Below are 69,217 nucleotides of genomic sequence, written 5' to 3'. Positions count from 1 at the left end.
GCCCTGTGCTGATCCAGCACCCAGTGAATTCTGTCATCCATGTGGGCATGATCTATTCTTCTTGCAGAAACCTCTTCTATGCTGGAGGAACCAACTTGTTGATGGGCTTTTCGTATTGGAGCTGCAGATGTCACTGTATGGCTTAGAAAACAATCTGGAGGATGCAGAATCCCTGAATTTGACTTGACATGGTGTGGGAATCCAATGTGCAAATAAAAAATATATATAATATGCACTTTGAGGGCTTACTTCTTTACAGATACAAAAGATATTACATCAGTTGGTATTCTTCTTGGTGAAGAGAAAAGAGGGTCACTGAAGGAGAAAAAAAGTTAAAAAAATGAATGCCGTTTCACAACACTGCCATAGTTCTGCAGAGCATGCACACTAAATACACTGTAGCTCTATTTGAAATAGGTAAGGAACAGAGATACATTACTGTCATTGTGCTTCTTGTCTACCTAGCCTTTTCATAAGTAATCCATCAAGGGGGTTTTATATGTCCCAGGGTAAGGGCCAAGCACTGTGAATGTCAGAATCTACTGTCTAGGCAGATAATGCAATACTTTTTAGTGGGACAACAAATAAATTACTATGCAGCAGGTTTGAGGGCAGAAAATGTCTGTCTTTTGGATGCTGTCGGTATTGCCAGAGTATGGCGTTTAAATGAGGCAGCTGATTTAAAGCATTTCAGCTGTCCAACTTAAATTACATTTTAGCCCTAAATAAAAAGAAAAGGCTTGTCATAGAAATAGACATGCAAGATATCCATAAGCCTGATTTCCTCTCTTAGATCTGTGCTGCTATGTCTGTATATACAATTACTCTATACTTTTTTTTTTCTCAGGTATTAGTTACTTACTCTGAAAGAATGAATAAAGATACCAAGAAAATAAGTTCTTTAAAAAATATATCAAAATAAAAAGCAGAATTACCTAATGAATTTCCAAGTGTTTCAGGAATCCTTGAAATCAAGCAGTTTCTTGGAACATCTTCCAACTACTCAACAAATGATGAACATTACAGAAGCAAAGTAGAGACAAAAAAACACCTCAGAGCTCTGTTTAATTAGAAACTAAGCCACTCCTGAGGAAAAATAGAAAACTCCAACAGAAAAAAAAAATAAATCCTGCAGTTCAACTGCTCTGATTAAAGGAAGTTTTTAGTTGCAGTAATACGTCAACCTCCTGCATGCTTATTTTTTTGGTGAATGTGAGTGTAAGGTAAAATCATGTTCTTAGTAAAGGTTCAAGAATGGAAAATGAAAGAGTAAAATTGTAAAACTTCCCAAATAGTTCTAAAGGCATCTCACTTGCTGCCTTTGATTCAACCACTGAAAACTATAATAATGACAAACATAGCTGAAGTTTTGCTTGTCTTATTTAGAACTGTAATGTAACAATTAAAATGCCTCCTGGAAGTCATGCGGAAGAACCTGAAAACAGACCTCAGCTCTAAGCCTCCAGTAGGGAGCAAAGCAGGGAACAGAGTCTGGACAGAAGGCTGACAAGAGTCCCCCTATAATCTCTCTGCAAATGAACTATATCTGGCCAGGGAAACCAGAGTGAGAGACTGTACTGCTCTGTTAGTAGAGCTACTACTTTAGAGTAGTAGAACTACTTTAGAGTAGAGAGAACTACTTTAGAGTAGTTCTTCACAACTCAGGTTGTGAAGAAGCAGGTTTCACTAGAAGAGGGTCACTTTTAGGCCTTCTGCTAGCAAGGTGGCTCAGACCTCTTTTATCAGCTGTTTTCTTTTTCTGATGCCTCTCCTGGGAATTGAAGTACTATTTCACTATTAGTAACTCTTGATGCTACACATGAAGATTATAGATTATTCTTGTCCTCCTTTACAGTGCCCAGAAGGTTTTGCATATAGCTGCCATTGTTGATTGCTTTATCACTCATTTAATGCTTTCACACCTCACCCAGAAGTGCCTCCAAATCCCTCTCTCTTCACATAAGTTATTTTCACTGCAGACTGCAAAATGAAGAATCACTGTACTTTTTAATCTTTTAACAATGGCAAATTAGTGCTCCCTGTGCCAAAAGACAGCAGTAAGCACTCTTTAAACAAGTTTCCTTAATCTTTAATTCCCACTACAATGGAACAACTAAGAAGTCACTTTAAACAATTGTGTAAGGACAATAACTCATCAGCAGGATGAACTCATCAGGTTTATATGATTTATAGGAGTCTCAAAGCCATGAAACTGCATAAACTACATTATAAAAAGGGTAATTTTATAGCCTGAATGCATGATAAGAACATTTTGTTTTGTAAAATGGGAGATGCAATTGTCTAACATCTCAGAAAGCCTCTCACTAAGATAGGACATATTAAAAAACATACAGGATCTGAGCAATATTCAGTATCTTATTTTTAGTAATTTATAGACTAACCTTATCCATTATTTGAAATAACTTATAAAGTCCATCTCAGCCAGAGATTGAGCAGTCATAGAATCATGGAATCATAGAATGACTTAGGTTGGAAGGGACCCCAAGGATCATAGATTTTCAACCCCTCTGCCACACACAGGGCCACCAACTTCCATACCTAATACTAGACCAGGCTGCCCAGGGCCCCGTTCAACTTGGACTTGAACACCTCCAGAAACAGAGCATCCCTTCCTTCTAATATGTAAACCACACTGCTCAGCTTGGTTTCATCAGCAAACTCGCTGAGGGTGCCCTTGAGCTCATCACTGAATCACTGATGAAGATATTGAAGAACACTGGTCCCAAGACACAGTCCTGGGGGACACTGCTCATCACTGGTCTCCAACTGGATGTAGTGCCATTCACCACAACCCTTTGTCTATGGCCTTCCAACCAATTTCTTATCCACCAAATCGTCCACCCCTCAAATTTATATCTCTCTAATTTAGACATAAAGATGTGGTGGGGAGCCACCTCAAAGGCCTTGCACAAGTCCAGATAGATGACACTGGTTGCCTTCCCTTTGTCCACTGATATCATCAGTTCATCATAGAACGCCACCAGATTGGTCAGGCACGACCTTCCCTTGGTAATCATGCTGGCTGTGTTGAATCAGCCATCTTTGCCTTTTTACCTCCTCTAAGGAGGGCTAATAATAGTCCCTTTGACTTTACCTAAACATATTACTAGTGTTGTCAGTATGTTGATAATAATTAACAAAGCAGTGTAAAAAGAAACACAGCTGTCTCTCTAGGCTGGGAGTCAAACACCATTGTTTTTGCTTTGCAGCTGCACCCACTAGGAATTGTATAGCTTTGCTCAACAGTAAGGGTCTTTCTACTTATTTGCAGAACATTTTAATCTATTATAAGAGCCTAGGAACAATAGTTAAGTAGGGAATAGCCTATGTGACCTTTGTATTTCAAAGGTTCAGCTCTAAATCCCTTCCCTCATTCATATACACCACATAGGTGGCAAACATCTGTTGTTCATTTTTTAGAGGGACTATCAAAAGCATAAGCAGAATTTTTGAGAAATCTTGGTCTTTGCCACAAGAGCAGCTGAACTGAACATTACAAAACAGCTGTCCTTTCTTCTTTACCCATCAAAAGCTCAGCAACTTGAATATATTTTCTTCCTTTATTTTTCTTTCTTTCTTAAGAAAGAAAGTATTGATCCAGACCCACAGTCATAAGACTCGCTCCAGTCTTGCTTCAAAGATCACTCCATTATCTTGATGGAAAAAAGTATCTGGATTTTCAGCTTGGTGAGAAATTTTTTTTCTCTTTTTTTTTTTTTTTTTTCTTTCCACAAGCTTCAGAATTACAAGTGCTGTAGCAAAGTTAGCCTAATGGATTAACCCTCCCATGTTGCCTTAGGAAAACCTTAAGCAACCTGGTGGAAATGCAGCTGTATGGATCCACAGGGACTTCTAGAATACTCAACTCAGTTGGAAACACACAGAATCAGATCTGCAGGTTTTTTTTTTTTTTTTTTTTTTTTTTTTTTTGTTGTTGTTGTTGTTGTTTTTCGTTTTTTCTTTTAATCAATATTGCCCAGAGTCCATCAGCCAAAGGCAGATTAGACTACTTACCAAGCTGTGAAAGAAACTTGTTGCTTCAAATAGGAAATAAGATTAATCTAAAAGGGAAAAATTCAAAATCATCCCTACTTCTCTGAAAATACAGTGAAAACAATGAAGGGCTCTAATTTTAGAAACAAAACACGCTAACAATTCACAAATGGATATCTCTCTCCAGTTATGGCATTACAAACTCCTTAGACTTGTGTCATCCCATCCGCATTTGGGCATTTCAGTGCATGTACTAAATTTGAAGTTTAGCCATATGGGAGTCCTTTTCAAGTCAATGAACTAAGACCAACATTTCCAGAGACCTTTTGTGGACTTAACTTCTTTTTCTAGGCATTTATCTTCTGATTCTTATGTGAGATCTGATCACTGGGGGTTCCCTTCTCAATATTTAATTTAAGCAACCAGAGCTGAGAGGGATAAAACTCTTCAATTACATGTAATGTGCACTTCCGCCAAAAGATTAAGTTTGCTATCCCATTAATACATGAAAGAGATCAACAGTACAGAGTTTTTGACAATACATAGAGCAAACGAAAATTATGCAGGCAATTATTCATAGATTTTTTCCTTTGCAATAAAAATCTGCTAAGGAAAAACATAAGTGAGTCTCTTAGGCACAACTTCCACCCCTAAATATCAAAAGGTAATCAGTTCTCCAGATCCATTTCTCAGCACCACACTGAAATGCTCAGGATGTGTAATAATGGCATTTTCAATTTCTTAACTGGAAATTAAGTAACCCATAAAATGCTTCACTCCTTTTTTTCCACTGGCTGCCATCAACACAAACGGATTGTTTTGAAGCCTAGCAAACTGGTACAGGCTAATCCATTTTAGTTCCAAGAAACTTTTATTGCAAAATCTCAAATATGCACAGATGAAATGAAGAAGAATCACCACCCATCCCAAAGATATGGGATAAGATGACTACTCAAAACAAAGCTGTAGAGTTGTTAATAGCAGTATTGCTATATTGGGTATATTAGATTTTGATAACTTGAAGCTATGGAAGAAAGCCACTGGAATAGAATATTCTAATGCTAGAATATTTCAAACTTAGTTCTCAGTCAGTGTACACAACCAATCTCCCCATGATTCTGTGACTGAAAAGGCAATAAGTAGTTTAGAGCTCCCAGTGGAAGAACAGAGAAATCTAAAACTCAGCATTCTTCTAGCAGCTGCAGAAATAGTTTTATTGTAGAGCTGGGCTGGTTTTAACTTGCAGTGTGCTGGCCAAGAGTCTTTAGGTATTAAAATCTACAAAATATCTTGTCTATGCAGGCGGGTGAATGCTCCAAAGTAACCAGGTGTGATCTGCTTCCAATGAGGCAGCCCAACAACCAGGTTAGCACAGGACTCTACTTGATCTAGCAAAGGGATAGGTTTGTGAAGCTTGAGACACATTAACAGATGCTATAAAATGAACTTCCAAGGAAGGGTCACCATTTGAGCTCTTTGAGAAGCCTGCTGAAATCATTTGGGAACAAATAAAAGCAACTAACATCAGAACATAAATATTCAGATCTTGATGTAAGCAATATATTTCTCCACAGGAAGCCCAACTGAAATCAGCTATTGGCAGAAGAGAGGGTTCTGTACAAGGTAGTAGAACCTGCCCTATAAAAATACTGTTGGCAACCTGTCTTAGATTAAAACACTGAGTATAAAGGACTCATTAAAAGTATAAAGGACTCATATAAAGGCTGTGGATGGATACATATACTCACAGGTATGCACAATAAAATTGAATATTAAATTAAAAATCATAGAATCACAGAATAGTAAAGGTTGGAAAAACCTCTAAGATCATCTAGTCCAACCAGACTTTTATTACCAACATTGCACACTAAACCATGCCCCTAAGTACCACGTCCTTAAACAACTCCAGGACGATGACTCCACCACCTTCCTGGGAAGCCCAATCCAATGCATCATCCCTCTTTCTGACAAGAAATTCTTCCCTAATATCCAACCTGAAATGTGAATGTGAATACCAACGTTTCAGTCTTAACAGAGAATCATTACCCTACCATTATTTTTTAATTTTATTTTATTTCATTACTTTTCCTCACTGTATCACATATAATGGCGATTTATACATCATCCATAAACTTTTCTGGATCATAGTTATCTAGGAAACAAAAGAAGCTGTATGTGAGTATTTACAGATGCTTCTCCAACATGGCTGCACATTCAAACTCTTAGAAATGAGGCTGGGATCATCTTGAAAGGCTACCTAATTCAGTTTATTAAAAGATTCCTTTTGGTCCACAAGAAGAAAAAAAAATCCCAGAGGTGCACATATTCAACTTGGCATTACTGAAAAAAAAACTAGTCATGAAAAATTGTGCATTAATCTGGCTCGTTATTTCACTATAATATTTTAGTGTTCTGCTTGCTAGCCTAAATAATAAGCCACTATAACATGTAGCCTCATCAATGCTATTGTAAATAAATACAATTGTGAGATCATTAACTCCTCTTATTTTCTTACAGCTACACTACAGGTTGTTATTTAAAACACTGAAGAATTATCTCATAACCAGTAGTAATACACAAATTAATGCAACATTAGGATAAAAATTTATAACCATAAAATCACACAGATCCAAATGAAGCTTGTTCCAGACTATAAATTTAGCATACACAAACATGTCTACATTTGTATGCGGTAGGGAGAAGGTCTAGATTTACATGAAGTATACACTGTAGAAATTCAGAAAGAATCTGTTTTTCTAGATCATTATATATGGATATAAAGTGAATACTAGTTCTATAAATAAAAACACCTTGTCATACAGCATATTTGACTGTTTCCCAAGTAAAGCAGTAGGTTTTAATTTTTTTATGAAAAATAGTCTTATATCCCCTGTGTTTTATTAACGAAGGTTCAGTTGTCAAATCTCTAGGAGATTCAGTACTAGTAAGAATTTTCTGACATCAGCACTGCTATAACATGCTAAGTGCATGTTAGAAAAAAAAAATAAATCCAGTTGCACACTTTCAACTATCCATGCACTGTAGTAAAGCTCATTTTCTTTGCTGATTCATGTTACAACACACCATTCCTAGATAAGTCTCACAGCATCAGTAAAAGAAAAAAGACCTTTCTTGCTCAGAACTTTCAATTAAGCCTGTCTCCAACACATATTAACACCATTACCTTTTCTCTTCCCTTTTTTTCACCTAAAATGACACTCATGACTTCCTTTTAAATAGCACTATGTTGCATAGATATGTTCAATATGCCATTTAGTCCCTTTGTCATGGAAGCGTTACCGCAGCAAGAAGTGACATTAAGTCAACACTAGAAAAGACAAGCTGGCAATAATATTTTCATGTAAACATTGTTTCAGAGGTTCTGCATGAATTCTGCATCTGACAGGATAGACAGACATCAATCTGATAATAATGGAAACCTCAGTAAAAAAGACTAAAAATAATAAGAAACATGCCATCAGGTTAAGTTCTCAGACAGACTTTCATATGTAAGCTTTTTGGGAAGTTAGATGGTTCCAGTATTTTCAGTTTTCATTTGATCTCACTGAGAATCTGGCTTTTTTTTTTTTTTTTTTTTTAAACACTAGTTAAAACACAGGGATGTACAATATACTTTCAGAATCAGAGGCAAAATATTTCTTAGTCCAAATAAAAAGAATATAAACAAACAAACAAACAAACCCACCTGAATAAAGGAAGCTGAAACAGAGAAGGGAAGAAAAATAAAATATCCAAACTAGTATCTTTGAAGCAGTTTACAAAAGTAAATTATTGAAAATCCCTTCAGGAAAAGAACACAATTATGTACTTGCACACAGCTTCAGTGCCAGAGCCTATTGTCAAGTTTTGATGAACTGTTCTGCTGGAAAGGCTTGATACACATATGCAGACACAGCTCTCAGAATTTCCCATTTCTATCCAAATATTCTATTCTATCTCTTCTAGTGATGTCTCCAAGAAATACCATCCTTTACTTCCTCTTTACTCTAAGCATTCAGTGGTATCATAGCCTCGAAGGAGGCACTAAAATTATTCTAATTGAAGAGCAATTATATTTTAAATCAGAATATGGGTAGCTCTTGAAACAAGTTAACCAAAGAAATGGTAAATGCTGATTTCTTAACCAAGAATTGATCTTCACATCAATAATTTATGCCTTTTTAGTCAGACATGCCTATCAGATACTAGTTACTGAGTTTAGTAGATGCCTCAGTCAGGAATCTATTATACATGAATGAAAAATGAGATGCTATCTGCCATTGTTGCACACCATGAAGCTCATTATCATCTATGTTTGAAGTCCTAACTTCAGATGTATTAGGTATATATATATATATATATATATATATATATATATATACATATATACGTATATATATACATATATATATATACATATATATATATGGTTAGGGATTCCTGCACGCATACGAAGTACCTTCCTGCACGCATAAAAATACCAAATTTCAGCTTCCTTTCCCGAAAGGCCTTTCACTGTTAAGAGTGAAGTACTGAAAGTGAGAAAAAGTAGACTTAATGTTTGTAAAAAGTCTAGGAACAACAAGACTTTGCACCAGATTTTGTGCTTTCGTTCAAGTACATAATACTTTGGAGAGTAAAGGTTTTGGTGTTCAGCATTAGATGTTGATTATACCAGGATGTAAAGTTTAATAGATGCTACTACTTCCTCCTAAATTATTTCAAGAACAATGCTTAATTAGTTCTACTTCACATATTAGGATAAAGAGGCAAAAGAACTTGCAGTTGTAAAAATAAATTTTACTAAGATACCTTGTATGACATCTTTGACTGAAACTTTATCTGCTGTAATGGTAAAACTGAATTAACTACAAGGAATGTGGTAATTTCTTAAAATTACTGAAAGTCTTCCAGGTCGCTTACGTATATTTTTATATGGTTGTTTGTTCCTCATATTAGAAATGAAAACAAAATGATAGATGTTCTAACCTGCTAAAAGGCTTTAGATTGGACCTAGGACCTGAAGTCAGATCTACAGGATCTTTCTTTTTCTGTACAGTCCTTCCCTTGTTATTAATGAATTTATACACTTCATCAGAAATAGAAAAGGTTATGCAAAATTATTTTAGTCCATGTGGTTCTCTAAATCCTTTATGTTTTACATCTGTTCCTCATGCCTGCCTCTCAAGTCTGTGAACTTTACAACTTTAGCCCCCTGTGAAAATTACAATCATCTTGATGGCGGTAGAGACACGGCTCTTAACACTCACATGCTGTCATGTGACAGAAGATTTTGGACAGTGGAACTTGGCTCGTTTGACAAATACTAGGGTTGTAGCATCTTCTTTCCAAAGAGATTTAATGTCCTCTTAAGCAAACAGATGCTTTCAGTCTGGAAAAAAAAAAAAAAAAAAAAAAAAGTTTACATTAAGATAAGTGTTTAACAGGTCTGAAAACAAACCCTCTTGTGACATGCTGAAATAGAGAGGAAATGAAACTCTGCCCTACACAACATCAAGTTCTTCTCAAGAAAAGTACATCCCTTCAATGTCTTAGAGAGAGAGAGTTGTATATAAGCTGTCTCACGTTATGGAATCAAGAGAAGTCTGAAGTTCATTCATTCAAATGACATCTTGAAAAACATCCTGGAGATGCCACGTGGTCCAACATATGTAAAAGAGTTTGCCAATTCTGAGAACTGAATAAGGAAAAACCAAATTCAAAATAGCCATGGAAAAACATACATTTCTTAATCAACTAGACTCTATCTCCATAGAGATATCATCAGGTTCTTTAACCCAATACTAGACTAGTCACATTGTTAGACACTCCTAGTAAAGGAAATTGCACCACTTCTAGTTTATCTTTTTGTGTTACGGATATTTTAAAAGATAGACAGTAGACATGTTCCAGTAATGTCTCCCAAAACAGTGCTGAAGTCATAAATCTCACATCATACTAACTCCACTTAGAGCAGCTTACATTTATGTTGGTAGTGCTTTCCTGCAACAAGTTTAAAATACTTTTTTTATATACTATACTTACTAGTATTTGCTTTATAAAACTTCTAATGCACTATTTTATTCATTTTATCTGTGATGCACATTCCTATACTGCCTTCCTCATTCATGTTCTCAATGTTAATTTCAGAAGCAGTCAGAAATGATAATGCAAAAGCAATAAGATTCATGAACATGCACTATGAATGAAATTATCGGTTTAGGAAGTCTATTGTATGCTTCAGATTCAGTAGTTTATTGCTAAATGCGCTCTGAAGCAATATTTTTTTTCCACTGTGATACATAAAAATAGAGTCTTGAGTACTCCGCTTCTCTGGTAATGGATGAAAAATGCAATAATGTTTAAATTTATTCTGCTACTTGGCTACCCAGTGAGCAGGTCAATGTTAAATGTGTTTGGGAAAATGCTGCAATACTGTGAGTACCCAGAACTACATATTCAAGCTGTTACAGGCATACCTAAACGGATGTACTACAATAACTTTATGATTATTTCAGTAATTTGAATGCATTTGCTTTTGTTACCTTTGAATGAAGAGAATAATTTCCAAAATTTGTTGTTTCCTAACAGGAGGGCACCTCAAACCAGTGCAAAGATGGACGTGCCTGCTTTACATACTGCAAATGTAAGTAGGCCAAAAAGTCAAACGAGTTGTTTACAAAGTATATCTCGGTGAAAAAAGATAGATTTAATAAGGATTCTAGCTACTTACAAATAAATACAGAGATTGAATCTAAACTAATTTTAGCCATTAATCAATTTCTTTCTCCTACAGTTGTTATGAAAATATTAAACTGGTAGGGAATTTTATTGTACTTGTTTAGCGTGTTGTTTTCTTTTTTTCTTGTAATTTGACTAAAACCTGCCCTACCAAAGTAAGCGAGGAAAAAAGTCCTGAGCATCTCCAAAGCACTGCCTTATTACCTCTGGTAAGGATAGAATCCCATAGTTTTATTTAGAATATCTACATCTTAATCTAGCCTTTAAATCAAACTTGCATTTCTTCTTAGTAACCAATGCAATATTCTTCAAGTACAGGGAAAATTTTTCCTGCTACTAACCCCCAAATATGAATTTCTGCATCTTATCAGGCAAGAAAAGAGGATTAACTCAGCTATAATTGTATATTTATTGCTACCATTTGAATGGTTTTATCTTTCCGCACACCTTCGTTCAGTTGCTTCCACTTGACCTGCTTAGATTGGCTAGTTTGGCACATAAAGAAGCAACTACATCCACATAGTTAATCAACCTGTGATGCAGCACAGAATTTATCTATCCATAGTCACACTAAAATAGCACTATTCCATACCTAGTGGAAGGATCTTGGACACTTGGTCTCAGTATCTTGGCTGTTTAATCCTGGCTAGCATTTCCAGGTCTTGCCTCTGCTCCCCGGGCAGTTGCCCCTTGGTCTGCAGTGACAGAAGGGAACTGAAGGCTGAGGAGGATCAAGGCTTAAACTTGTGGTTGTAATGATAAATTTCTTCTGTGATGATAGCCTTCTTCTTGGTCTGTGCATGAGACCCCTTATAACATTTACTCATGAAGACAGTGAGTACATGATAAGCTCACAAGGAAAGACCATCTTTCAACAGACCTCAGAAATCTTTGCCAGGGAAGAATACTACTGTGTAGAGTAGCAAGTTAAATAACTCTAAGTGTGTTTGGGAAGAGAGCTTATAAACAGATTTTAAGAGCACTGCAGATTTTAAGGTGCATTGCAGTAGCTTTCCAATCAAAGCAGTCCTATGCTACTGCTTTGAGTCCATGTAGAAGTATACACTTACAATGATTTGGTACAGCAACCATTACATACTGCTGCAAACTACAGGTCTCTAATATCATACTAAATAAGACTACAAGAGAATTCTAAAAGTTTGTTCTTCAAACATAGCCTGAAATACTTCTGTTAATATTTACTGAGATAAAAAGCTTTACAAATATTTATTATTCTATTAAGAACTTCTTGAATAGATAAAAGTTGGCTGCAAGTATCATTTATTTAAGGATTCAACTTTTAATCAGTTTGAACAGAGCTCATAAGAATTAAACATTTGAAGGTGATACTCCACAGTTCTATAGAGAAACAAACCACTGAATGATTACGTATCTATTTCAACTGCAAAAAGGAATGTCTTTCCCCAGTATTGGGTTGACCACTCAAATATCTTACAATATATTGCAATACTTAAGATGCAAGTATTCTTTACATTAAAATTACTTTGCACATTTTAATTGGTTGCAAAATATGTGACAAAATAATTGCTTAATTATTTTAAAATAAGACAAAATATAGGAGAAGTTGAATTCCATTACCATGTTGGTAATGCTGCATTAGCTGGTAGACTACTTTTTCATCAGTTTTATAGTTATGGGAGCTCACATATACTAAATTGCCTCTAGGTAGGTATATTTTTGCTTCATGACATCAGTAGAAACTGATCAGGAATTGCAAAGAAAACTAATAAAGATGCCAATGAAGTTTAAAGTTTTCACTAATTCATTTTTCACTAATTAGTTTTCACTAATTGATCATTTATTTATTCACTAATTGATCATTTTCACTCATTAGTTTTCACTAATTCATCACAAAGTATTCACTAATTCATTTCATAAACTAACATTTAATTTCAGAAAGATTTCTTGTATCTTGTATACCTCAAAAATAAGATGTGAAAATAAAGGTTAGTAAATATGATTTATAACAATGATTTTGCAGTTTTGCTTTATTATGCCCATATAAAATGCAAAGATAAAAAGATCCAAGCACCTGCTGTATTGTCTGGACTGCACAGCAATTTTCTTCACACATTATCTGAAAACAACCACTCCAAAGTTGAATATCAGAATTCATATTGACTTCAAAGAAAAGACGTATAATAACTCGGTTTGTAATTTGGCTTGGAGTTACCACTGAAACATTTAATGTATGCCTGGAAAAAATAAAAAAGACAAAAATCTTTGAATTAAGTCAATGTGAAGTTGCAACAACTAATTCAGTGCAGAAACATTACAGGAATTAAGAAACAATCTAGAAAGTTGAAATTCTGTTTCTTCATATGATAATGCAGTCTTTTCCCAGTTAAGGCAGTACTTTTAACTAGCTTTTCAAGAAATCGGCATAGAGAAGACTAATTAAATCACAGCAGCATCTTAAAAGTCTACAACTAAATGAGAAACATAGATGAAACTGAGTCTTAGACTCTCCCTGAAATTAAAAGGAGTTAAGTACTTTTCCCAATTCACAGGAATTCACAGGGAGCTCTGAAGTGACAGTCTAATAAATTGCAAACACTGGTAGCAATTAGAACAATGCTAAACTGATAGAACACTTGAAATACAAGAGCTTATTTCAGTTTTACTATATTGCTATTAGTTTCTAACGGTGGAAAAAAAGCTGTTTAAAAGATTCAAGAAGAATATTAATGAGCACTAGGGGTACTTTGTATTTCAAAATAAACACTTGAAATATTTGTGTCAACCATGGAAGTTGCTGACAATCACCAACTGTATCAGAGCTCTTTCTTTCCCTTGTAAGTCTTCTGGCAAAGAAAAAAAAAAAACAAAGTATCAAAATTCACCATCATATCAAAACAACTTCAACACAGCAAAGCAGAAAACATCCATTACTTAATTTCAAAACCTTTACCTTCTATCAAGTGCTATACCTTAATCACATACAGTACTTCACAAAGTATGGAGATCACTGTGGAAGGAATGCCTCCATGGAAACTACAACTAAGAGCACAATAATGCTATTTGATAAAGTATATTTTCAGCTACAAAAAACTTTTTTTCAACACAGTCAGCACCACTAGTTTTGCATTTTCACCATGAAAACATGAGCCTGCATGCTGCATTTGTAAAAATCTGCACTAGCAGAGGTGACCCACTGTCGCTGCCACCACTACTGAAATGCACTGCCCACCACCTCACTGTGCTCACATCCACTGTTCTGTTACCATCAGTGTTCAGCAAGCATTGATGAGTGTCAAGGGTGATATCACATGGAGGAATTAAAACTACATATCTTTCCTTCACATGCACTTCCATGTCAGACACCATTTTGTCAGACTACCCCTCCCCGGCCATCTGCCACACAGTAAAAAAAAAAAGTAATCAAATATTGTTGGGAAGGTTCAATTTCTACTGCCATACCACATCTGCCTCTGACCATATGGGCCAACATAATAAAACAGGAGACATTACTTTCGGAGCAGACCTTGCATAAACATGTATATTCTTGTTTAAGAGTGCTACCTAAAGAAAAATCACTTTCCATCTTTTAACTCCTTCCAGAATCTGGAATCTCTTCTGCTCAAGCAGCTTATTACTCCCAACCTCTAAGTGTCCAATCTCAATTGAATCCTTTGAGACTGCAGGAGTTTCATGTTCCAGCCGACTTGCAGTTTCAGAATCTCAGCTTCCTATCTGAGGAGTCATCAGAGATTGCATCAGCAAATGGGAGTTAAGAGAATTTATCACCATTTTAAATGATTTGATTATTCAAAACTAAAAAGATCACTTCCTAAATCCATGAGGGGGATTTCTTTTCTTCCCCCAATTTTGAAAAACACATATAAAAGAGTATTTCTTTCACAGATTTGAGTGAGGAATTGTGCCTGAATGTAAATGAAGAACTTTTGTTAGCAATTGCTTTTATCTTCCAAATCAGAGTTGTTTACTGCAAAACAGCAGAATACATTGATTCCTTTTCAAAGAAATGTTTGTGACAGTGTGGTTCATACACCCTTCAGAGCAAGAGAGGATGTTTTTTGTCTTAAGCAAAAAATCAACACTCCAGCAACATGGGTATTAATTGTTGTATTGTTTCAAGAAACAAAAATCTACAGGAAAAATAGAAACCACCTACATAACATTGTCTAGAAATTGTTGGAAGCCAATTGCAAAAAAATTGCGATTCTTATTTCACAATGCAAAGACTTCAAGTAAAAGTAATTCTTCCATCCTACTGGCTTCTGAATCTTTACTTTTCTTATCAGTTTACTTCACATGTAGCAACTGTTGCTTTTAAATTGCAACTGCAGCCCCAACTGTTATCTGAACTAAGAGAGTTACTACTAGAAGAGTTACAGCTTCAGGGAGAAACATAGCTCACGAGGAGACCAAAGGTGCTACTGCATCCGCACCACTGTGCGGTGTGTGGGTGCTGTTGGGCATCAGATGTGACAGCTGCTCTCCCAGCTGTTGGTTTATAGCAGAGCCCTAATTCTCTGTGGTTGCTACAAGCAACTAGGATGCATTTCTCTTTTGATTGCATCCAGTGGAAGGAGAGAAGAAACAATCCAAAAATATACAGCAAGCCCTCAAGCTACTATTTTAGGAGACTCCTAAAGATTATCAGGGAGGAAATGCTAGCATTTTTATTTGCAAATAATGTAATCGCTGCAAATTAGCCATTACACCCATTAAAAAATAAACCTCCACTGTCATTTGGAAAATGTTTTCATTTTAAATCCTGTATTTTCAAGTCAAGTAAGTAGGACTGTGAATTAAAAAAAAAAGAAGTAACTCCTTCAGGTGAAACACATACCTAGTTTGTCTCAAATGTCATGGAAACAAGCATATATACACATATACACTATATATATAGATATATATATATACTATAATTAGTTATATCATATAGTTTAGTCATAAAAACATACTCATCTTAGAAGACATTTTTTTATAATATTTTTAAAATAACACATTTTCTTGACATTTCAGTTAGTGTTCACTAAACAGTAGGAAAAATGGAACAACAAATACTTTAAATTATCATCCCACCTTTTGGAGTGTTTTGAAAGGAGAATGAAGTAACCTTAATTTGCCACTTAGAGAAGCAGCCTTTGTATTTATTACATGCAGTAAAAAGATCTTTAAGTTTCCATTTAAAAACATACAGGCAGTCTTAACCCCAGTCCAGCCCCAGCACCCTGATCCAAAAAGCACTGATGAGTAATGTGCACTCCAACATTGTCAGAGCACACAGCTGTTCTACTCATGCTATACAAATTCCTTCCTGTGAAAATATCTCTGGGACAAATCCCATCAGCTTAAAGAGGGCCAAAACTTTACTCCAAGATCTATTCTCAAACTACATGCCAACTACACCTCCCAGATTCAGATCTCATTTTTGGGCTTAATCATCACAGATTTGTTATACAAAATGTCTTGCATAAGGCCAAAAGAGAAGAGCTTGAGAGGTAAATGATATTTAAAACAAACAAACAAACAAACCCTCAAAAAAAAAAGCCCAGAACAACAGATGACACAAAGCTGAGTGGGTTTTTTACTTCATATACTCTATGTGCTAATCTGGCTAGGTAAATGCAGAGCAGTAATAAGGAGCAGTCTTTTAGCAATAAGAAGAATTAACACTGGCAAATGTGATAAGTGGATCTCTTCAGTTCACTATGGGAGCATGACTGTATGTGGAAATTTTCTCATATCTCTTACCTTATGCACCAAAGTAGAAGGAAAGGGCAATGCTTTCTCCTCCTTCTCTTCATCTCTCTCTTGGCTTAAAGTCTGTAAAATGTACTGTCAAGAAAGTCAGATTAGATGCTCCTATCTGAAACAAAAGCCTGTGTTCTTTGACTGTACGGACAGCAAATAGACAATAAACTCCATACAATTAGGACTTCTCTGAATTCTCAGCCTAGATTTAATGTTAACCTTTAACCTGAAATCTGCATTTCATAAGTAGGTGCCTTCTTGATTTGATTCTTCTGTTGACTACTTCATATTATAACGAGCTTTCCTAAAATATAAATCATAAATATTTATAGCATCTCACTCTCCCTTCGATGTGTTCCTCCAATTTGAAAGTGGACAAGGTCTTAGGAGTATTAAGGTGTTGTTTCTTGTTTGTTTTCCAGTAGAAATTTACTTCTAGTAAGAAGAAAATGATAGTAATTATTCCCTCAGTAAAGGAAATTCAGAAAAAGCTTAGTCCAAATTGATTCCAAGAAGCAGTAGCCAAATATAAAACAAAATAATAAAATCAAATAAAAATCTGTGTATTCTGCAGATGTACAGCACCAGACAAAGCAGACAATGCCTGCTCCAATGATTGTATGGCAATATATGCAAATGTGGGCTGGTGTGCAAGGACTGATGTCTGTAGGAAAGAGAGTTTCATTACTTCTCCTACTAATGGAACAGTTTATTTTAACTTATAAATGGTCTAGAAAAACGCAATGGCCATTAGTAACTTGGAAGATTATATTTGATCATTAAAGTGTGAAATAGAAAAATATATGTCTGTTCTAATTAAAAACGTTAATGCAAACTTTATACCAGAGTTACCTCCAGCTATATCTGCAAGTGTCTGCAGAAAATTTTTACAATGCATATTTTATATATGCCAGGAGTTTTTAAACATTGGAGTTAAATGGAGAGGACAGATACAAATTAATGGAGGTTCAATTAAGATGTTCATAATTAAAATCTGTACACCAAAGATTGATCAGTTTTTATGTTCTACCTTTACACACTGTATGAAACGAGAGCAAAAGTTGGTGCAATCATAAAGCAGGCATTTTGGTGCTTCTCAAAAGTAATCTCTCCACATGGTATGCACTCAGACTGTGGATTTGATGGTGAGGACTCCAGACCTGCAGCACTCTATGGAATTACTCCATTACAAATCAAGTTTGTAATTACGAGATATAACTGAAATAGAAAGAAACTGCAATGACGGTCAGCAGTGATAAGACTCCTGCTCTCTGCTGCTTCTGATAGAAACAAACCAGTCTCCACTATGAAATATCTGTTTGTACCATCCAAGGGTACTTGGGAGCCAGGTTACTGCCATCTGTGAGCCCTTTCCTCCATTCAAAGTACTTTGATTACCCTGACACTACAGATATGGTGCTCGCAAGTACAACGAGCCATTCTAGCTCAAGTTATCAGTTCAAATCAAAGCATAGGAAGTATCAAAAAAAAATCCAAACAAGCCATATTTCAGTGTCTGACAGAATGTCCATAACCTCTGTAAAACACATTGAAGGAGGCAATTACTGAACTGGGCATTAGGCAAGTGACTTGAAAGACAGATAAATAAACTGTTGGCTGACATATACACACAACTCAATTTTAACTGGCATTTTGGGACATGAGATATCATTTGCATCTTTACTGCACAGCAGGAAATATCATCATGGAAGCCAGCATATAATAAGGAGCAAAAAAAGAAAAGCAAGTGCTTTTCTTCATCAAATGCTAAAGGTCTTCAACATCTAATAAACATAAATTAGGGATGATGTGTATGTGAAAGACCTCATCCTAAATACAAATTTATAGAAAATTGTATCTCAGTAAATTTCTTCAGAGTATTCAGAAATCAGCAACATTCCTATAGAATGCTTACTTTCAAAAAAGTGCTTCACTCGTAAACACTGATTTAGGTTGGAAAACTAGGCTAAGTCTAAACTACAGTGCTTTATAGGATTTTTGTTGTTGTTTAGCTCTATGAAATTAAAGTAACAGCAGAAAAAGTCAGCAGTTCTGCAGCTTCCACATTACTCTGATGACACAATAAGGCACCAAATAGCATGTGTAGAAGCTTGTGTGCTATAAAGAAGGGAAGAGAGAGAAGTGAGGGGAGGAGGGATGTCAAAATGATGGCTTAAAAGAAAAACTGCCCAGGAAGACAAACAAGATGTCTAGGGGGCAGAATTTTAAGGAAAAGACGCAAAGAATCTCAAGTGTGTCTTCTTGAGGGACAAGTCTCATAGAAGAAAACAGGTTGGAATAAAAGACAAAAATAACACTCAAAGCTTTATGCTTCTGGACTGTTAAAGAAATATATACTATGTAAACAAAACACATCAGTGTGAATAAGGAAGAGATGTTCTTCCCCAAATTGAGTATATGCTTTTGTGGTATATAAACATTCAATACAACTGAATTTCAGATGCTTGCATTACTCACAAAGATCAATTTTGGAGCTATTATTTAGCATCCATATAAGTTACCAAAGCATTGCTAAGAGCACCATAACAGGCCAAGGTGTAATGCATTTTTTTTAAGCTACACAGGTGCTGATTTGGGTGGGCTTTAGAACTGCAGGAAGCACTTCCAGGAACATTATTTTTTAAAGCCATATTTCTGACATGTAATGTTCACTACTTTGAATCACACTGGAAGAAGTTAAAAGGTAAGAAAAAACATTCCGAGATTTATGAAATATGGTATGCTTCAAAAGACAAAGAATGTAATTACTATAAAATAGGATTTCTTTGAATGCTTTAGTTCTAGTAGCAAACAACAGTTCCATTGGGAAGCTAGACTGAGGAGTTACTCTTTCTAATTATTTTACATAGATCCTTCATATTCTTCTTGGTATTTTTACATATAGGAAATACACAACTGTAAGTTTTGTGAAGGCCTGCAGGTAACACTAATATTTGTCCAAAATAAAGATACATTCGTACTACAAATGAACCACATGAGGCTGCTGAGTTCCATACGACATCTGGAACAAATTATTTTTCTTCTTAAATTATGGGTCAGAATAAGATCATCAGAATTCATACATTTGAAAAGAAAAAAGTCTCCTAAAGAATCCTGAAAAAACTCACCTCCAAGGAATCCTTGTTATAAGTTATATTTTTATTCCACTTTTACTTATGTCCCACTTTTGTTCAGGCTTGTTATTTCACTGTCTTTGGTATAAGAAATAATCCTAACACAACTCACCTCCTACACCTACTAAAATAAGGTGTTAAATAAGCATGTACATAAAAATCTGGATTATGTCACAGCCACTACTTGTCTTCTTATCTGAAAGCAAGCTGACCAGCACTTTATACAAAGACTTTCTTTATAGACACAGGATCAGTTCAAATGCCACTATTCCTGGATTTCCTCTCTGCCACACCTTTCCTTACATCATGATATTTCTTCCTACCATAATCATTTGGGGATTCTCTTGCACATACTTCAAAACTTACCTTTTTATACTGAGTTAATATATTCATCCACTTGACCCCCCCCTCAAAAAATGAGAAGGCGGATCAAGACTATCACTAGAATTGGGAAATGCCTGAAACTGTTTTGATGGAAAATTAAGCTTATGAAGTTTAATTTAGAGCTAAATTTGAAATGAAACAATTTACCATTTTATAATTACCATAAGAAACCTGAAATGAAAAGAGTTATTGTAAATGAAAAACAGAAATTTTGTCTCATAACATTCAGAACATCATGATCTTATATCAAGAATAGCCTCCTTCCTCCTGCATTACCATTTTAAAAATAAAATGTGTCTCAGATATTTATTGAGATAAACTCTAATAATTTTACTTTAGAAACATGTTGAATAATTCAATTCATTTTAAATTATTCTGGATTTTTTTTTTTTTTTTTTTGCGGGGCTGGGTTTCTTTGTATTTCTTTTTAAAGCTTTTCCACTTTGTTCCCAGTTTACTTCAATTCATTACTTTTGTTTTGAAATGATAGGAAATGTTCCATACCATCAAAGATTCAACATAGCAAAGCAGTGACTGACAACATGCAAAATCCAGGCAACTGCTATTTGAAACTTTTGATTCTGAGAATAAAAATATGCATCTCAATTTACTGATGTCTTTACTAGCTTTAATAAAATTTTGTATCTTAGAAGACATAGAAATTTCCATAGTCAGGTCTTGTGCTAGGTAACTTTCAAACAATTATTGAAAAAGCCCATTTCTCAAAGACTCCACAATATAAGAAAATCTATATCTAGTTGATTGAACTTGTATCCTCTTTCAGTTGTGTCAAATTAATGCCTGAGCAGTTTATATTTCTGAGGTTTCTGTCAGGGAATCGCGTAGAAAGAGAAATGTTTGCTTAAATATATAAAATTGGCAGATTTGATAGAACTTACAGATGTAAGCAAAAGAGATCAGAATCCTTAGGAAGAGTAGGAAATAGAATCTGGACAATGATGTAGATCATATATGGGTTAAACACTCTCCTTGGATGCCTGTAATTTCAGTCTTGACATGAATGGCCTGATCATAATTAATGACCTTAAATAAGGAATCGTAGTTAATTATCTAAAAGTTTTGGTGTCACACACCCTGAAGTTCAGTACTGCATACCCTCTGCTCAGCCAAGATGCTGGAATCACCCTCGAGCCATATCTAAAACCCTTGTCAGACTCAAAATCTTGTCATCCTGATATTTGAGTGATAATAAAGTGATCTTAGGTATCTGTCTGAAGAGACTAGTTGTGCATCCAGTTATTGCTGCTTCTTCCATTTGCAGCATCCTGCACATTTTTTGTAAAACGGCCAAGGGCTGCTAAATGAGTTTGCAACTTACCCAAATTCTCTACTGGCCTGGTTACAGTACACTGCTTCTGATCTTTTGTATTATTCAAGAAGCTACAAGGCCACATAATCAAGCAAAAGTTTATCTTTGAATCTGGGCTATATATTATAGCTCAGCACTTGTATGCGGCTCTTATTTATTCCAAATCCAGTCCATATATATTCCAGAAAAACAAATTAGATTGTTTAAAATGAGTGCATATGTGGTGGTTTATAGATATATATCTGAATTCAGGATCAAGCCGTTATTTATAAAGATAAATAAGTTAAATAAGTACCAATACTTACAAGACAACAAAATAATGTATTCTTTTACAAATTGTGCCTTCACAGATTTTCCCAATGTTATTCTTTCCTTTGTGACAAAAGGCTACACTTTAGTCATTTAGAAGAAGAATTTTTCCTTTAAAATCAATGAAGGTTGCAATTCTGATTTGAGTGTTTTGAGAATGCTGTCAGTTTCTGAATTACAGGTTCCTGTATGCTTGTCTGACTCAGATTTATAAGCAAGGTCAGACGCAGCACTGCAAGAATGGCACTGTAATTAGAAAGGTGCTTATTCTGTCAGCTAGGTGTAAAATGCCCCAGCAATGCACAGTGAAGCCTTTATTTTACACATAAATTAACTGTAATAACTATCAAACTACAGCTGGCAGGCCGGCCAGCCAAACTCAATCGGGAAGTTCATATTGTCAGAGCACTTCTGTTGAAAAAACAGCATCTCTACAAGCACAATCTCCAGATATTCAAAGGGAGAAGAAGGAAAGAGAAAATGCCAACTTAAGCTCCTGACTTGAAACTGCTGATACTCTAAATAAAGACAAAAGAGTAACACAAAAGGCCTTCAAGACCTTCTATGTGTCAAAGCACAAGATTAAAGACTGAATTTTGGGAGGTCTCATATTTTTGAAAATTGCACCTAATGAACTACAAAAACAACCGTCAGTTTCTACAGCTTCCACGCTTTTATACATTTGATAATCCCTTTATCCATCTCCTTCTGATTTTCCCTATGGAGATGAAAAACAGTCAAAAGAAAACAGTTGTACAGGAAGGTTTCAGTACCATGGCAAAGCACTGCTAGCAGGAACTCTTAGTTCTCTTATCTACATCCATTCTATATGGTGATCATCTTTAACGATAACTACGTATGAGACCATCTTTTGAACAGAATCACTGAACAAACATGAGTGAAAATAAAGCCTGAGGAAAAACAGCTCTTCAAACCCAGATGCACTCATCTATTTTGGTCAGAAGAGATGGCTTCTACTGGCTCCATCCATCCCAGAGAAAAGTATTTCCACAGTTTTGAGAGTGAGTGATGTGAAAGTAAGTGAATTGATGCAAGATCTGATCAGGAAAGTGCTATAGGATTGCAAGAGAAGAGGAACACTAGAATACCACAACGTAATTGTAAAGTAAATGTAGTGAAGGATATTCACTACCAGTTTTAAGCATACACAGCTAATGCTCCATTCTTACAGGGACTGTTTCTGATATCAGGAAACAAGTTTGCATGCAGAGTTGATAGAAGGAGGAAATGATCCTGTTCCACTGTTCAACAGATGACTTAGGATATCTTGACCACAGAAAAAAAATGTCTAAATTGAAATATGACTTCTATTTCATCCTTGTGCCAAATTTAAAATTATACTACAAAGATCTGGCATCACGCTGCAAAGGTTGATGTGATAGTAGCAATGCTCTCTCGCTATATATATCTTGCCTATGTGTTTTTTTCTTTTTTCATTTTAAGTGAATATGACATCAGAATAAGATGGGAATTAATGTTATTTATACACTAAAAGTGAACTTAAAAAGCAATCGATAAGACATTTCAGGGCTCATATGAGTTAGAATGATCCAGAATTTAAGGTTTCACAAGAAAAACAAATGAAATCAGTAGCACTGCTGTGTCAGGGGCAACCCACATCAGTGTGTGACAAGCTGCAGTTCCTCAGGGGTGTTCCTGACCCAGCATGGGCCACCCATGGCCTCGGTCCCTCAGTTTCCCCAGCATAGAGCATGCCCTTTCAGAAGTGTGCCTCCAGCTGCATCTCCTCCCCTCCTGTTTCTGTCACCCTGTGTTGCCTACTCCAATGACTCCTGCCCTTCCCTGGGTGTGCCTGAGTGGAGGTGTCATGTTGTGGTGTGCAGTGGGCAGCTGCAATTCTCCAGCAGTCCTGCAGCCTGCCCCAAATCCTTCCAACTATACCAAGCACTAGTGACCACCCTTACAACTGATGCCTGAAAAACCACTGCACATAGTACATTATAAGGTATAAAAAAAAAGAGACCAGAGATGAAAGGAAACATCAAAAATCACTAAGGAGGAAGCTGAACTGCAGCACAACTTTCACAATGACTGCCTGAAGCTGAGAGAACACGGTTTGCCCAGGCAAGCTCAAAATGGCTGCAAAATAAGCTGATGATACCTTGAGCAAATTTGTTTTTCATCTATGAAAACAGTAGTTTTCTTTTCTTTCTCAAAAAGTCCATAAAATATAATTCTATTATCTCAAGAACACTTTAAAATCATATAGTCCTTTAGAGTTTCAAAATTCAGTGTTTTCACTACCTAATCAGTATACAGAATGAAAACAAAGCCAATTAGGAAAGTAATGAGTAGCAGTAATAAAAAATGTCCTCTACTGTTCAGAAACAAACCCTTTATTTTCAGAGTCCTAAGGTTTTATTTCCTTCTATACAATAATACACATAATGGATCTACTCCTATTTCGTGCTTTAATAACATTCTCTTGCCAGCAAAATAGGCAGGGAGCTGTAAACCTCCCAATCTGTGCAGTCATGGAAAGATTCAGAGCTGAAACCAAGGGCTGAAACAGGGCAGAAACTAGACAGATATTCCTCTGTGTACTTTGAAAATGTTTTAATACATGAGGCTTTGGTTCCTGGTTGAACTCACACAGAGGAGAACATGTATACCAAACCCTTGTCCTTTCCCTTTGCTTCTTTTAAAGCTTGCAAGTTCATTCATACAGATTCTGCTAGCAGCCAGCTCATTTGGGAAAGCATTTTCTAGGCTGCTCTGATCATTGACAACCATGAATAATAAAATGAGAAAAAATCCTGGAACACAGATTCCATCAAGTAAAATGAGGGTAAAACACATGAGCTCACTCACAGAATCTATCATCTGTGCTTGTTTTTGCACCTGTTCATTTTTCCTTTTGTCATCAAACCAGGAGGACTATGCTCCTTGTTTGGAAATTGGGGTTTAAGAGTACAGATATCACGCAAATGGTATCCTGAGCTCCATCAGTAGAGGGATGTGCAGCAGAGACAGGAAGGTGATTGTCCCCCTCTGTTCTGCTCTCGTGAGGCCCCATCTGGAATACTGCGTCCAGGTCTGGAGCCCCCAGTACAAGAAAGACAGGGTTGTTGTTGAGGGTCCAGAGGAGGGCCACAAAGATGATTAGAGAGCTGAAGTACATTCCCTATGAAGACAGGCTGAGGGAGCTGGGCTTGTTCAGCCTAGAGAAAAGAAGGCTGCAGAGTGACCTCATTGTAGCCTTTCAGTACCTAAAGGGAGCTTACAAACAGGAAGGAAGTCAACTCTTTCAAAGGGATAACAGCAGGCCAAGGGGAAATGATTTTAAGTTGAGGAAGAGAGATTTAGGTTGGATGTCAGGGGGAAGTTCTTTACAGAGAGAGTGGTGAGGTGCTGGAACAGGCTGCCCAGAGAGGTTGTGGATGCCCCATCCTTAGAGGTGTTCAAGGCCAGATTGGATGGGGCCCTGGGCAGCCTGATCTAGTAATAAATGTGGAGGTTGGCAGCCCTACCAGTGGCTGGGGGGCTGAAGCTTGATGATTCTTAAAGGCATCAGATCTTGAAAATAAGCAAGATAATCACTTTCAAATATCCTAAATTAAAAATTAATAAATAAAATGAAATTGGATCCAAACACAGAAGAGCCTACTGAAGGAGAAATAGTGAATTACAACTAGATCAGAGGCCTGTGAGACACCTGGAAAAAAGACTTATGAATCTATGATTCTATTCTATATTCCTTACAGAGCATTAATGATGATCTCGCATCAATTAGTCACCATTTTCAAATCTCATCTGACTAGAAAATGCATATAGATATTTTCTTTAAGAAAGATTAATCTTAAAAAAAACCCACCAAACTAATTAGATAAAATTTTTGATGTTGAATGGATGCTGTGATTTGTATATTCCTGTTGCACAGTCTTAGCTCAACTCAAGATGCAATGCAGTGGAATACATCACTGGAGATGAAGCCAATTTTCATAGATTTTATGTCCCACTAAAAATTCTGAAGATTTCCATGGACAGGAGGCATATTATCATTCATTTAGGCAAGACCTCAGTTTTCCCTTACAGGCAGTTTAGACAAAAGATGACTGATAAGCCCAAATTAAAAAGCTGAAGAGCAAAACTATACTAATTTGTGCACTGAAGCATCACGAAACAATCACTTGGCATTTCCTCTTAGAATATATATCCTTTAATTAAACACATAAATAAGGCTCAGATGTGCTCAAAACAACAGTGTTATTATTACCACTATTCTCTGTCTCCCCTTCCATATTCTTGTTTCATCTGAAACAAACTTTTTTTTTTTTTTTTTTTTTTTAAACACCTCTAGCTATTCTTAAAAAGCTTCTTGTGTTCTGATTTTCCATATCTGAAAGACATACGCAAAGAGCTAACTGGTTAGTCACCAGATAAAATCACTTCTTGATACATATTCATATGAAGGCTTTTTTGAAAGTAATGCCTCCTATTTTACGATGTTGGCCCATGGTGTCAGATGCTGGTATGGCAGCAGAGGCTCTTCTCACCAATATTCAGTTTCATTTTGTGCTGTGTGGCAGAGGACAGCAGAGAGGCAGTCTGACAAAATGGCATCTGACACAGAAATACACATGAAGCCAAGGTATGTCATTTGAATACCTTCTTGTGGAAAAAACTACACCACTGATGTTCATCAGTGCTTGCAGAATCACAGAATCACCTAGGTTGGAAAAGTCCTTCAAGATCATCCAGTCCAACCATCCACCTATCATCAATAGCTCTCACTGAACCATGTCCCTCAACACAAAATCCAAACATTCCTTGAACACCTCCAGGGTTGATGACTCCACCACCTCCCTGGGCAGCCCATTCCAGTGCCTGACCACTTTTTCAGAAAAGTAGTATTTCCTAATGTCCAGCCTAAATTACAGTTTGAAGCCATTCCCTCTAGTCTTATCACCACTTATACGAGAGAAGAGTTCAACCCCCAGCCCACTACAACCTCCCTTCAGGTAGTATAGAGAACAATGAGGTCTGCCCTGAGCCTCCTCTTCTCCAGACTGAACATTCCCAGCTCCTTCAGCCGCTCCTCATAAGCCCTGTGCTCCAGACCCCTCACCAGCTTTGTTGCCCTCCTTTGAACCCGCTCCAGGGCCTCAATGTCTTTCTTGCAGTGAGGGGCCCAAAACTGGACACAGCACTCGAAGTGAGGCCTCACCAGTGCTGAGTACAGGGGCACAATCACTGCCCTGTTCCTGCTGGCAACACCATTCCTGATGCAGGCCAGGATGCCATTGGCCTTCTTGGCCACCTGGGCACACTGTCGGCTCATGTTCAGCTGAGCATCAATCAATACCCCCAGGTCCATTTCCTGTATGCAGTCTTTCAGCCACTCCGCCCCAAGCCTGTAGCGTTGCCTGGGGTTGTTGTGGCCAAAGTGCAGGACCCGGCATTTGGCCTTGTTGAAACTCACCCCATGGGCTTCAGCCCAGCCATCCAGCCTGTCCAGATCCCTCTGTAGGGCTTCGCTCCCCCTTGGCAGATTGAGACTTCCAGCGAATTTGGTGTCATCTGCAAACTTACCGAGGGTGTACTCAGTGCTCTCATCCAGGTCATCAATAAGATATTGAAGAGGATAGGTGCCAGCACCAACTCCTGGGGAACAACACCACTCACGACTGGTCGCCAGCTGGATTTAGCTCCATTCACTACCACTCTCTGGGCCCAGTCTTCCAGCCAACTCTTTACCCAGCCAAGAGTGTACCTGTTCAAGCACAGGCTGCCAGCTTCTGCATGAGAATGCTGTGGGAGACAGTGTCAAAGGCCCTGTTGAAATCTAGGTAGACTACATCAACAGCCTTTCCCTCATCTACCAGACATGTCACTAGATCATAGAAGGAGATCAGGTTGGTCAAGCAGGACCTGCCCTTTGTGAACCCATCCTGGATAGGTCTGATCCCCCGGTTGTCCTGCGCATGCCATGTGATCTCCCTCAAGACAATCTGCTCCATAAGAATACTTACCGAGACCAAAAAGTGCATGTGACACAGTGAGGCGGCAGGTGGTGCCTTTCAGTAGTGGCAATAGCAACAGAGGATCATCTTTGCTTTTGCAGATTTTTATGAGCACATCATGCAGGCTGTTGTTCATTGCTGGTAAAAATCACAGAATTCCAGAATTGCGTGTTTGGGAAGGAAACTCAAGAGATTATATAATCCAACTCCTCTGCTAAAGAAGGTTCTGTACAGAAGGTCACGTAAGTAGGTGTCCAGCTGGACCCTGAACATCTCCATAGAAGGATACTCCACAACCTCTCTGGACAACCTGATCCAGTGCTCCATCACCCTTACAGTAAAGTTCTTCCACATGTTAGGATGAAACTTTGTATGTTCAAGTTTTATGCCATTACTCCTTGTCCTGCTGCTATGCACCACTGAGAATAGCCTGGCCTCATCCATTTCTCCATTTAGGAGATCCATTGTTTTTTTTTGAACTGGGGAGCCCAGAACTGGATGCAATATTCTAAATTTCCCCTCTCCCTCTCTCTACCAGCCATGTTTTTTTTAATGCACCTCAGGATTCCACTGGCCTTATTGGTTACACACAACTAAAAAAATAGATAGCTAATGGTGCTGACTGCGTTGAAAAGGAGAGTTTTGTAGCTGAGAAATTGCTCTACCAAACAGTGGTATTGTGCTACTTGTATCAGTTGTAGTTTCCATGGAAATAGGAAGCGTTACTTTCAGAGTGACCTATGTAAATAACCTAAACAATTAAAATGACAGAAAGCTTCAGAATAGACTTTACTGTCAAAAAACTCCATTGATGTTGGCATCTTCTCCAAACTAATCCAAATATCTAAGACAATCTGAAATGGTAAAGGTTTCCTTAGTAATTAAGGTAATTTGAAAATATGTTGATTGGTCTTGCAGGTACTATCAGGAAAGTATTTCCATATGGAATTACACAGTAGAAGATAAATTTTATCTTTTCACATACACATATATGCATTTATACATATATATATTTTGAAGCAAAATAGTATCGTCGCTACAATCCTACAAAATGTGTCTAAGTAAAGGTAGTTTGCATATTTTTTGTGAATCAGCTTATTGATCGAAGTAACCTTTAGGCAGACAAAAAACTCTTGAAGAATTTCAGCTGAAAGCTGAAAGCCTCAGAAAGTTACAATTAAAAAAAAAACAGAACAGGAGCAGTAATCAGTGTAACTTCAGGATGAAGCACATTTTTATTCTTTATACAAGGAGTTAACAATGATAAAAAGATATGCAGAAGACATTTAGGGACAACTGAATGATAAAATATATTTGAATTGCCATTAGGAAAACAAACTCAGTTTGTTTCATGTGTTTCTGGAAGACCAAATCATCTTTGTTAGGTTATACTAATGTTTCGTAAGTAAAAATGAATTTGTTTGTTTTTATTAAGATAAGAAAATCTGTCATTTCTAATAGAAGAAATTGAGAAGTGTGATCTTTAACAAAAATACCTTTCCCATTTTGGCCAAACAACACCAAGCTATCACTTCTCTTCTACCCTAGACAGTGAAAACAAACTAACAGAGGCTGCTTACTACTTTAACACTCAGGTTAAACTAACCAAATGACAAAACTGTCATTGAGCCACTGTCACTGTACCTCACCTGTACTTCTTTGAAGAAGTCAGAAATCATAAACAAAAATTTAGAACGATGAATAGTAATCACAGAAAGCTGTACAGTCTACCGCTACCGAGATAGTAATCAAGAAAGCTGTGCTGGTTAGCCAAAACAACCTGCCACAGAATGACCAAGTTTACAAATGCAACTGTACATAATTGTTTGGATTTGATTATCCAGTTAACTAGTGTGCTAAAAATACATCAGTCTCAGAGAAAGCAGTAATTTACTGTACTGTCTGCAAGTTCATGTGCATGCAGTCTGGAGTATTAACTATGTTAGAAAACAACTTATTAAATTTAGCACAATCAGCTGTTTCTCAACATAGGATCTCTTAGTCTATTTTATGTATGAAAATACAAATATTTTCACTTACAATGTTTTATTGCCTGGACTCTCTACTATAACATAATGTTTTGTAGCTGAGGAATCTTGAAAGACAATTACAAGAAACCATTGGTTAATGAGGATCATGTTCTGAAATGACACCACTTCAAGATCCTTTAGATGAAGGGCTAATGTTAAGTCAAAGAAACCATACAGCCAACTATTTTACCCAGCACCACAGAAGAGGTACACAATCATGTCTGAGCAGAAACAGACCTAAAATCAACTTCTAAATAGTCCTATTCTCTCTTCTCAGAAGAAAGCTTGAGGAACAAGCACTTGCCCTACAGACAGGAGTCCCTGAATGTCTACCTTGTTACACGCTGTTTCAATTCTCTTAGAGAGTCACTTGGAAGAACAATAAGATAACAGGCTGATAACAATGAAGCCTGTAAAACAATACTTATGGTGTATCTTCTTTTCAACTCAATACTGCTTGACAATCTAATTTCTTTTTTTAACCTGTCTCAGGATTAAGATCGATTAAAATCAACCTTGCTCATCCCAAAAGAAGTAGGAGTGACATTTATTGTCACTGGCAGGAGTAGAATGGTGTCTAGAAACATCTTTTGCAGATGACACAATTATTGTGAAGATAGAGGCATTACTGGCCTTTGGGCTTCGGAAAAAAAAAAAAGATTCAGTTTCTCAAAGAGCAGTATAGATCTGATGCACCTTTTTCTCACAGCTCATCAGGGAGAAAAATAACCAACTTTCTACATTACGTTAGATCAGAAAGCTAAAGGTGGCAGTAAGAACAGTCTCACCACACAGCGGAGTCAGCTGATCTAATAAGAATGAGCACACTCTATCTGGAAGCAGTCATTCATCGCAGACTTTTTGTAGACGTTTGGGTCCAAGCCTGCTAAGAGACTTTGCTACAGGCAAAATTTTGCCTGACTATGTGGTATATACCAACGTGATGTCTCTAGGAAAAAAACAGCTTTAATATTTAACAGTTTCAGTAAGTCACTGTAGAACTGAAAATGCATGGACCAGTTTTCAGAAATTTAGTTTTGATTTAGCAAACCAATCTTGTAATTTCAGACTGGATATTCCTCTCTTTTGCATCTTCTGGATTTTGAGGAAAATAAGGCAAAAAGCCCACAATACTTAAACAGTATTCTTTTCCTAATTTGGTAGTAGTGCAACATTTTCTATCAGGCATGCACATGTTCTACTTACAAAGCTTGAATGGCAATAACCTCATACAGAGCTTTGAGAAACCTAAAAGCTAAAGTTGAAAATTATGCATGCAATCTATTTCTCAGATTTTACTTGATCCATTTTCTTTCACAGACACTTTGTTTCTCTTCATCTGTCTCATTCATGAAGCACTTTGAAATGTCTGACTCACAAAAACCTCAGGAAGAAAAGAACTTTTAAAGAAACAGACAAGAAACAGAATGAAAACTGAATGGAAGCAACAGCGTTTGTCTTTTGCCTTTTGGGAAGTACTCAGAACCACAGGGGATGTTCTGGAAGGAAGAGCATAAAATGCACAGCCAACATGATAAAAAAACAATCCTATGGAAAGGAGACAATCCTCTTAAGATTTTATTTAATAATATGATGATCATCTTCTCTGCAGCATATCCTGTCTACACTCAGTAAATTTTAAGGCATATCTCCTATGAAGGCATTTTTTCTGCCACGACTAGACAGACAGCTGACTGATTAAAGATGTTCTTGTTCCTGAACACCTTAAATGATCATAAAGCAAATCCTCTGTGTATTATCATCCAGAATCCCCAAGGCAAGAAAAATGAGGAGAGGAAGTATTCATTACTCACACTAGATATCAAGAAATAGATCGCCACATTAAGAAACCTCTTTTTTTTTTTTTTAAATCCAGTTCAGGCATGAGTTTTCAAGACAAACTGTGGAAGATATAATTTCTGCTGTTTTTCATCAATAAAATAAAAAACATTTTTATTTTCAATGATTTCTGAAACTTAGCTCTAGATATGAACTGAAAAACTCACAAGCTGTTACAAAGGAAAAAAAAAATCATACGATCCCTCTTCTTTTCTGCAAAAGCTCTAAGAAATATTAATTTAGATACCAGATTAAGGGCACAAAGCTTAATGAGTAACTCTAGAGACACTGCTTTCTAACAGCTACCCTGTGGAAAATGTGACAGAGTACTGAAAAGGAACCACAGTGTGTAGGAAGTGTGTAGGAAGCAGGCAAATTTCTAAGCTTAGTCTTTTCTTCTTGATAAAACATTATTGTAACTACCAAGAAAAAATATGCAATCTTTCCAGCTTATCCTGACCTCATTAATGTCCTGTCGATTGTTTAAAAGAAGACTCCCTTTCATTGTAAATTCTCTTTCAAACAGTGCTATACTCCACCAGTTCCCCCCACGGGCATTTAATTGTGCAGACTACAGACATTTGACAAGTATGACAACTGCTTTGAATTAATTCCTTAAGATTATTTATGTGCTGCCTTAATTTTAAAGAGCAAACTTGATTAAAACCCAAACTGTGAGTTTCAGGGTTCTGTAAAAGAGCTGCAGAATCAGCAGCATAAAAGAGGGATTTCCAGCTAAGGAAAATTTTGCTAAGACACTTCAATGAAGAACAGCAATATATCATTGCCCGTATCAATTACCAATACATACACACATTTAGCAGCCATAAAGTGAAATCTTCTCAAAGTCTGAATCCCTGAAATGCACCTGTTCAACAGAGTCAAAGAATGGAAATCATTTTAGTTAAAGAAACCTCTCCACTCTACACCTGTGCTTGATTATGTAAATAGTTAAATACCATATGAAAAATAAGAGTCTTTTGGGTAGTAGAGTGAAATTATATATACACTTATCAAAACACAATCTAGAGAAAAAGATCCCTGATTCATTTAAGAGAGGTTTTCATACTGCTGCAGTAAGCGTCATAAAAAGAAAAAAAAGCAAGGAGTTGGGGAATGAAGAATATTTCCCTCAGTGCTAATAACATTAGTCTGATTTTACTTCTGCATTGCAATTCTTGCAGAATACAAGCATTTGACATGAAGGCACAGAATATGAAATCCCTCACCTTCCTCATGAACACAAAGTAGTATTTTATTTTTTCTGAAATTTAAGTTGTAGTCAGCTCTGAAAATCTGAACTGTAGATGAGAGCACACAGTGTTAGGGTTCCAAAATATTTTGCAAGCACATGCATGTTATTCTTTTACAGAAATGCAGCCACATCACGGAGGAAGCAAAGGAATTAGTTGATACACACTGCACCTCAGCACAGCTGCTTAACTCATGCAAAACAGATAAAATAAGAAATAGGAAATTACAAAGAGACTATTCTAACTGAAAATTGCTTGGAAAACTTGCTGGCATTACTATCCCTGTGGACAGTGAATCAATATTTGAACTGCAACGCTGTGGGACCTGTGGTAAGAACCTGTTCTCCTGAGGCATAAGTAGAAAAGGAACCCCAATAATCCAGTCAGGGACACAACACCCCTAAAGCCCTGCCACCCCCAACACATCAGCCCCACAGGGCTGGGGAGACATCCACCACACTGAGCCTGCAGGATCTGTGGTGTATTGAGATCACCACAGGCTAATGTGTCACTGCCATGCATTTTAGCTTGATGTTGGGGAAAAACATTTGGAAATTGAGCAAAACTTACGCTGGTCAGAGAGAGAGAGGGGAACAAGATGAGGCCACTGGTGCTGCCTGCCTTTGCCGAATTGCTGTGTCTGTGTTAACCAGTGTAACTGACCATAAATGTGCGGGTGCTGTAGAGTTACGCATGCCTATGCATGTGTGCTAACGTATGTGAACACGTCTTGTTACTGGTCAGAGCTGAGGCCTGGTGCCATACCAGCCTTGCATCTACTGGACTGTGAGTGCAGCAACACCTGCAAGCACAAAACCCAAGCCAACACTGAAGGCTGCCCTATGCTTTCTTTGGAGAAATCCCCACGTGAGTTTTGGTCAGGCAGAAGGTGAACGCACCATCAGCTGTTTTTCGTTAATTCTTAATGCTGTTTCTAATCTGTGGCTCTATTCCCATACTGACTGAAGAGATGAGAAAATTAAAATTTGGTGAAAATCAGAACAGCAATATCCCAAAAATTGAAAGGAACCCACTCTCCAAGACAGTCTTCAGCAGGGCACAACTGTTTTATTTTTGATTTCATATATGTATGTGTATATACATATATGAATATATGTATACATATATATGTATATATATATTTCATATATATGTAGGAACTGTGTATACATATATATCCACATATACAGTTCCTACATAAACATATATACACACACCCCTATTAAAAAAAACATATAAATAAGAAAGAGGCAATGCCATTAAACTGATAACTGACTGCATGCCCTCACTGAGGACAAGGTTCAAAAATGAGTTTTCAGCTTCAAGGACAGAACATTACAAAAAAGCAAGACCACTACTGAGAGCAAAACAAAGAAAATTAACATAAACCATATTCTATTTTGAGTTGCTTTGTAGAGTTTTATTTTTTCAGTCTGAAACAGTTCCATTGCGTCAGGCTAGATCACCTCCCAGCATGATGTGACCTTCCTTCAGGCTGGTCACTCAAGTGAAGTCAAGAAGTTTCTAGGGCACTTCATTTGAACTGTGACAGTTTGAGGCTATTTTATCCCCATATTAGCAACTCTCTCCAGTTTGAGTTGCATAACAATTTCTCATCATTTTTTTTTTTTTTTTACTCTTGAGCTCTCTGGTCAAAGTCGCATATGGAAATGTCAGGACAATCATGACACTATAGAATCATGTATACTCCTCCATTCATCACAGCAAATAGGTACGATATGGACAAGTTAATGTAAAGAGCTAGTATGTGAACTTACATGTATTATTTCAATGGATTAAAGTCCTTGTTCAGCTTCCCTCTCCCCACTATATCCTGTTTGTTCACCTTTGTTTATCTATTCAAATTCTATCTGTATCAAAGTGGTTAAGCAGCAGTTAGTTAGGGTAGTACGGTTAGGTTGCAGTTGGACTTTATGATCTTCAAGGCCTTTTCCAACCAGAGCTTGCCTATGATTCTATCATCCAACAAGGTTTGACTCAGCTACTGGAGTTAAGGTTGAGTCTGGCTGGAATTTCAGCAGGCACATAAGAGAGATCTTGAACTCCTTACAGTCAGGTTCAATTACCATCAGTGGAAATCATGGGTACCCATTGTGTCTATTGAAATATGTAGCCAGACATACATGGGCAGGTACATCCAGCTACATGCCTCCTCACCCATGCTCTGAGACAGCTCAGTTTGAGCTGTTCAGACATGTTGTATGTCCTGACCACCCCCAATTGCAGCAACCTAACCAAGATACCATGGGGGTTAGCACAGTCTCAGAGTGCTGGCAGGATAGGCACACAGCTGTCCAAGCAAATGCATGTGCCTCAAGAAACATCACCTCATCTTGGATAAAGGCTGAGCATAAAACTAGCATAAAAGCATAAAGCTGGCACAGACCGTAATGTAAACATCAGATAATTAAGCAATTGTGTTGGCATATTTAAAGCCAGTTCAGCTTTAGTTTCAAGGTTTAAATTTTAGAAAGGTACATAGTGTCTGAGGCAAAGGAAGCACCAAAGGTTTCACTAGATGTTGGCAGAGGCACTAAGACAACTTCGAAATTTAAGAACATTCTGAAATCAGTGAATATTTTGCCACCGACTTCAGTGGGGTCAGTGTCTTACTGCTTGCAAGCTGAACACTACTGGGAATGAAAAGAATGGGAAATCACTTGATGCTTTACTGAGGAAGAATACCTTCTGTAGACTAAGAGTCAGAAAAGGGGAGAATTTCTTCTTTGAAGCTTCATTGCCAGTGGCATATTAATAAACAGAAATTCTTTCAATGCTTTCTACATATATATTTTTTCAACTATAAGTGGAGTTTATCTTAGGTATTTAATGTTTTTAGGTATTTTTAGGTATTTAATTGCAATTTGTGAAAGGAGCTTAAAAACTGAAACTGAACAAATCCATACATTCCTTTCCATCTCTGAAGAGGAAAGGTTTTATTACTGGAAAACTATCCAGGAGAACAAACATAGATTTGAAATAATAGTAATGCCTTTGAAAAAGAATAACCCGCAAATGCTCCAAGTGTTTTTCAAGGCAGCCTTGTTTTCCTTAACTAGAAGGAATTCAAATAAGCTGAGCACTATTTAAAAACAAACAAATGTCTAAACTAGAGCACAGAGAAGAAATGAGGCATGTCATTTCCATTAAGCTATGTTCAGCATACACAAGAGAGAACTCGCCATGTTTTTAAAAGACCTGCTCCCAGATGTCTTTGCTTGTATATGCTGAACACGCTTACCTACATTTGCATTTATTTTCTCTTTTGTCCTCATATGAAATACTCTGATTTATTTCAACTCCATCTTTTACATAAGAGCAAATATGAAGAGGAGGCACCTGTAACCCCTTATACTCCTTTCCGTATCATGCACATCTCCTAGGAAATGCAAGCAGAAAATAAAAGGAGCCTAACTCCTACTGGTCAATCTTTGCTTTCCTACAGCTGGGCCCATCCTTAGGTTATGGAGTCACTCCTGTTACATCTCACATTCATCTTATGAAGTTGCACATCTGAACATGTCTCTCTCAGTAGCCTTTGAAACAAAACGTTACAGAAAACTGCTTGCAGTTAATTTATAGAACTGCATCAGGCAGAAGTCAGTTGTCCTGGTTTCAGTTGAGACAGTGTTAGTATCACACCAATGACAGATGGTGACCATGTTGTGGACTAAATTAACTCCATGGACAATTTAGGGTGATGGGCCATAAAAAAGGACTGTTGTGAATTAATCCAGAAGGCAGTTAAGCACTGTACAGCCATTTGCTCACTCCTGCCCCACAGTGGGGGGATGAGGAAGAGCATTGGAAACAAAATAAAGTTTGTGGGTTGAGAGAAAAAAAAAAAATTTCCTAAGACAGAAAAGGAAAAAAGCCAGTGCCAGGCCCTTGTGGGGGAGCAACAAGTAAAACATCATTGTGCTTTTAACACACTGTCGAAACCAGGACAACGACCACAAGAAGGACAAACTCAACAGATAATCCTCAATGTACCTATCAGGCATGAGAAAACTTCAGCAGTTTGGCTGCATCTGCCAGGTGAACAGCAGCCATTTCTAAAGACTGTGCCCTATGGCCTGGCTGAGGTAGGGCAATGTTGCATACATGATTGGAGGACAGAAGGCAATGGCACAGCAGGTATAGTAAAGACCCTGCAGAGAAAGGAGAGGTAGATACAGTAGATAGCCTGCTCCCATGGATGTTTACAGGGAACAGAGGACACATACAGTCTATATGCTTACAGTTTGTCTGTTTACCTTTCTGATTTGGTGTTCAGGTATGACTATTGCTAAGTAATTCTCACCAGTAAAATCCTTCTGTTGAGGATACAAACCAAAGAACCTGGACAGCTTTTCAGATTCTGGGTTGAATAGATGAGACTGGCAGTTAGGAGATTATACACACAAAGTTGAAAATGCAAAGTCACTGCATTTCATATGATTGTGGATCTGATTTGACAATACTTCAGATACAATAAATTAAGAAATTTGCAACACCATTATTACTTCACCTTTTTTAAAGCTAGAATCACACCTGAAAGATGTGAAAGATGAAAAAGAAAAACTGCTGAATTCCTCTTCTATGTGACTAGATTCCACTCAGAACTTGTGTTTCCTCTTTATTTCACACCAACTTGCAGGCACATTTGATTACCATCTTTCCAAACCACCAAGAGTAGACAAAAGGATGAGAAAACGAGGTAAGAATTTCTGGTGGTCAATCACAGCAAAAGCAGAATTCTCTATATCTTTCACAAGAACAGAGTGGGGTCTTTTGACATAGCCAGACTGAATGGCCCACATGATGTGATTCAACATTACCACTGTCATCACACATTTTCATTACTTTCATTCAATGTACTTTCCTATCTCATTACAGGAAATCATAAAGATAATAAGCAGTTCCTTGCATTATCAATTAAGAGTCATTTACAAAAGCCTGGTGGAGCTGGTTACATCATTCACATGTTTTTCAATCATGCAATACTGATCAGACAGAACTAGATAGAAGATAAAGCAGCCCTCAGTCAACCTGTTTTTGTTCAGTGTCTTACAAATAGCAGAAACATTTACGTGAAGGATTTCCTGAAGTGGGGCTTAGTGGAAAATAATGAAAAAAAGAAAAAAAGATGGATGGCTCATGATTAAGCTCTTATCTAATTCAAATACGAATTTTTGTCTCTTCACAGGCTTCTTGTATATAGTTTGCTAGAATTTGGAATAATATCAGACAAAAGATACGTATAGAAAAAAGAAAAAGAAAGTCTTCACACAAGTGCAAGAGCATTATATTTCTATGCCTTCCCGCAAATTACCATTTGAAGAACTTCAGCATCACAAAGCTACCTGCCTACTTATATTATTGCTACTGTATTTTTCATGCTTTGATAGATACTCTTTTACTGTTTTATGTATTCTCATTACTTAAAATCCTTCCCATTCCAAGAAAATCATTAAAAAGGAAAGTAAGTTCCCCAAAACTTAAAACCAACTCTGCCTTTACTAGCTGTCATTGACTATTCACCACTTTCCTCCAAACATATCATGAACTACCTGTTTGAAGAGAAACTGTGGTTTCTTTTTTCCCCACAGTTTAAGATGACACACATTGCTTTGCAGTGAGGAATAGGAATTATTTCAGCTCATAGAAGAGTTTTGACTTTAGATGTCCCATTCTCTGGAGAAGGGTTACTATCAGGGCTTTCAGCCTTGAATGAGTAGGTGATGAGCTCAGGGTTGTTCCACTGTTCCCACATATACACAAGCAGCTGGCAGAAAAACATGTTAGAAGTGTATCTGTGAGGTAAAGCCAGCTGTTCCTCTTTAGATTCTAAAAAGACATCCAGTATCCAGCGACAGAACAAACAGGAGAACTTACTGCTATCTGCTGCTTGTTTCAAGCGTGACAATGAGCATATAGATATACTTACAATGTCTGCATAGCCCACAAATCTTCTGCTCTAAAAGAAACAGTAGAATCATATTTTCCTTCCTTCAAGAGAGAAAATGAAGCATGGCCCAGGGCAAAGGACACTGACTGACATTAAAAAGTGTCGTATACACTATTAATTGAGCCTCAGTAAACTGACAACTCAATTAGTCACTCTTCTCTTGCTGCTATCCTTCAGCTTGTTTATACAGAGCTTAATACATGTACCACCTCTGCAATCCAACACTGTGCCATTTCAGATGAAAACCAAAAGGATTAAGTACCACCAGCAGACAAAAACCTGGCACCTGCACCCTTGTCTTTGACTTATAATGATGTCAGTGACATACTGTGGGCTTGCTCCTGCTGAGAAAAGGTCAGAGCTAGAGCAGTCAGTATCAGCTGTAAAGTGTTATTTTTAGAAGTAATTTCTGTCTGTGTGCTTGAAAACACAGGGATAAAGGATTAAAGAGTTTTATTGGCATTTTTACAGATTAGTTGTGTTGTTTTGAACAAATAATTTCACCATTTTGTATTTCAGCATCCACATGCAGGAGAAAGTTCTGTAGCTTGAAAATTACATGAATTTTGCTTCAGACCTCATTTACTGAACCTGTCCTTAAATCACAGGGTCTATTCCTTTCAAAGGCACAGACAAAATATGCTGTGAGTACATACTAGCCACAGTACTTTTACAGTACAAAAAACAGAGATAACTAACATAACCCCTCAGGGCAAGGGGAAGCAAAGTACTGCAACACAGATAGGGTTTGCCACTCCTCTGCTTTGTAAATGTAGCAAACTGTGCTGTGTAAAGAGCTTCATGTTTCCTCCTCACTCCTAGAACAAGAGACAGAATTTTTCTCAGTGTGATGCCAGGTTTCCAGAAGCAGCGTTACCCAAAAAGCCAGTCTCAAGGACAAGGAGTTAAACAAGAACATAAATGTCAATCTACAGGGAGCCTGTGCGTTTTCTAACTAGAATTTAAACTGGAGGCTGCAGGAAGTAGACCCCCATCAAGGCCAAAGATTAAAGTATAATCACTTCCATACGTGCTCTGTGTATAATATTGCAGTTGTAGCCTGGCATGAAGTGACTGCTCAAATGAGATTTCTCAATTAACAAAATAGCTTTTCCTGGCAAACTAAGCATTACTGTGATCTTTCAGTAGCATCTTTCTTAGCATGAGTAAAGTGATATGTTATCAAAGTAAATTCCTCATTCATTAATTCCTTAGTATTGCAAGTAATGCATCTTTCCACAGAGTACTGTATGACAGAGTCGAGGCAGAGGAAATACAGTTTCAAAACCGCTCAGCACAAGCAGCTTACGCACAAGACAAAGTTTTCACTAAAACGCTTCAGAAACACCAACACCCATCAGGCAGTTAGCAATGGCATGGAGATCAACAAAAGAAGATGCTCCAGGATCTGCACCTGTGGTGGTGTGATGCTGGACACAGGCACAGTCTGGGGGACACATGGCTCAGGTGCAGCTCACAGACAGACCTGGGGGTGTAGGTGGCAGCAGCTCGGCAGGAGCCAGCAGTGTGCCTAACAGCCAAGGGGCAAACTGCATGTTGGAGTGAGTTCAACAGTCAGTGTCCAGAAGGGACTTCAATAGCGTGCTCAGAAACATTCTTTAACATTTGGTTAACTCTGAAGGGGTCAGGCAGTAGGATTCAGCGGTCTTCAAAGGTCCCTTCCAACTGAACTACTCTACGTCATGAGTTGTCTCCAGCAACAATCAAGAAATCATTGCTATGCTAGCTTTTATCATTATTAAACATATCCCATCTTTTATATAAGTTTTTCTCTGACCTCTCACTTTATGTACACTCTCCAAGAGCCAGCAAACACTACTTTCAACTGCTGCTGTAAAGGACACCTTTACAGATGAACTGCCATTACCCAGTAAGGATTCACATCACCTTCTCATGAAAAGGCTATCTTTGCTCTCCTGTTATTTCCATTTCCTTGCTCACTTCCTCTTAATGAAGTCTTCTCTGTGCTTGATGTCAGCCCATGCAGATTCACTCAACTTCGCTAAGATATCTCTTCCTCCTCATCTAACTCCTCCCCCTTTCTTTTGGAAAATGCCTCCTTCTCATGAATATTTCAACATAACTTTTTTGTTTGAGTTGGTTTTTTTTGTGCATCACATTCATAACAGAAGGAGAGAGCAAAGGCCAGAGGGACAGTATCAAACTTATTTTCATAATACTTTCCATTTTACTAGGAAAATCGCCAACAAACAAACAAAAAACCAAAAAAATCTGATTTTACCAATGTATTATTTAAGACCAGAAGCAACATATAACAAGATAATGCAAGATGGAAATGCGTAAGTGGGTCCTCATAGATTCCTAGGACAAAGTTAACTAAGCGTCAGCAAGTTAAATAGAACACACTAAAGTTGTTTTGCTGCTCATCCTGTGAAGAACAGCTAAATTCCTGTGCAAATTCACTTGCTTGATACAGAAATTACTCTATACAACACAAGCCGCATCCTCCTTGTGCAGGTGTTACATTTTATAGACAGGGGACTCTCCTTCCTCATTTCCTTAGCCATTTTCTCATCCAGCTCAGCATCTGTCTTTGTGCCTTCCAGCTTGACACAACTGTAATGTTCCCACTTAATTCACAAAATCTAGCAGCTGCAATTCAGAAACCAGACTCACCTTAAGGAAGCAGCTGAACTAAGTAGAACTGTGAGCAGGTGTTCATTTCAATCTTATCATCACCCTCAGTGCACGCATCTTCTCATTTTCTTTCTCCAGATGAGAGGGGGTAGTGAAGGAGAGAAAAAACACATCTCTGTCATTGCTTATTTTTTTTTGTTACCGTGATAGATCTTCCTATTGATGGATTTGGAAGTAGCTGCTGCTGGTCTGCTTTTGCAAAAAAGATGCATCTCTGAAGTATGATTAAAAATGCAATGATGGAAGGAGGGAAAAGAATGGTTCTGTACCTCTGAATTTTAGAAATTAATGTGATAATATATTCTCAAAGCTATATTTGACCCAATTCTGCTCTGAAATCCCCTCAGTCAAAACTCTCATTGGCATTCATCTATGGCTGCAATGTCACAGTGCCTGCAAGGACAAAAGATCGGTGTTAATCAATTATCAAGCTCAACTCATCTGATCCTGGGAGAATCTGGAACGGGCTGCCCAGGGAGGTTGTGGATGCCCCGTCCTTGGACGTGTTTAAGACCAGGTTGGACGGGGTCCTGGGCAACCTGATCTGAATGTGTATGTTTGGTGGCCCTGCCAGGTGGGGGGGTTGGAACTACATGATCCTTGGGGTCCCTTCCAACCCGGGTGATTCTGTGATTCTGTGATTCTGTGTGATTCTGTGAATCCTGAGGAACAGGAGCATCAGTAATCTATCCGGGCCTGAAAAACAGAGCCTCCTGTTGTGTGCCTGCTGGAGGGATACGTGTGGTGCAGGTAAAGATGGGCAGGAAAAACCAAATCCTATCCTGAAGACGCATAGAGACACAGAAGGAACAACCACTCTGCCAACAGAGTCCAAGACAAGAATCTCACAATAAGCTGTTCAACATAAAGGGAAAGGATCTTCTTTACTATGCGTTTTTAAGTCTGTTACATTACACAGGTCGTCCAGATGACTTGTCAGCAATACTTTGCCTCATCTCCTTTCCAATTAGAAATCCCAAGGGCAGTTAAATTTGACAGACCACAAATATTTCACAGGAATCAGTACAGTTTCAGGAAGCTCAGTCTGTTTTTGTGATGGGAAAATTCTCAACTGAAATCTCCATTTTTGAAGTATCTGTATTAAACAGCTTCACAATTTATTAAATTCACATCACTGAAAGAGGCAAAGCAACTTCCTCACTTACATACTGCATAAGCAGAAAGCACTTAATTAATAGGATTAATTAACTGCATTTTAAACAGGGATGTTAAGCTTCAGTAAGTCTCCGTGCCCACTCCAGCATTGTTACTGTGCCTGCTTAAGCATCAATTCTGGTCCACCATTTCCTAGAGCCCAAAAAATTAAACCTGTCACCAAGAACACAGGCAATCCAGTGATGAGAGCACCTTGTCAGGCCCTGCCTCTCTCTACTAAGTGAACTAAAACCAAAGGAGTGGTTTTCTGGACTATTAAGACAACTCCATTGTTCCTGAATTATACGTTTATATATGTTATATATATTTTACATATTTATACACAATGGAAAATATATATTTATTTTGTCCCAAGGAGAGGAATGAGGATGAGCTTACAGACTAAATATCTGAAGCTCTTTTCAGTAAGACATAGATGGTCCTATTCCTGATTCAGGGAGAGTAGGACTTGAACAGGCAAGGCTGTGAATCCCAGCCACTGAACTCAAAATCTTGGTACCTAAGACCTAGGAAAGGGCAAGTCCTAGGCCAGGCTCATGTATCCTACTGGATAGTTTAAATGATACACATACACCCTCCAACTCCATTGATTTGGGGTGTTTTGTATTTTATTTTTAGCTGTCCAATTTTGTAGGCATCAATCCCAGCTACATTGTCTACTAGAAAATGATATCGATATGAATAGAGGAGAAGATTGTCACTCTACAATAAACATTTCTTACATAACTGATCATTTGGAAAACTTAAAAAGCCAAAGAACAACTTAAATTTTAAGATAATAAGGATGTCTTTGGATGAGATTTGGATATGAATGTTATGTTGTTGTCAGTAACAAACACTTAATTCCTTCAGACTGACTTCCTTACAGGATATTAATTTTAAAAAATAATTGTGCAATGATTTGGAAAACAGATAAACATATTGTTAGCTTGGCCTTATGCAAGTCACTTCATTTTCCATCTTAAAAAAAAAAAAAAGTGTCTGATACTGCCTTTCCAGTTCATTTCCTTAATTTAGGAGGAGTTTTTACAGTAAAGGAACTGTTTCTCAGCCTTAGTACAGACCATACCAAGTCCAATGAAGTCTTTTGCTAGTTTAGGATTTCATTATTTGTATTCTAAGAGAAAGAATTATTTGGGGTTAGTAAAGATCCCTGGGCAAAATGAAGTATATTAAAAACAATCTCAGAAAAAAGAAACCACACAGTGGAAGTGCTTAACCTCAGTGACAGAAAGACTATGCGTGCCTAAAAGGGCTGCATATTAACTTATTTTTATTATGCCTTTATCTAAAAGTGGATCAAGTTTTACAGAACTGATAAGATTTTAAAGCAATTGCACTACAAACCTTTGAACTGTAAGGAAAACTTTAAAGATATTGCCCCTGCAGAGCAGACTGAAGCATCTTTCTTCCATTCACAAGAATGTTGCATATATACCACATTCAATTCTTAACACTAGGTTCAAAACATTGGAATTAATAAGACATCAAGCTGGCTGTAGTTAAATAATCAATTTATCAGCAATTCCAACACAAACTTCGGTGCTTTGTTTTTTTTTTTTTTTTTTTTTGTTTATTGAAATAGCCGATCTGAAATAACAAGCTGATTGGCGTTCTATCTCCACTATCTGCATAGTCATTTCCAGTCAATTCCTAATCAGTGACATAACACATAACAGAGTTTGTTTAGGCATCCATCATCACAAAGTTTAACTGTTTTTATATATTTTTGAGAAGATTTTTGAGATGGCTCATTGTCAAACCCACATCTTAAGAACAAGACAGTTCACACACCACTGTGCACAGCGTGGTTAAGAGATTTATGGCGTTCATTTAAAATAAAAATGCATCTTTTGCTTACTTTCCCTTTGTCCAACCAAAACACTCCAGTTTTGAACAGACACTTTACTACAAGTGAGTATAGAACCTCCATCTCCAAAGGACAATACAGAACAGAATGAACAACTCCAGGTAAAAAGAAAAAATCCTATTCTCAACTGAGAATGAAGTTCTCTATCCTGGATATTCTTTCAACTGGTCTAGAATCAATCATGATCATGGTGTATGGTTCAACTAGTCCCTTTTTATTAGATGTACATTTAGGATAATTCCATTACTGACAATCACTTTTCTCCAGTTTTGGTTTAGTGATATCAACCACACATTCCAGGAAATAATATTTCCAATTCTGGAAAAAAAATGTTTATAGTTATAAAAGTACATTGCTTCTCTAGAGATTAATGTGTAGGGGGTTGCCAGACTAGCATCAGTCTGAAATTTGATTAATAATATACACAGCAGTGTGCCCCATAAATTAACCAAGGCTGCATTATCACATTGACTATAGTCTGAAAAATATTATACTGAGACTACTAGTAGCAGAGATGAAAAACACAACATCAGAAGTTTCATTCTTGCACAGATGGAATAACTATTTACTGCTATTAGCTCGTGTTACTGCTAGGTTCCTTAAATTCATGCAAAGCAAATAGACCTTTCTGACTTTGACACTGAATAGAAAATTACGTCAAAGTATTTGGTGTAATTCAAATTTTTATGTCAAAGGCTGCAGAGTTTTGGAATAGAAAAAGTCTTTGCCACTACTCAAATGCAGTGAAGATAGGAGATAAGAAAATTTCACGAGCTTTCCTCCTCTATCTTCATCTAAACCAGTTCATTAATTATAACTTCTAAACTTTTAAATAGTTTGACAATAAATTAAACATGCAGTTAAACTCCTCCCTTCCAAGAAAATCTAATTTCAGTACAAGTCCTACAAATACTCACTTCTTTTTCTCAATGCCTGCAGTTTGTCTCAGCACTCAGGAGAGCTATGCAGTGCTATCATGAAAGAATAAATCTCCTTTTCCTCAGTTTATTACCATTATAACTAATTCCTTATATCAGCTGTCCAATGTGAAATATAAGTCTCTATAGTGAGTTTGTTCCACAGGAAGAAGAGGGCTAGAAAATTAATATAGTCTTCAATTAAACAAACAAATGAACAAACATAAACCACAAGCAGAAGTGCCTAAACCAGGGAAGAACACTTTATTACAAGAGCAGCAACATTTGAAATCAGCCCCTCAGAGTTTTGATCATAAGCCTAAAGAACATAGAGAAATGTTTTATACAGCAAGTTAATCTACAAGTTTGCCTTACAAAATGTAATATTATCTTCCAGACGATAGTCAGATGCTGCTACATTTATGATAAAAAAAAAAAACTTTGTTTTTAATGTTACCTGTAACACGCATAGAGGTTGAAGATCACGCAGATGGAAGAACTTTTCAGGTACCTTTGAGATAACAAAGGTTGCTTTTGAGAAAAGCATACCAGACGCACTAAAGTGTTAAAAAGAGACTGATTGTAACAATTGTTTCAATTTGTAGAATAATCTCCAAGTATTGGGTCAACTAATTTTGGCTAAAAAAGGTGGGAAAGCTGCATGGCCAACAACATCAGACCTAGTTTTCCCTTCCATCCTAGCTCCTATTCCACCTACAAGCTTCACAGCCCAAGTAAATCCAGCTAGCCCAAAGCTAGAAACTACGTTTTACCAAATCACTGTTTTGTTGTTCCCCTAACAACATAATCTGCATGTGGATCCCTGAGGCACCTGAAACTGCAAAGTATGGCCCAGAGATCTTTGCATAATAAAGGCACAGGGGAAAAAGAGTGATAAAAATGGATTTTTCTGCTGAAAAAAATAATTAAAGAGAAGGATAAGAAGTCATTTGAAGGAAAGAATGAGACTGATAGGCTAGGAATTAGTTACAAGGATGTTAGTGGCAAAGGTTGTATAAAGGCTTCTATATTGACATCTGAAGTAAAATTGGCAAGTTAAAGGAACAGCACATTACAACTGCTTAATTAGTTAAGATTACTGGATCTTTTTAGTCACAATTGGGTATTTTAAGTTCAGTTGTTTCCAAATGACAATATTGGTAAGGAGGAGATAGATCTCTATGCTCTTGTCTCATTCAATTAAAAGAGAATGACAGCAGGGACTGATATAAACCTTCTCTCACAGATTAAAATTAACATGATTGAAATAATCTAACTTTCCTAAAGTGATATTTTGCTTTAAGTTCTTAATTTAAAGAAGGACCTTCAAAATTGAAGAGGTTGAGGTTGGTTTATGCGTGCACGTGCGCATGCATGCGTGTTACTTATAAGAAAAAAAGCAAAGCACTTTCAAGTTTGAGATAGTTCAAGATCTTAAACAAAATTAATATGCTTAAGTGCTTTTTCTTTCTAAGAAAAATCCTTTTGGTCATCTACTTTTCTTCAGCTACCCTTGAACCATTAACAGTTTCATTCTTCATGTATTATTCAAAGACTATTATACAGCTCCACATCTAAAAGCTTACGAACATTTTTCATATCTCAGACACTTGGTTGTCAGAAACACAACCCTCCACAGGGAATCACCAATTAGAGGGTGGTACCCACACGAGATGCTAATAAGTCCATTAACATTTTGTATTTTAATGAGTGATCTGTAGAAAAATAGAAAACCGCTAACGAAATCTGTGAAGCAGAGAGTGGTGAAACAGTAAATAATTATAATGAGAGGTCGGTCACACTCCACCATCTGAATCTCCCAAAGAGCATTACGCAGCTCTCTGCGGGTCAGGCAAGAGCCCCAGCCTGCACCCTCGACCTCTCATTAGGCTCTATAATTCCTGCTTAGCACACACTAGTGCAACTGAAGTGACACAGCTTGCCTTCAGCCAGAGCCAGGAGTAGGCTGTGAAAGGCTGGATGTCCTCTCAGTTCCAGCTCTTTAAAAGGGGGTTTAAACACTGACAAACTTGAAGAAATCTTTTTGAAAATATACCATAGACCTACAGACAAAAGGAATCTCACAAAGCTCTGGACCACACAGCACAACACTATGCCCAGAATGACAATGAATTTTGGAATGTGTGAACAGAAATATAAGATAATACATAGGAGCAGGATTGCAGTTTAACCTCAGCATATAGTAACAGTGAAGTGAAATCAAAAGCATCTCAGCAAGCTTTCTTGAATGCTAAAGAAACATGAAGTTTGTTTCAAAAAAGAACCACATGCAGTGATGTAAGAAATGAAGAAGAAAAAAGTTCTAACTTTCCCTCCTTTAAACGCAGAGTCACTTCTAAGAAAGGGGAGAGTGCAGGGGAAAGCCAGCTCACAAAAGCGGCCACAAAAGCAAGGGAGGTGTGTCAGGGAAATGCTAGGGGCAAAAGAGCATTACCTTGCAAATAAACCAAGAGCCAAAAAGTGCAACACTCAAAACAGATGCAAGGAATGCATTTTACTGGCAATAGTGATGCCTATGGACAGGGACTTCACCAGGAAAGTGATGGATGTTGCTCTTCCATAGCTGAACATGAGCTGGGTGCTCCTCTGGTCAACATGCAACCCATGGGTTGGACATGCCTGGACTAAAGCATGTGCCCCAGCACAGTTTGCCCACGTCCTTCCACTGGGCCATCATGGCAGTGGCTCTGTGCTGTCCAGTGGCCAGGCCTAAGAGCACACCCACCCAGTAGTGTCCTATTAACCCTATCTGAGCTGAAACCAGGACACAGGGAGGGTGCAGAGCAATGCCAAATTCAAGTTATGACAAACAATTTAGTGTATTTTGATACAATTGCATGTCTAAATACATTCCTGCAAACAGTGAAAAGCATGCAGTTGTGCTTTCCATTCTGATAAAGAATTTGAGAATAGATTTTTGCTAGGAAAAAAATTCAGAATTTCTGGGGTTTGTGATACTATTTTCAATCAATGTAAACAAATTACCAACATATTTTAAAACTGAATGTGTAGAGTTATAATCAGACATTCAACTTAAAAATTTGATCATATCTCTTTCAGAAGCTTGTCTAACCATAGAAAAAGTTCTTCACAATCACACCTTATTAATATCATCATTTTTTGACAGAATGTAGATTTGTGAAGTTATTTTCAAAGGTGCAGTACAGAAGAATAAACTGCATCAAAAATCTAATGAACGCCTTGAGACCTCACTAAGAATTGGAGCCATTACTATCATACCAAGGATTAATACATTAATTTCACAAAAACAAGGTCAAATATTCCACTTGTTTTGCAATTTTGTTCTTCACTTTGTTGTAGTAAAAAACATTATTTTAATCTTTGGGGTTTTTTTGCTTATATGTATTAACTATATATTTTATGACGACTTCTACAAAGTAATGCCTCCTGTTTTATTATGGTGGCCCACAGTAACAGAAGCAGATGGTGATATGGCAGCAGTCTGAACCTTACAATCAATATTCATAATTTTGTTTCTCTGTGACAGATGGCTGCAGAGAGGCAGTCTGACAAAATGGCATCTGACATAGAAGTGCATATGAAGTAAAAGGCATGGGACTGAATTCATCCGGAGCTGCCCTACAGACAGGAAGGACAGGGCCTATGAAGTGTGCACAGCACAGGTCTCCTGCTTGGAAGCAGCGACTCTGCAAAGTATCTTATTCTCCTACTGCTCAGGGTGCCTGGTCCCAGCAGCCACCTTGGATGTCACGCCTCCCTGAAAGCCTGTCGTGCACAGAAATAACTCTTGGGCTCATTGCACTTTGGAAGACAGTACAGAAAAGGCAGAACAGCCACCAGAACCTCCTTCTGCTACAGGACTTTACAACTGTATGAGAACACCTGTTGATTAAACCTGCATGGCAACTTTCTAAATGTCCCTATGTTGCATGTGTCTATATATATATATAGATAAATAGATATGTCACATCTATATAAGTACAACTATCCTTTTAGTTTCTGTAACAGTAGTAATTACACCAGTCTCAATAACATGTTTCTGAAATTACTCAGCTGATTCAATTTTCGGTACAGCACAATATTTTCAGTTCTGGCCTTCGCAAACAATCCTGCCTTTAAGTTGCATAAAAATGCATGCACTTCCTGTATGTGAGAATTAAATTTTCACAATAAGTACATAAAAAAAATATTGAATCTAATCTTGCAAAGTATCATTCTTTTCCTTGTTTCTCATGAATGAAATTAAAAGCAGAACATTATCATTTGCTGTTTTAAAGTACATTAGTGCAGCTATATTCAGCACTGTAGTGCAACATACAAAGTACATGATACCAAGTGCACACAGTTACTTCTATGTCATCTAAAAAATAATTAAACACAATTCTTGTCACTGAGGGAGACTTTTGACAGATATGCTTATGTATCAAAAACCAAAAGAACACAACCAGACTTACAAGAATTGATGGTCTTTTGGCATGGTCTTTAATATAATGACTAGCTCTTCTAGGTTAAATGCAAATATGACATGCAGAAATTTATAAAATAAATTACTGCTGAAGTGAGTTTCTGTGAACACACTATATATTAACTTTTTAACAAACTAAGATTTTACAATTTTTCAGAGAGAGCACAGTAGACACACATCCATAAAAGCATTAAGATGGTATTAATATTTCTTCTGTCTCATGGATCTTATAAATGAGGGAGAATACATTAAGGAAAAGACTCCTAGCAAGCAAAGATTATTTGAATTTCACTGAGTGGAAAGATATCAGGAGTTGTATGCTTCAAGCATAGTATAGTTCTATTCCCTGAAAAAAAAAAAAATTGCTCATAATAAAAATAAGTAAAATAATTTTAAAGGATTAATAAAAGATCTAAGTTGGAATAATAGAATCTATTTGTTTCAATATGACCCACAACAAAAACCCTTAATGATTTTTCAATGCCCAATGCAGTCCTGCTGCCCTAATCTTTCCATTATGCTAGAACATAAGTTCCTAAAAAAAAAAAAAAAAAAAGCTCCCACCAAACATGCAGAAGACTGTTTCTCACATAAATTGTAAAAGGCAAGACTTCCAATATCATTTTGCCAGTTCCTATTTAAACAACTTATTTTTTGTCGCTGCTGCTGCTTTCCCCATTGCCCCCATGCTGTTGTATTTTGAAAGAACTGATTTATTTTTTTTTCCCCTCTTTTTTACTGTATTACAGTCACATCTATTTCTCAGTGAGAAGAAAAAATATAATAAAACTAGTTTTGCCCTTTATAATTCTGATTTCTTAGAAACAGAACAAAGAGAACTCTGCCCCTCAGTGAAATCTTGGCTCCTCCTGAGAGAAAACCTAAAACCACTATTTTTCATATTGCATTCAACAATTCCAACTTAACAAAAAACATTAGATTTGCAGTAACCCAGGTTCTCTATTGCATAATAGAGACTCCTTACAAAGCATTTGCAAACTGCTTACCAACTATCTACCCAGTAACCATGCATTTGATTTAGCTCCTAGGATCGCACAGAATGGACAGTTGGCATTGGTTGGCGCCATCTCTGGTTGAAGTCTTGCAATAATCTACAAACAGGAATTTGAAGCGGAAGTGCCATAGCTATATCAAATTAAGCACTATCTCTAAAGTTGAAAAGAGGTAATTTCCTACTACAAAATAAGCGTGAGAAGGAATTTATTACAGAGAAGAGATTCAGGAAGAGATCTCTTCTCATGTCCAGTGCCAGCTGTAACCATAAGCATCACACACACACACAAAAATATAGCATTAGTTCTAGCACAGCACTGTGAGAGACACAGAATAAAGCAGAGCATCTTGGAAATTTTAGAAAAAGTGAAGGTAGGTCTCTGCTGAAAGCAACCAGTATTTTCTGAGTGCACTTTTTTTTTTTTAAATGAACACAGGAAAAAACACAAGACTTGTTAGCTGAAGTTCATGCTTGCCCTCAAGTTTTAGAAGATACACAACAGCTTTGAAATGGAGGCTTTTAATGTGTCTACTTAAGTGTATCAGTCAGTCCTTTCAGTTCTATTCACAATCCAAACCTGCTGAGACTCCATATTTTTTACTAACCTACTCTCATATATACCTTGCTCTTTTGATGGCCACATCCTGTTCTTTACAGCTGATTTTAGTTTGGCACCAATGTAAGCATTTGCTTTTCTTCAAGAGACATGAGGAAGAAAAAGTATACCGACATATTTAAAAATTCCCCAATACCATTATATCTACAAGTATATAAGAATAGGTAGCATGAATCATGATCTCTGTGAGACACCACAATTATCTCAAAAAAAAAAAAAAACCATCAGTTTGTAGACTTCTGTTTAGCAGCTTTCCATTAAGTAATTCTTTACAGAGCAGTACAGACAAACTTTTTCTGAAACTACCAGCATCAGTCAGAAACTGGGGGTAGAAAAGAACATAAGGAGCACCAATCAGTAGACACTTAGCTGCAGCTGTGAGTGCAAAGGCTAAATAGAAGTGAGACAGAACAACACATGATACAGTGCAAAGCTAGAAGAGCACTGGTGGATCCACTGACATAAACAATCAAAAAAACAAAAACTGACACATCACAGTTACGTCAAGACAGTGGACTTACCTACTGATAGGTGTCAGCTCACAGAAGGAATAGACAAGAACAGAGGAGTTATATTGTACTACCCATCTCATTACCTATTCATGCAAGCAGGGAGCAGAAGCAAAAAACAACAAAAAACCCAACAAACAACAATCAAAAAACCCACCACCACTCAGCCCCAAACTTTAATCAAAATAATCTTCCACAGAACTATTCTCCCTCTCACAGATGTTACTGCCTTACTGCCCTTCCAAGCTAGAGTCCTCTTCCCTGTTCTGCAGCTAAGTTTTCAGTTCACATTCTGCAGTCACAGATGCAAGTATTACATGTTACAGGTATACACAGGTATTGGGAATTTAGCTTTTAGATCAATACATTGGTATCTGGAGGATCCATGTTCAGCTCAATCTGAGACAAACCTGTTTGGTTACTGACATTCCCTTGAAGAAAGGCATAAAAGTCTCAAAACTATCCAGAGCTATAAAGCTCTGTATACCTGTGCTCACAAATGCTGCCATTCACCCTGATAGGAAATGCCCAAAGTTCTCACCTTAAAAGGCAATTTCAGATTTGTTGCAAGCTTTGTTTTCTATTAGAAACTTCACAGATTTACTTTGCTAATAACTTCATTACAGCACACCTGAGCAGGATAATTAACAACCTCTCTAGTCTCCCTCAGCTAGATTAGCAATCATCAGTGAAAGAAAGTCATCGCACATCAAAGAGATTACAGACTTCTCCCTCAAGAGAACACTATTAATACCCAGCAACTGATGATGAGGTGTGCGTTGTGCAGAATGATGTCCTTGGAATGTGTAAATGCACATCTGCTGTGGAAAATTTTTGCTATTGTTAAACAATGCTAAATATTCAGCAAAATGCAAACAAGATATTGTTGTGCTTTGCCTATTTTCTTCAAACAAGCAAGAGAGGAATTTTAAGCAAACAATATCTTGTGTCCACTATAAACTAGTTCTATCATCCCTGTTGCTCCTATAGCCTAATTTCTATCAAAACAGAGAAAATGACCCAGCTACTCATAATTTACATATTTACAGAAAAAGGAAAGTTAGAAATCAGGCATGTTTGCCTGTAGCCCACAATCTGGTGCTACTGCAAAATACTATGACAAAATAATCTGGTGCTAAGTGATCCACATTGTGCTGAGAGTTTAAACTCTTTTCCCCCTGAAGAAGCCTGTCATGTCTACCTGATTCTGGAAAATATATTCTACCCCTTGAACATTCCTGCTGTTCGGCAACCCTTGGAAGGAGCTAGTTCTTGGATAAATTCTGTCCACAGACGGCCTGAAAGTAGTCAAAATAAAACTGTCTTCTCCAAGAAAGTAGAAATCTGAACTTTCGGGAAGGTAGCCTTGAGAACAAAGGCTTGTTTGCACTACATCTGATGCACTCCATTTTCACATCAGCATTCAAAGGCATATTTGCATTTATGTCATACAAATCAGCTAAATGACTTTCTTGCTTTCATTGTGGCTTATTTTTCAAGTCTGTTCATGTAACTAACTTTTTATCATCATCCCTTTTCTGAATAGTGCAGAAGTACTAATGAAGAGCAGAAAGGGCCTCATCAGCTCCTGTGTTGACTCTATAGCTGCCACCTCCAGCCCCTGGAGCACCTTTGTCAGGTTCCACCATCTCCCCTGAAGGTTGGAGCTCAGAGCTAGGCTGGCCTGGTACTGCAGGTGGGTTGTGCTGCCCAAAGCACAGCACAGTCCTCCTGCCCACTACTGTTTCTGCCAAGCCTAGATGTTGTGTGGCACTGGGGTACATGGAGAAAAGTAAGATGCTGAGCACTCAAGAACAACTATAGAATCACAGAGGCAGTAGACTGGGGTTGAAGACAGGAAATATATTTTTAAGTAAGAAAATAGAGTAAATCAGGAGGAAAGAAAATTTTTTTCTACTTCAGGGAACAGTAGTATGAATCAGTGACGGTGCTAGATGACCAAAAAAGCCAGTATATTATCAGGTTATTGCCAAAGCAATGCAAAGACATGCCACTGATGCAAGATACGATGTCACCACTAAAATAGCACAGTAAACACTATTATAAAAATGCTGAGTAAATGCAAAACCATTATCAGTCCCTCACCAAATGGCTCCTTCACATAGGTTTCCATGCTTCAGGAGTATTTTCACTGTTTCAGAAAAATATACTTCCAACTTATTCTTTGTGAATATACTTGACATGCTCTCACATCAGCCAGCTTGCACTAGACAAAAAAAAATTAATAATGCATCCCACTTATTGAACCCCATGCTGAAATTACAATGGTGATGTAATATAAAATAAATAACTTCTGTTGCTACAGATTTCTGTTGCAAACAGGGTAACCCAACAGCAGGAATGCAAGAAGCGACAGCCAGCATACTGTATACTTGTAGAGATTTTGCCATTCCATTCCAGATTACCACCAATTTACAGTGCAGTCAGGAATAGACATGAGCTGAGAAATGAGGACTCTATTAATTAGCCTCAGTACTGAGATGAAATTCCATCTTCCAAGCCAGAAGGAACGTGTTTTCTCTCCTGAGGGTTGGAGCTTCTAATTTATGTTCTAAAAGCAAGTCACCTCCCATTAAACTTAAACATTAAGAAATTCTTCCCACTATTGCAAACAGACCAACTGTGTGATGGTCTGCTTTAAATATGCCTAGCCTGTAACGAGAAAATACTCACCTTATATTCAAATACAGAAGTCTAATAATTAGATATTGTGTGCACACTTTTTAAATAGGCAGAGATAAGAATAAGCGTTCTGTTAATTAAACTTTTATTTCTCTCCTTCTGAAACATGTGAGAATGTCAAATAAGCCATTATTAATTATCACACACTTCTAGTCATCTTTTAAATTTAGCATTTTGTCATCCTACTGAAGAACCCAGCACTACTATTGAGCATACTTCTTTAACTGGCTTTGCCAGGATGGCTATTCTTTTGGACCTCACCTATGCATGCTAAAAGATTAAAAGGTTAGTTGAGGCTACAACGGCCTTTAACTCTGAAAGCAAGAAACCCTGCAGTCGATGTATGTTTAGCGGAAAGCAAACATGTATGAAAGGGAACATTTTTAAAATATTCCCCTCTCAAATTAATGGGATAAAGGCTATTAAATATCACATCTGCTCCCCCCCCCCCCCCCCCCTTTTTTTTTGGTCAAACAAATAGAGCCAAATCACTGCACATACACCTCAACCTTTTCCTTTACCTGTATTTTCATTTCAGCTAATCCCATCTAGTCTCCATTGTAACATGCTACAGGAATACAATTTTCTATTTTTAGATAGCAAGTAATGGGGGGGGAACAACAAAAATTCATGGTATGGAGAAGGAAGGGAATCAAGTTGTTACTAGTCACCAATATTTTGAGAAATACATCCTTTAGTTTAGAATTCCATGGATTCCTAAATAATCCAAGAAATGGCAAAGTCTACATCATTGTCCCATTTTAAAAATGTTTTGCAATTCATAGAAGAAAATTTAATTAAGCATAGTAAAAATAATCTGTATTTTTTAAATACACGTGCCCTAGATATAAATGATAGCTTTATAGATGAAAATATTTAGAACAATGAATATACAACTGTACAGTGTGATCCACAAATGCACAACAATATACATGGTAAATTAAGTAGAAATTATCTGAGTTACTAAAAATCCACATGGTTCAATAATCTTAAACTTTGAAAAAATATATTTGTGCACAGTAACAGTTTTTAAACACCATACATCAAATCAGACAAGAATGTGACTAGATATAAGAATTAGAAATACAGTAAAAATGGAGCAATTCTGAAGGGAATGTAGCAGGATGCATCTTAGTTTCAAAAGAAAATTATTCAACCCCTTGCAATTATTACTATTCCCCATTTCCCTCGTACATATTCACATAACACATTTTGTGGTGCAATCTCAGCAGTGATGTATGTCTAAATTAAGCTCCAGTACGTTAAGCATGATGTGATGAGTTGATGATAATGCAAAAAAAAAAAAAAAAAAAAAAAAAAAATTCTTGCCAGGGTAGCCTGAAAGGTTGGGGTGAGGGGAGAAGGATGAAGTTTTCTTTTTCTCCCCATCATTACCGTGGATAGTAGTAATAGTAACAAAGGAAATAACCCAACCAACAAAAGAGTTAAAATATCACAATCATTCCTTCCACCCCCTACTCCCCCCTTCCCTCCTCCCCCCTCCATCTTGCTTTTAAAGATTGTGCTTGAAAAACAGATGCACTGTTTGTTTACAAGATCCTTACAAATAGCAGGGATCAAAAGTACAGAAAGGGTAAAACAATGTGATAGTCTGACATAAGGCAGAGTATTGCTGGGCTACACTGTGGGATTTAGGTAGCAAGACACTTTTCAGAACGTCACACAGTTAAGAATTCAAGGAGACAAAAGTCAAGAGATAAATGTTCCTGGCACCCATTACAATATTTTGTAGCAGCTCTGTTTAATTAAAATATAAATTACTTCATTACTAAAATTAGGAACACCTAAAGTATTTAGTAAGCCTTTCAACAGAATAAGAAGCATAAAACAGAAACCAATTACAAGAAGTTTGAAAGCAGACATTGCTTTAAATAGGGGATTACAGTTGTTTGATTTAGATGTGCACAAATTAAGTGCTGTAAGGAAAGAAGGCAAACAAGAAAGTTGATCCTTGAAAAGCAAGCTCTTTTTCTTGTTTATTTGTTCTCCATCAGCTACCCAAGAGGCAAAGTTCACTGATCTCCTTTAGTGGCGGAGGTGGTATTTTTGTGCAATTTCTTTTTCTGCTTGCACATAAGTATCATTGTTCCTATCAGAAGAGTAGGACTCAGGAGATAAATGATGAAGTGACAGTGGCTGAAGTTCAGAAACCCTTCAAAGAAGTTCCTCAAGTTTTTATCTTACCAACACTCACAGTTACATCAAAAAAAGCTCTCTGTCACATACACCTAAGTGGTTCAATGCACCTATTGCTGCATTTACAGCAACAATGTTTTCCAAATATTTCCCCTAGCAACTAGCTAGACTGCTGTTTCCAGCCAATCCTGCAATGGTTCCCAACATCTAGTCTCAGGACAAAGTGGCTATTAAACAGAGATGGCAAAGTGCTGGTCTAATCTGAGGCTAGAAACTTCAGTAATAATTATGACGAGTGATGATCAGCAACAACAAGCATAAAATGGAAGTATTCCTCATTTGTAATATATCAGACAGCCTAGAATTAATAGATTTCACTGCTTTCTACATCAGTTCTGAATTGCAAAGCCAAAAAGTGACAGAATACAATTGTTTGCTAAAACAAAAACCCAAGAGATTCTCCAAAGGTTTACTGAAGAACATTGTGGAATTAAGTGAAAAGCATGGTATTGCCATTACCCTGTATTCACCCCCCCCACTACTCCAGTGTATTTCTACCTTCTTCATACATCTTAAATTACCAAAATACAGGTAGTGTATCTACTTTCATAGGCTCTGAAGAACTCAGGAGAAAATAGTTTCTTCTGAGAACTTTGAGTTAGATTTCTTGATTAAATAGATTGGTACATGAAAGCTCATATGAAAATCAGTTTTGGAAAACAAACAAACAGCTCTTGTTATGATGAGGTAACCTGAATGCCACTCTGCAAACTGAATCTTTTTTCTGTGTTACACAGAAGGTGACCTTTTCAGCATTCTCTATGCGACTTTGCAGGCATTTAATCCCTTTTCCCAAAGGTTTGTCTGGTTATAATCAAGAAGGGAGATGACAAGCTAATCAACAAGCAAAATTTACCGGATCTATTCAGTGCCTTTACTTTTAATTCCAGCTCCATGCATATACCCAAAAAATAAAAACTGTTCTGAACAATACTCATTTAATTATGCACATTTGAGAGTGAGGATTTAAGTTTGCAAAAGACATGGTAATCACTCTAGCAGTAGTCTGTCAAGAGCTTCAGAACTCATAGTGATATGAAACCTTCATATGCAAGATGCGAGTTTTCAATTCCTATGGGCAACAGAAACATTCTCCAGTGTTTAAGGGACAAAATACATTTGCTTGGAATAATAAATTAAGAGTTGAAAAGAAAATGGAATTATCACATTAAGTGATTTTCCCTTTGGAAATGAGTACTAAACAACATTTAACTAGATACCATGCTGGTAGTCAGGTAAAGCTAAAATACTTCATTTAATATTGAAATGCATATTAATGCTAAACTTAAGGTTTTATTCTCTTAATAGAAGAGGAAAGAAAGGGGAAAAAAGCAATACAAAAACCACAACCAACAATCCATTCTTCTGTGCACATCCACATCAAAGTTTAGTTCTCATTTTTGGTTTCTTAGTAAAGCTGACTCTTATTATTTATTTCAGTTTTCTGCCTCATGTAGTTTTTCCTAATATTTTCATTCCAATAGTTAATCTTTCAACTGTATATAATTTTTAAAGTAAACAAATTATTTTTACTAGACCTTTCAGATCACCACATCTTATAAAGATAAGCAAGCCATATTGTAGTCCTGAGCAAGAACAATAAATCACTACAAACCTTTGCATTCTGTGAATTTTATATATTTCCTTCTTCCATCTATCTCTCCCCCCTTCCCAAGCAGAATATATAGTACACCCACAAGTGTTTGGTTGGCAACCAGAATACACCCATCAGTCTAACACAGCATAAAAATTCATATCTACCTTTCCCAGCAATTCCCAGCCTACAGCCATGAGTCATTTCCAAGAGACTGAACTGAATTTCTTGGTTAAGTTAAAAAAAAGAAATAAATAAAAAGATCCCAGGATGCCATTTTTCACAGGCCTTTTTTTTCCTCTTCAGTTCTATGTTCTCATACATTTGTTTCCAACTAAAACCATTAGACAGTAAGTTTGTTGAAAATATTATTTCCTTTGCCATAAGTTGCTCCACAACTGAATCTTTTTCTTTTCAACCCCACAGACTGAACAACCTCAGTTCTGTCCAGCTGAGAACTCCTCATTAATCTAAACATCATAGGTAGGCATAATTAAACATGAAAATAGCTCTGGCCATTTATTTCTCACAGTATAACAGTGAAAGTATTCAAAATTATATTTTTTTTAGCAAGAACACTGCAGAACATTTTGTCTGTCTAGACTTCTTAACCTGTCCTGCTTACTTTCACAGTTACCTCTGCAAAGTGGTTTCCAGGTAGTTTTATATTATATATAAAATAAGTTCACAATTTCAATCCAAGACATACATTAATGAAAACTGTTCTTTCCTTTTCAGAAATACTAGAAATACCACTCATTCACACCTAGTTGTGAAGAACTGATCTGGTAGTTTTAATTTCAAACTCAAATATTTTTCAAGAAATCTAATTAAGCTTCAGAAATAAATGCATCTAGGTATAAGAAAGGAACTGTAATGGCTGTTGGAAATTTTACAGTATTTTTTGTTTCCCACTCAAGTAATACACATACATAATATCTCTCACTACTACAAAATTATCTATACTGATCAATATCACAGAATGGCCAGGGTTGGAAGGGACCTCAAGGATCTTGAATCTCCAACCTCCCTGCAACATGCAGGGCCACCAACTTCCGCATTTAATACTAGACCAGGCTGCCCAGGGCCCCATCCCACCCGGCCTTGAACACCTCCAGGGATGGGGCATCCACAACCTCTCTGGGCACCCTGTTCCAGCACCTCATCACTACTTTATCTAAAGAACATCTGTGTTTCCCTACTAATTAGAAACAGAAATTCTAGTTTTGAATAACTTGGCTCAAGCACAAGCAAATAAAACAGGTACCAAACTTTATTTTCTAGCTACTTATCTAAAAAGCTCATTTGAATTCACTACTATCAATATTCAGTTTGTACTTAAATGAGAGTGCATTCAGGCCCCCAACACTTCTATACACATTTTTTTCCCCTACCCCAACCCCAAAACTAAAAATAAACAAACAAACAAAGTGTCTTTTCTGATTACTCATGAGACTGAATAATGAACTTCGTAGCAGAGACTTATTTTAAAAGTCTGGAGCACACCTATGTCATGACATATCCTCTTAAAATAAGTGCTTTTAATACATACTCTGAAACACATTTTACTGTAGCCTGTGTCCATATCCTTTCCTTGACATTGGATCCCTTGGAGTCAGCTACTTTCTTGCATTTTACCTCCACTCTCAGAGCCCCTGCCCTTGAAAGCTCAAGACAACTGCAGTCAGTGCATCAACGCCCTCAAAGCAATTAAGATTTATTAGCCACACTCAACATGTCCCACTCATTGGGTGCTATTAGTATTTCAAATATACTGCGTAGGGAAGATGAACAGAGGTGTCCTTTCCCTTATTTAATATTAAATACTTTTACAGTTGTACAATGAGGTAGCTAGTATGAAGAACACCAATAAACATTAATGCATGAGGCAGAGTCCTACCTGCCTTACCTATGATGATATTGGGGGTATTTCTTGATGCATTTATAATGCTTTCCTATTAAGTTCAATTCTTTTTGCTTAAGCAAGTAGTAAACATCAATTAAGCTCATTGTGACAAAACAGTTTTCCACAAGGTCACTTAAGCAGCCAGTAGCCCATTGGACACACTTTTGTGAATGCAAAATCAACCTGACCCACTTAACTGGGAATAGAAAAGTGTTATTAAATATAACCTGAAATAGTGCACAGGAAAGACTAGGTGAGATCACTATAACTTCATTAAGAGCTACACTATCATCTAGCATGATCAAACTTTGCCATAATAAGCAGACAGTATTTCTAGAGCCACCATCTTTACCTCCAGTGAAAGACACACCTGAAGGCAGATTGGAACAGTAGAGATACTTTTAAGACAAACTGGATTAAGAAACAAATTGAAAAGTTTGAAAGCATTTTCAAGATTGTTGAACACGATGATGAAGACAAAGTTTTATTTTCTTGTCACCTCCTGGGAGGAAGTACTGAGTAAGGATGTCTCTATATTCACAGAGAATAGCTACTGTTCACCATCACACCAAATTTGATGCCCTGCTGTTCTTTCTTTGGACTCCTAATCTCCTAGACTTCTTAAGAAAAGAAAAAGTCTATTGATTGCCTTCAGGAGAAAACGAAGCAGTAGAACACTATAACATAATGGAAAGCACAGCAATAACAGCAGGGCAGCAAATCCTAGGCAGCAGCAAGTAGGGATATACTCAAACACAGCAGCCATAGAACCAACCAACCAACCAACCAACCAACCAACCAACCAACCAACCAACCCTACTTACCCTTAGAAGGTCTCAGGTAGGCAGAGATCATCAGCAAGATAGCCTTGTTTTTACCTGCAAACCCTTAAATGAGGACTGGGAAGGGGTGGATCCTGGCTCCACCCCTTCTATCAGTCAGGTACACTGCATGCACCTGAGCTCCCCTGAATTGTCCCTGTCTTCCCACCAGGTGCTCAATCACTGTTTCAGGCTTGTAGCATTTTGACTACAAGCTGTCTTCTATCTACAGGTAGTTAACAAACATTAAATTATTGCAGCAAAAGACCATTCAACAGAAGTACAGAATTATGAAATCTGCTTATCATCTCAAGAAAGTTCAATATCTCAAGGATCAGAAGAAGCATCACAAAGTTAGATAGGAGCTAAATCAGAAAAGAGAAGCAAATGTAAATCATTTTTTTCCATCTGTTCGCAATCCCAAGGATACAAAAGACAGAAAAAGGTATCAAATAACAATTAATTCTCTCTCTAATTTCAGGAAAGGGCTGTCACATTCAACAATTAAACCTGGTTCTATATCACCTATTCTAGCAGGAGTAAATAAGAAAATTAATAGCTACATTTTCATCGTAATGTATTGTGTAACTAGGTTGGCAGAAATCCAAACAGACATTCAATAAAATTTTTTATTAGCTGGGATTTTTTAAATAAATAATGCAATAAAACTGTAAATTATTTACAGCAATAAAGTACAATTTGAAAACAGACTGGTTTAAACTTTTGCTCTCCAACTTAGCTTGGAGGAGAATTAGAAATAAATACAAGCAGATCTTGTGAAGATATGTTGGCATTAATAAAAATTTAAGAAATGGTCTTCTCAGTAAATGCAAGCCTATCTCCCTCTTTCCTATTTTTTTTTTTTTTAATTTAATTATTTTTTAACGATGAAATGACAAAGATTACAGAATATAGACAGTGTGCTCCACATATTGGCACTCATAGTCTTAAGAATACAAATTTCCTGGTGGGACTTCAGTTTATTAAGTTCTAAAGGTAGAAAAAGGGCAAGAAATAAGATTAACTGAAGCATGACAACATTACTACTACCAGCAATCACTCATTGCTTGCTTGATACTTTGTGGGCAGGAAGAGGTAACCAAGAGAAAAAAAAATGCTAAAGTACAGAGGCAATATTTTAGTACTTGTTCTTGAATAAGTCACCCTTTATTTCTAATTTTGCTGCATCACTCAAATTGTTCACTACTACGACTCATTTACGTGATTTCTACAATATATGTTCCTTCAAAGATTCAAAAAGATGTCTCAAGAGGATTTATTTTGTTTTTGAGACTGGAAAAAAATAATTTAATATACTAAGAAACAGCTTGTTCATCACAGGGTAACATAATGTATGGCTGAAACATACAAACTATTACAAATATTACAAAATTAACTATTTTCTCATTAGAAAAAAAAATCTAAAAAGTAGCAATCTTTTTTTTAATTATTAGACTAGTTTGTAAGTCTTAAAAGCAGAAATCCATATTTAGATGTACCTTTTAACCTGTAAACTGGAATTAATTCAGACAGTTTACATCTAAGTTCCCACCCTGTGCTCCTCACAGATGAAAATTTCACAAGGCCACCTTCCAGCTGAGGACCAAAAAGGGATTCAAGTAAGAAACACTGTTGAAAGACCATAAGCTGTGGGCATAAAACAGAGAAGAGAAGGATGCTGTGGGGAGCATGTTGGAAGCAGCACAACAGGCAATGAGCATTAACTGCAGAAGCACAGTGCCAGTCGTCAGGCTTCTTTCTACATTTCACTGCTTCAAAGAAAAAGGTTTTGTACCCATCTGAGTAGCAAAAAAGAACTAGGATACAAACTGTTTTGAATTTCTAAGATGTAGTTCTTTTTTGAGGAAAAGAGAACAAGAAAGCATTTACCTCCATTTTATCAAAACAAAAATTTAACGTACTGAAATTCATTATTAAATTGTTTTGACCTTTACCACTTATGTCCAATCTGAAATAAATAGCATACTGAAATTCATGAACTTCAGTAAATATCTACTGATTTCCCTTGTAGGTAGTTCTTTAATCAAAGATATAATACTAAGTTCCTAAGGTAAGTGTCCTCAGATCAATAATTACACCACATTGCTGGGTTGCTGTCCCTCACCACTCCCCCAACAATCTAAACCAATGTCTGATGATTTCATTTTTCAATGAAAATACCCTTAAAATTCTTATTTTCCTTTCAAATCCAATCTCATAAACTCTACTTCTTGTTCTAACCTCTGTGTGATGTGCTCTACTCAGCCTCTGGAGCAGTGAGTCCTGTGTAACAAAAGCACAGAACAGCCATACAGAGAACAGAAAGTTTTTATAAGCATAAAAATGCTCATTTCTGTTTGAAATAATATCTGAAAGCAGAGATAGCAGGCGTTTGGCATATGAAGACAAGAAGAAGGTACCCACTCCAGTGTGGGGGGGAACATGATCAACAAGAAAAATTAAGAAAATTAAGGAAAGGATGCAAGTAAGAAACAGCAGAAGAAAAAATTGACATAGTGATGCACACAAAAGCAACATTAAATCTCACAATTTGCAGCCATTCCATGGCGAGAAATGCAAAATCTGCATTAACTCATAGTGTAGTTCTTACACACTGGATCACACAAAAGAAGAGGGCCATGAAGGGGATAGCAACTGGCACTGTGCATCAAACCTTGTAGCAGGCTCCTTAAGATTCAAAACTTTTAAGGCAGAGAAACAGCCTAACCCCCTGACCTCCAGGTGTCTGACAGATTCAGACAGATCACTTCAAAGTGTTTGCATCTCTCTCTTGGTGAACTGGAGCTCCTCACTGCATCAACCTTAAAAGACCTGATGAATATAAGATCTACAAGCAGGTTTGAAGTTATTCAGTATTTTCTTGTTTATCCGTTTTCTTTCCAAAGTACCTAGGCATGCAATATGAGAAAGTATGTTTGAGTTGTGCTATCTTGCTGTTTATGTATTAGGGGAAACCACACTGTTTGCAGACATTACAAACAAATTTCTGTCTTGCAGGAAAGTAAACAAGAGGTGGAGGGAAGTCCTCTCATCCCTGCTCAATTCTATCCCTGCTGGCTCTTTATAGCTTCTTACTCATTCTTCACAGCCAGTACAAGAGAAACAGAAACAAATGCGAGAGTATTAAGTGAGTGTGGGTGAACAGAGTACATTTAATGAATGGAACAATCCCTGCTCAAATAGAGCTAGAGGGTATATTAATATTAATGTGCTGCACATTCTCTTTAGTTCACAATTGGAAAGATTTCCTTAGTAAGAGGGAATTTAAACATGCTAAGCTTCCTAACTGTAGTTGATGCAGTTTTATCATCCTTTAAAAAAAGCAGGAGTCCCCAGATAAATGAGAATATCTGATTGTTCTTTGGAAGCTTTTTCAAAGACCTACACAAGCTATATTAACATATTTCTTCAGTAAATCTCCAGGGCAAACCTAAACACCTAAAGAAATTCAAGAAGCATTGTACTTTACTGATAAAAATGAGAAATAGCATAGATGCCACTTACCTCCCCACCAAGCTTTCACTGTGCTGTCATGCAACATCAAGGAGGTGACAGCACATGGGTTTCAAGAAAGTGTTAATACAAATGTTGCCCTGCATGTAAACTACTCAGTACAGCAATACTACACATTACTTTTGCCATAAGAGATATAAGCATCTTCAGATAATCAGACATCTCACCGTACTTCAGTAAAATAAGACCATTAACTCAGTTAATGTCCTGGCCAAATTCCAGTTCTGATAATTACATTCTGAATACTGAAATCTCTACTGTCATTTTACTGGATGAAATACACTATGTCCATCTATTTTAAGTATCATCACATTATCGGAGCACCTTCCAAAGGCCCTTTAACTTATCCTATGAAGACACAGGCCCCCCTAGGAGGCACCAGATATTGTCTTGCACACTGAATTGGAATTTGGAAGAGCTACTCAAGATATGCTACTGTCAGACTCACTGTCAGCATTTAAACGTGTGAAAACTCTGTGGATAATGTTCTTCTAAAAGACAATGCCATAATTAGATGACGCTGGTTTCAGATATTCATGATCTCAAGTCTCTAAATCGGTTAATGAATAAAGCTTTCCTCTCCTTCATGAAGAAACAAAAATGAAAAGAACACTTACGTGTCTTCAACCAGTGTAAGCCTCAGTAATCCAGCTGAAATAACTAGTCATAGACAGTGGAGGGTTCACTGCTCCCTATATATCATTTTTATTTCTTAGAGCATACACTATGGCTGAAAGACATATCAAATTTTCTCACTATATGTTAGCCCTACAGGAATGATGATGGCTCAAAATCAGCATTCCCGTGACAACGTGGTGCCACACTAGAGTTCATACAGCGACAATTTTTCTGCTTCCACGTCACATCTGCTACTTGTTTGTGTCCTTTCACTGTGTACTCTAGACCAACTGGCATAGGTCAACACTAATTTAGAGATCATGATTTGTTTTCTTCAGCTAGTCTGCTGCATGCAGTGGACAAGTGATTGCTTCTAGTTTGCTGCATTAGGTTTTTATTAGGTTTGATTTTGTTCTGTTTCAGTCCAGAGAAACGGACTAGAAAATAGAATATAGTAAATAGCATTCATTTTCTGTACTATGCTTTCTCATTCAACACAGTTTTGAGGTCTTCATTGTGAGATACCAAGTTCATATCAATCCCTAGTCTTGTCAGATATTCAGAAACTCAGATAAACCTCTGGACATTTCTTTCATTGCAAAAACGTAGTGTGGCCATCAGAATAGTTAATGGAGTTCTAATGAAAAATGGACCGGAAGCACCACACCATAAAAGCATAAAGTGCAAAAACCCAGAAATAGTCATCTAACATAACTAGTAGAGGAGAAAAGGTTGTAAGTCTCATTTGCTAAGGGTTTCACCTGTGTCCCGAAGCATAAAGACATGTCTTTTTCAAAGATACTCTTTCAAAAATAGTTTATATAGATAACAATATTCATGGCTGAAAAAATAAGTGTCTATTATGAGATTATTACAATGAGAGTTACAGTTTAACTATGAACTGGGCTAAAGCAGCTTGTTTCAAACCTGTTAGTTTCAGTGAATTTTCCCTTATTCTTGTGTTATGACAGGATGCAAAGAGAAATATTTTGATCATTTTCCCCAGAAACCTTTACCTGTGGAAGAACAGGAGCCCACCTGGAGAGGAACAGCTCCAAGCAAATACAGTCTAGGGGCTGCCCAGCTGGAAAGCAGCTTTGCAGAAAAGGATATGGGGTCTTTGTGGACGTCAATTTCAACTTGAGTCAGCAGCATACCCTCACCACTGAGAAGGTTAATGGTATTCTTGGCTGTATTAAGCCAAGTGTTGCCAGCAGGCTGAGTGGTGATCCTTCTCCTCTGTTCATCTGGGCTCCCCACTACAATGGATACCTGAAGGTACAGAGAGTCTAGCAAAGAGCAAGCAAGATGAAGGGTCTCGTGTAGCTCTTCTGTGAGGAAAGGTTGAGAGAGCTGGGACTGCACGGACTAGAGATGAGAAGGCTCAGAGGGGGATCTGATCAATGTCTCCAAATGCCTGAAAGGAAGATACAAAAAAGGTGGAGTCAGGCTTTGGTCACTAGTGTTCACTAACAGGACAAGAGGCAATTTCTGGAAGGATTCATTTTTTACAAAACATATCCCAGAAACAAGGATTGCTCTGTAGCAGAATGGCCAAAAACAGTTTCATTTCCATCACCAACTCTGCTTCAAATGACAGTTAATGTTTTTAGTTGAAAAGGAAAGGGGAAAAAGAGAGAAGAATTTTTTTCCCCTGATTTCTTCTACTCACAGCAGAATAATGCAGTCTGAGAACTCTAAAAGGAGAATCATGACAAAAGCATCTTGTGGTAACACCACACAGCAAACTGAGCATAAAGTCTAAATTTTTGACTTTGAAGAAAAATACCCCTTTTATTCACTCCTCTGGCTCTCTCTTTCCCTTCTGAAAGAGATACAGAGGTTTCAGAATTTCTAAGAAAAGTAACATCCAAATGCATCACAGGTACTTGCTATCACATACCAGTAATTCAGCTCTTGCCTTGTCTGCTCTTAGCTATGCAAGAAATATGCCTTGGGACTAATATTCTGTAATATTGTTTTATCAAAAACATACACAGACATTCACCACTTACTTAACTAAAACTGCAAAGTGCTACATAAATTGACTCTAACAACAACAAAAAAAAAAGATGCCATAAATTTTCCAGGGATTGAGAAGCAGTCAATTAATACTGTATATTTATCAGTGTGCAAAATAGATTGAGACATATGGGACCATAGTCTGAGCTTCTTTTCAATCTCAGAATATGCCAATGCAGAACAAGATTGTCCTGGACATCAAAATCAGTCTTAAATCTCTCATTAGGCAATCCTGATCAATGATCTTTCCATCTAGAAGTGTAATATTGATTTGACATGGTGTTGTGTCAGTATTAAGGCTTTTTTTTTAATTTCACAGCTACTGTAGTCATACAAGTTAGTGACAACAGAAAAATATCAAATAGGATTTTCTTCTAAATAGACTGGAGTTTCCTTTAGCTATTATCTGCAGACACACTCAAGTTGAGAGGTCCAAAACACCGGCTGTAAAATGAGGCACCACAATGGGTACTTGCGTGCTGAAAAACAACTCTGCTGATCTGCAACGTAGTATGGTTCTAATTAAAAAAAAAAAAAAAGAAATCTGATAGAGAAAGCAATTATTCCCTTTTCTACTGTGATAACTTCAAGACAATGGTAGTAAATAGTCTGCAGCTGATAGTTTGCAGAGGAAAAGTGAATAATGCAAGACTGCTTTTTATATTAAACAGTAAAACTGACCTTAAAAAAATGACAGCTTTTTAAAATTCTTATGTTTTATATGTATTTTGAGCCATCTGGCTGGCAGTCAGAGCAACTGAACTGTCACTGTCTTCATCTCCACAAGAGAGGAATACAACCTGATTTTCCTGAAGTAATGTGGACTGATGAAAGAAGACATAAAATATTTTATTTGGAACAGAGCCTAAGAGGACCCCAGTGACAGCTTTTATGGCATTTCAACTCAGTTTTGGAACAGGAGCAATTGGCCAATGCAGAGCTGTGGACAGCTCTTTGCTGCTTGTCGGAGAAGTATCTGACACTCCAGGGCAGATGAGAAGGTTCAGCTACAATACTTTTATTGAACCAAAGCCAAGACTTCTGAACTACAACATGATGGTTTATCCTGTCAGAACATAGCTGACAGACTGTCAGCAGGTCAGCTCAAGAGTTAGTTCTGTACAATGCTACAGAATAAAATTCATGTTCATCCCCTTGCCTCTCCTGCACCAGTGTTATACTACTACACAGGTATCTGGAAAGGTTACTCTCTGCCTTGGAAAACATTAAAGAGGTAACTGTTCCTTGCGTACTGCTTCCTTAAAACTGCATTTTGATGCAGTATGTGAGGAAATGTTTACTTTGGGAATAGCCAGCAAGAAGAAAATTAAAGAAATACAGTGGAAAATATTTATTTTAAATAATGGAGCTACCTCAGGTTTTTTTTTGTTGTTGTTTTGTTTTGTTTTGTTTTTTTGTTTGTTTGTTTGTTTTTGCATTGCACTGGTTCTCCATCACGTAGTAGTAGTAAACTTATTAGACAATTCATGTCCTTCCTTCTTTTTTCCTTCTGAGAGTACACGTTGTAGTCTGCAGATGCTGTGATGTCCCACAGTGGTGGTGAGCATCAATGGCTTTCCTCAAATCCTTGGATTATTATCCAGACATGTCTAAAAAAAAAAACAAATTATTTTTTATCATTTGCAGTCACACATCCTTTGCAATGCCTTTGCAATTATAACAAATCTGTCCAAATCCTTTATTTCAGTTCTGGTCACCACAGAAATGCGCACACAAAGGTACTTCTCTTTGCATCTAGTGAAAATCCTTATTGTGACAGTGTTCATCTTTCAACTC

At 37.1% G+C, this 69,217-nt stretch overlaps 1 long non-coding RNA gene across 3 annotated transcripts; it reads right to left on the bottom strand.

The window, feature by feature from the left end:
• Positions 1-8,500: 8,500 nt before the first annotated feature.
• On the bottom strand, positions 8,501-61,276 carry LOC125689205 (uncharacterized). Of its 3 annotated transcripts, none has more exons than XR_007375118.1 (5): positions 61,250-61,276; positions 41,414-41,506; positions 16,501-16,584; positions 12,809-12,971; positions 8,501-9,406 (listed from the first exon to the last, which is right to left on the bottom strand). It is a non-coding gene; the product is annotated as an uncharacterized LOC125689205 (long non-coding RNA). The 3 variants fall into 3 exon arrangements; XR_007375116.1 differs by having other exon boundaries at positions 41,414-41,502; positions 61,250-61,275; XR_007375117.1 differs by lacking the exon at positions 41,414-41,506 and having other exon boundaries at positions 61,250-61,271.
• Positions 61,277-69,217: the final 7,941 nt, after the last annotated feature.

Source organism: Lagopus muta, chromosome 2 (genome assembly GCF_023343835.1).
Source record: "Lagopus muta isolate bLagMut1 chromosome 2, bLagMut1 primary, whole genome shotgun sequence".
NCBI lineage: Eukaryota > Metazoa > Chordata > Aves > Galliformes > Phasianidae > Lagopus > Lagopus muta.
Note: the sequence above shows the minus strand (reverse complement) of the source record. Positions and strands in the feature narration are given on the sequence as shown.